We start from the raw sequence: 59,610 nt of genomic DNA, 5'->3' as shown, positions 1-59,610 counted from the left end.
GAATTTCATATTTTTTTAATTTTATAGATTTTTTATTATTTTTTGCTAAAATATAATTGGTTGTTTTTTTGTTAAGTATTATGATGTTTTTTTTTTTTATAATTCATGACATTCACATTAACAAATAGGATCATCAATGGAGAGTTAACAAGTGTGAACCCACTATCAAATCCTAAATATTTTGATCCGGTTCATATATCATCACAATTGAAAAAGTCAGCGAAATACAAATTTGCCACCCCACATGTCCTGTCCAAGGCATGCAGTACATACCCTTATAAAGATAACACAACAACCGAAGGCATTGATGTTTATCAATGGGAAATATTCTGTGAAATCCTTGAAGAAATTACCAGAGAGCAGTCTTGTCGTGCCGAACTGGAGATGCAACGGCACTGATGATTTCTGCAGTAAATTAGGTCCCCTTTTATCTGATAAGGTAATCAAAACAACAAATGGAGGGTTTCAAGATGTTAAATTTATATGCGCTTGTTGAGGGCGTCGCGGAGAGCATGGAAGTCGTTGGCGCTTTCAGCAGTATTGCTGAAAGAGAGAGGTCTGTGTGTGATTGTTGGAGGTGGGTAGGTTAATGTGAGAGAGAATATGAAGGTTTTTATAGGTTTTAATTAGGTTTACTTAATCAATTTTAAATTTTTTAAATTTTGAATTTAAAAATTTTAAAATTAATAATTAATATAAATTAATGTGGTTTTGTTTAGTTTTTGGCTGATAACTTTTGGTTCCATATACTTTTCCTTAAATTAAAGGAATCAACGTAACTCTTATAATAAAAGATCAAAATTTCTCTCCAACATCATATTGACCTGACAAAAAATTAATAATTACAAATATTTTCTACAAGTCATTAAAAATTCAAAACTTTCTAATTTTACCAAAATTATAATTTTAAATTTTAAACTTTTTATTTTAATGATTTGTTGAGCATTTATTAAAATAAAAAATTTAATTTTTTTTAATTACAATCTTAACTTATATTCTTAGATATATGAATTCATAATAACTAAATTTAAAATTAATTAATGTTTTATCAAAATTAAATACTAAATAGAATAAAAATATTTTTATATAAAAACCAATCAATCATCTGCATATTATCGTGGTTAATAAATTCAATAATGCTAGTTGACCAATAAAATATAATGTTTTTAGCAAATATTTTACTAATTTTAAATATTAAAGACTAAATTCTAAATCTTAAAAATTTTTTAGAAAATATTTAATTTTTAATAATTTATAAAAAATAATTATAATTATTATTTTTTATTTATTATTGAATGTACTCTTTATTGAATTCATTATGAATATTATTAGATGTACTCTTACCGACGATGGACCTCAGCTACGGCAGCGTCACTTTCCGGCGACAAAACTCGGCAACCCACCTCCAACAGTGGCGACGGAGCTTGCGACGGTGGCGGCTGGGTTTGACCACAACAGCGACACCATTTGCGACGATGACGGCGATGGGACTCACGGCTCCTCACGGCGGCGACATAGGCAGCTTCATCCTCTTTCATTCGTGACAACCTTGACGGTGGTGGAAGCTGGTGGCGATAGCGACAGATCCGGCGGCGACAAGAGTCACAGTGGCGGCACGAAACGGGCTCTGGACACAACGGTGTGCCTTCCTCCTGTTCGCGAACCTCCATGGACGGCCGGCTCGGTGACGGCGTCTTTTTCCTCAACTCTTTAACGCAGCTCGCTCCCTCTCTCTCCGGCGATTGTGGTGCGACGGCAGCACGCAGCACGTCCCCTCGTCTCTGCCCAATCTCCCGACTCCTCTTTCTTTAATGGGTGAGGGACTTTGAGGGTGAATGGCTGTTAGGATTAAATTAGGGTTAGGGTTTCAATTTAGAGATTTTTGGGTAGTGTAGTAATTTTAATAAAATTAAGGGTAATAAAATAATTGAAAATCTATTTTAATCCAACACTAATATTTATTAAAAAAATACTATTTAATTATCAATTTAAAAATTATTCTTAAATAAATAATTCTAATTCGATAATTATAGATTGTATAATTAATTTTCTTTATTCATAAAATTTAAAGTATTAATTTCTAAAATCATAATTATTTACATCAAATCATGTAAATTCTTATTATTTTACAATTCCTAAACTTTATAATTTAAATATAAAAATTATCCAATAATTATAAAATTAGATAAAATTTTTTATTTAATTATCAAAATTTGATTTAGTTAGTTTTAATAAAATAGCTTTTGAAATTAAAATCTTTAATGAATAAATAAATTGAAATTAACTCATAATAAAATTTTTGGGTGTTACACCAACTTTCCTCCACCGTCTCTCCTTGAACTGTCATCAATCAAGGTGGTACAACTTCTCAATTCATATCCTAAATGACCACAGTATGTGCAGAATATCCTATATGCCCATACTTTAGGTTAATCTCGATAATTCTACTATTTGGCCCTGCAATTTTCATGGTCTTCCTCAGTTTTTGGGTGACATCAAGGTTGATCTGAACTTTCACAATCCTTGATTCCCTCTTTTTCATCGCAAACACCTCGGCATCTAGTACCACTAATTTTCCTTTCTATTTCAGTTGTTTTTGCAGTACTCTGGGAGACCCAAAGTTAAACCCATATCAGGACAAAGGAAAATTCTTCGGTAGCAATGCTCATCTCTTTATTGTATCTTCGTATGTTGACAATATAATTCTTGAGGAGCTATGGAATCTCCTTCTCCACAGAATCAGGTCTTGTTCTCTATCAAAGAAAAAATAAAGTGTTGTCTCCATGATTAGTAACGTGAGAACATAGCAGGTTTAATTGTACTAATAGAGAATGATTTATCCGCCACAATGCGACCCATCAGGCTCTTCCTACATATCTCCAATCTTTCATGAATATCACTATCATAAAAAAAACCACCACTCTATTCTTCTTCCGCTTCTCGCGATCATCCCCTCCTCCACCATTCCCCGATCTCCTTCCTTCCATTACTCACAATCACACCGATCCAAGTGAATAAAACACACGGAGGTGCAAAATTTGGATTTTTCACTCAACCCCTAGAAGCACCAAAACTCTAGCAGAGCAAACATTTTCTTCAAATGTAAGTAAAAAAAATTCTAGTAAGAATGACTCAAAATTAATCTTAAATAGATAATAATGTATCTGATATTATTATTTTATGATTCTACTGTATGTCATTTTACATTTATATTAACTTTATTTGTTTGCATTATAAGTTTTTAGTAATAAATAAATATAAATTTATTCATGGTTACAATTTCTTACATTTTCATCAATAAAGTAAGTTAGAAAACAAAAAGTGTTATCAAAGGTTAACACATCCATGATATTAAAATAAAAAATATTATCTTTATAGAAATCCGTCAATAATATTATTTAATTTGCATATTTATATGGGGACTCCTCAAGAGTTGCTAATATTATTTAATATTATCAATAATCACATGTAACTTCGGCAAAAATTGTTGAATTTTATTAATATGGGATTCACCAGCAGAATTTTATGGTCGTCCTTGATCCTCTTTAAAATTGATTACCAATTGTTGAGCCATAATAATTAATATTCTAACTAGTAGTGAATCTATAAATATGTATTAAACATTGATAAACTTAAGAATACTAAAGAATAAGAATGTTTTCATAGCCTAATTAAAGGTGCTGTAAATTAGAGTTTGGATAAGAGACAACTTAAATCATGCATCTACCACTAATAATTTTATAGTACATTTAAAGAAACTTAAACAATAAGTATCAGAGTTTAATTCATTACAAAGAGCTCATAATTCACACTTTATACATTTATTGTTTCGGAATTAAAAAGCATTAACTTTAGTTAAATTTAGTTATTTCATGAATGTTTGTACATTTCTTATCCACGTCCTAGTGTTCATTCACATTGTCTTGTTCAGAAATGTGCATGCATATCCATTCTTACTTCGCTCTGCTGAAAGATGTCGTAAGAATTCATTAAATTCTTATATTATAAAAATAGAAGACAATATTATTATACATCATAAATTAATGTAATAATATAAATTTATATTATAGTAGATGTTACTATTTTAAAAATTAATTTTTTTTTATTAAAATACACAACTTTCAGTACACCCTAAATATGAGGAAATTCACAAAGATGGTCAAGAGAGTACTTATGAGTACAAAAGTAAAAAAACATAAAAAGTTTAAAACAATGCATAATGCCCATGCACTATATTCTACGGGAATAATAGAACATCAAGTTGAATTAGGTGCATAATGCATCAAATAATGGTATAAATTTGAACAATTAGAGAGAAGCTACACTCTTATAATTTAAATTTAACTTACAATTAAGTTAATATTTAATATATTAAATTGAATTAACAATTTGGTATATCATACACAAGTAATCTAATTCCATACTTTTGAATAAGTTAATTATTGGATTACCTTAATGTATGATACACTAAATTGAACCGGGTGCATCCAAGATGATCAAGAATTTTGTTCTTCCCATGCACCATTATTTTCCATGTTCTTCAAGAATTCGAGCCACGAAATTGACGTGATTAAATCCACAGCGTCATCCCATTCTTTTTGATATTGTTCCCCAATTAGTCTGATCTCTTCCATAGCTTCGTCATCCATAGCTGTATGCAAAGCTCCACCACCAACTTGGGTTTTAGCCGCGACTCCAACACTCGCTGCCATTGAATTAGAAGAAAATCTACTACCAACTTCGAATTTAGTCATGGGTTCAACAACCATTGAATTAGAAAAAACATTGTAATCCTCTCTTACAACTAAAGGAACGTCTTGATCAACCATAGCAGAAAGTGGCATAGAAGATGATGATGATGATGAAGATGAATAATTAAGCAAAGGTGAATTTACTGAAATATTGTTATCAAGAAAAAGGATATCATCCGAATAGTTGAAATCATGAAAATTTTGGTTTAATCCTAAAGTATGATCTGGAATGGCATAACTAAAATTTTCAACCATAGAAGGTAGTGCAGGAGGAGAATGAGAATGATGAAGAGGAGGAGAAATTGGAGAATGAAGAGGAACAGTACAGGAATTTGGAACTAAAGGGAGAAGAGGAGGAGAAGAAGAAATTGATGAATAAAAAGGAAAGGTACATGAATTTGGAACTAAGGGAAGAAGACGAGGAGAAGGAGAACTGGTAGAATGAAAAAAATTAACATGAGATAATAAGGTACTTGAATTTAATATCATCTGCTTAAATTCTTCTTGTTGTTGCTCATAACCTGTTTTATTAAATGATTTTGATTCTGATCTTTGTTGCTGTTGTTGTTGTTGCTGCTTTTGTTGTTTGGAGACTTCTTTAGTAGCAGCTTTATGTAATTTCAAGGCAATAGCAATCTCTTTTCTTGCCTGAGCTAGATTCAGAAACTTTTCTTGATAAGGCTTAGTTGTGGGAAGCCTTCTTCTTCTCCTCCGAAGAGGTTTTATGTAGTGTTGTTGCGCAGCAAGACCTCTATCATGGTTATTATTTCTCATAATATAGCTGCTTGTGAAAACAGTATTCATTTCGTTAAAAACAAAGTTGTTATTATTCATCATGATAATTGTATCGGTTGGTTTTGAGGTGATGGTTAGTTGTCTAGTAAGACTTCTGATGTAATCTTATACTACTTTGGTTCTATCGTTACACAGAGTTATATCGATTTTGGTGTGAAAGGAAATTCAAATAGGTAATGATAATTTGGTACTTGGTACAATCAAAGGTTTTAATGCAGAGTGTATAATGCAGAGGCAGATATATACTGCCAATGAGCGAGCAAAAAATATTTGTTGTTTATAGATACTAACTAATATTATCTAAGAATAAAAATGAAAATATAGCATTAAAAAAAAAATATGACAAAATTTAACATTAATATTGGTAACGAATTAGTGACAAATGTTTTAATTTCTGGTGAGAATATTTTAATAATTATAAAAAAGTGCATCTATATCTACAAAATTTAATTTTTATTTTTTTTAATTTTTTATTGTACACCTACAAATAAAATCACTAGAAACATCCATCTAAAGTCATCAAATTCTAAAAATAGAATGATGTTTTCAACAAAAATATCAAAATAAAAATATATTTATTTTTTATCAAATTAATACTGAAATTTAGAACATACACTCTTTTTTAGATAAATGCGGAGTACTTACTATGAATACCACAATAGCATCTTAAAAAGTTATTACAGTAAAAAGTGTGTCAATTTAACAGAGGAGTCTTGCTAACTATTGTCTTATTTCTATATTTAAATAAAAAATTTATTAAATTTTAATTTCTCCCTAGTAATTAAGAATTATGTATTCTGTATTATTATTTGAATTTGCAGAGTTATTTTGCATCAAAATTAAGGAGTAGCATATTTTACATGATGTATCAATAAATAAAAAAAATATTTGATAACGAAAAATTTTATTATAAAATACAATACTTTCATCAATTATTTAATATTTTTTAATATTCTAATGATAAAAAATATTAAACAATGGATGAAAGTAATTTTATTGTATTATGAATTTTTTTATTGAGATTATATATTTTATTATGAAAATTTTTTATGACTAATATTCTTATATTAAGATTTCAATAATGATAAAATACAACAATTAAGTTTTAAACATATTTAGATATATCTTTTAAGAAAAGCACTTTTAATAAAAAATAAATTATTTACTTTTTTTAAGTTAACAATATCTTACTTTAAAAAAAAAGAAGAAATAAAAGATGTTTTAAATATTTGAAATTTTTTTTAAAAAAATTTATCTAAATATGAAATAGTTTTTGTCCATTAAAATTCTTTTAAAAAAATATATAAATAAATAATTTTTTTTTCAAAAATCAATCCAAACCTATGAAGTACTGACACTTCGCTAAGTTGTCGTGTTTGCTTGTCGGACACATTTCGAACACGACACTCATAAACACTCGTCCGACACATATGTCTACCGTCCAACCATGTCTTAATAAAAATAAGAAATTCTTCGTGGGACACACCTAATTACCATCACGTTTAAGCGTGTTCAACTTTATTCTTAACATGTATATTGTTGAAATAAATTAAGAAATAGTATATAGTATTATTTATTAAAACAAAACAATATTTTAAATACTTTATATAATTAAAATAAAATATTAAAATCATTAAAAATTTAATTTATATTTTAATATTAATAAAATATCAAAATATTATTACTATTTTTTTAAAAATACTTCACATTATATGTATACGTGTCCTTGTGTCCTATAAAAATTTGAAATTCGTGTGTTGACATGTTCCGTATTGTGTCGTGTTCTGTGTCCGTATCAATATCCGTGGATTATAAATCCAAACTGAGCCTTAATCACTAAAAAAAATATAATGATTTTCAAAAATCAATCCAAATTGATTCTTAGTCATTTAAGAAAATACGTTGTGGCACCATAATATTGAGTAAATAATTTAAAAAGAGTGAAAATTTGGATAATAATTTAAAAAAAAATGACATATTAAAGAAAAAAAAAACCAAAACAAGAAATGCAAAATAATTAGCTGCAGAGAAGAAACTGTGTATAACTGATTTGCTTATTTTTTTCAGTAGTAGTACTAGTGAAATGAGATTACAATTTTATTTTTTACTTATTTTGTTAGTGCAACTTGCAAAAATATATATGTTTTTTTCTTTAATTTTGTAATATACTTGCAAAATTAGCTAATAATACAGAAAAACGTAGATCTTCTGGTCTTTACACAAATTAAAAAAGAATTATATTTTATCTAAATTAAAAAGACACTAATGCCAACATTTTTTGGTATCATATTTATAATACATTTATTAAAAATTAAAATTTTTACCAATAATAGTTGCATTTGTTTATAAAAACAGGTATAAGATATGAATATAAAAAGACAAACTTGTATTTAAAAATAAAATATAAATAAAAATATTGTATCTTGTATTTTATATTTTTTCTGTTAAGAAGGACACAAAATTATTAGACGAAGTCACAACTAATTTTTTTATTATTATTATTAAATTTTTATAATAATATTTTTTATCATTTTATTTTTTATTCTAAATTTTATGTAAAAATAAATAGAAGTAAATTAAAATTTTTTATTTTTTATTGTATTTTTTATTTAGTTTATTATTAAATAGAATATAAAAATATTAACTTTTGTGTTAATGTTTTTACTGTCTTATTTTTGAGTAAAAATCAAAGGCCGCCTAAAGAATATCTATCCTAACTCATAGCAAGAGTAGTGAATACTGAGTAGTCAAAATCTAATATAAAGACAAAAATAAATATTACAAGATCCAATTTGGGCACAACATACACAGGGCTTTTAATGATGTTTGGACTTCAGGGCTTTTAATAATGTTGGACTTTTGCTTGTTTTAGTGAATTAATTTGTCTCGATTTTATGACTTCGCTTTAAATGGAGGTGATTCCCCTTCTGTGCAAATTGTGGTCTCTTTTGATTTCAGTTGTCACCTTGCTTCTCACTATGAGAAAGTCAATGCCTCATTATTGGGATAAGATGATATCTTCTACTCAAGAAGAAAATCATTTTCCGCTCATTCATTCCAATAAAACATAAGTGTTTGTTTTTTTTTTTTCACTCATTAATATCTATCACATTAGTTACAATACAGAAAGTTTCTTCAATCACCTATTTGTATGATAGATTGATAGTCAATCAAATTACATTCAGCGTGTTGAATTTACGGTCTAATAATTTATCTCTTTGTATATTTATTTTTTTATTTTTATATTATTTTTTAATTTGATAGATTAAACACTAATTTATAATAAATCAGTGTTTTACTAAGAATTTGTCATATATAAGATAAAATTTAAACTTTTAATACTTATTTAAATGAATAAATAAACTGATTAATTGACAAATTAAGTCACATATTTATTTGTGGAGGATAAACTTTGCTGTTTCTAATTGATAATACCATATATATATATAATTTTTAATATAAAGTATAGTTATATCAAAATTTTATCAAATCATAGTGACGTGATCAATTTTAAAATAACATTACCTTTTTTCTTTAGATTCTAATGTTATTGTGTTTGACTGTCGTTCTTATTTTTACGAAACTATAATGGAATGAATAGTTTACTATGACAATGTGATAATTAAGTAAATTCACACTTGCATAACTACATATATAAGATTAAGAATAAAGTACTACAACAGTTATATACGATAGAGTAAATTATTATTTTTGTTGAAAATTAAAAAGGTTAATACATCTGTTCATAGAAAAAAGAAATTATTTGTATTCATAAAATATGAGTTATATATAATAAAATTATTTAAATATTAAAAAATTATTTAAAAATTTTAAATTACCCATATCTTTATCATTAATACCATCACGGCATCACTCTATTCTCTCTTTGCATTTTCTTTTTTATTTTTTTCATTTTCACCCTTTTCACAATAAATTTTTATCGTCGACCTCCCTTAACACTATCGTAACGGTCAAAAGACCCACAGTCACCACCATTACATCTTTTTTTCCACCTCCAAAATTTTTATGTTGGTAGATTCTCAATCAAATAAAACCCACAAGTATTAAAAAAATAAATAAATAAATAAAGTGGCTAATAACCACGGAAAGCAATAGAGAGAGATGGAGGGTTTCTTTTCAATTTGAAAGAAAACAAGCACGCAGCAACGTCGAAGGAGAAGAGAAAAATTAGGGGAAAAGAGCAAGCCAACTTTGATCAAATTGAATCGGTAAACTTATTTTATTTCTTATAAAATTTTAGTATGTTATTATTGTTGTAGTGTTAAATATTAGGATATAATTTGTTAGTTGTATTATCTTTTTTTTTGGCTGATTTGAGATACCCACTTTTGTAGAGGGTTTATGTTGATTCCATCAGTTTTGATGATGTATTTTGTTGATTGTTGAGATGCCCTAGTGTCACTAGGAATACTGTTTGTGTACCAATTATTCTGATAGGAAAAAATTTTTCTGGAGTAGGACCCATGAATTTTTTGTCCCTCTTTTGGGAGTTTTTCCACGTTAAAATTCTTGTGTCTGATTATTTAATTTCTGTTTGCTGCTTGGAGTATCTTTAGTATTGTAAACCCCGGTTAAATTAGTAGATAATTAGTCAATAAATTAATTTTTAATAAGAAAGATTAGAAATGTGAATATTATATTAAATTAGAATAGAGCTCATCGAAACGAGAATTTTGACACCAATTTCGAAAAAAACGGTCTAAGATTGGACCGAACGGACCGAACCGGTTAAACCGGGCTGTGGGCCCAATTAGTCCAACAATTAAAAAGAGCCACGGGCTCTTATTCTCTTCATTTCCCTCAACGATGCAGCAGCCTCCCAAGGAAGAGAAGAAGAGAAATTCGTTTACGGTGAATTCAATTTCCCGTAACTTCCTCGTTTGAGCTCCGATCGCCGCATCGTTTGTGGCCACGCGTTCACCGCGTTGAGCTCTACGTTTCTACCGGAATAATTTCATAGGTAACTTATTATTTTACATTCAGCCTTCATTTCCCCCAATTTTCAAATTTTAAGTGGGAATGTTGAATTTCTTTGATTTTTGATGTTTTAGGATCCAATTAGCTTGAGGAAAATATTTACTCTTGCTTATGTGAAGCTTGGGTAAGGTGAGGATACGATAATTTTATTTTAATTTCATTGAATTTGAGCTTTGAGTATTAAATTTGATATATATGTGTTATGAATGTGTATTAGGTTGTGAATAAATAATTGGAGCTTGAAATTGTGAATATTGGAACTTGGAGGAAGCTGATTAGTTGAATTTTGAAGGGGCTGCCTTGGTTTTAAATAATTTTCTTTGGTCGTTACGTGGAAATCGGCCAAGGTATGGTTTAGGTTTCTTACATTTAATATATAATGTTCTGTGAAAACTTAGGCTAGATGACTATAGGATAAGTTGGAATGTAGGTGTATGTTTAATGTTTAGTAATTTGTTGATGAATATATTTGGTTGAAGTTTATTGGATAATTAGTTACTAATTTTGGATGGTGAATGTTGTTATGTTAATTTGGAGAGAATTATGGTTGAATGTTATTGTTGATGAACATGGTTGGTTTGGTGCTTGTTGATTAACTAATAATTTGGTGAATTATTGATTTGAGGTATTTTATGTTAGAAGCCTAGGATTAGTGAACTATGATCCTTAGTTGAATTTTGGTTGTTGGATTTGAATATTGTATGAGTATAATTGTTGATCTGAGGTAGATTTATTGTGGTGACTGTTATGATGATGAGGAAAGGTGTGTTGAATTGAAAAGAAAGCAGGTTTGGACCCGAAAAGGGTGGCAAAGTCCGAGTTTTAGAGGAGATGCTGCCGAAATTTTATAAAAAATTAGAGATTTTGTTTATATGACTATTTAAAAAGATTTAGATTCAAAGGTTATATGGTTTGATTTAGAGTTATTAAGAAAATGAGTATGTTTTAAGTTTGATTTATTTAGAAAAGAATGAGTTATGTTTTGAATTGGAACTATTGATGGACGGAATGGGAGGTGTGATAATGAAGGATAAGGATTGAATATGATTGATGTATGATGATGAATGAAATGCGATTGAGAATGATGTTGAAGTTGATGAATTATAATTGAATTATTTATATGGCTTATGAATTTGAATAATCTGAGATACGAGATTCCCTGGATTAAGTGTCGTGGCTTGCCACCACGTGTACCAGGTTGAAAACTCGATACTCTGTTGACCCTACGACATAAGTGTGTGACCGGGCACTATATAAATTCCCGGAAATGTTACCCCCATTGAGTATTATTGATTATTTGAGAAAAACTATGCATAGACTCTTGGGGATGCACGTCGGGGGACAGTCTAAGTACAATTCAGACTTGTCGGGTTGGCTGGATAACCGACAGATGAGCCTCATCAGCCATAGGACAGGCATGCATCATATGCATATTACTTGAATTACTTGCTTGTGTACTAACTGGGTGTGCCTAAATGTACTTGCCATGTTAAATGTATATTTGTTATCTGCAGTACTTGTAACCTTCTTGTGCTTGCCTTTGTTTGTTTACTTGTCTGTGAAAATGCATGATGGAGTTGGAGGTAAGGAGGAATGGCAGAATGGGGTTTAGATTTAAGGTTAAGTTAAGTTAGGTTTAAATATCCTTAGTAAACCACCTTTTATGGCTTCTATTTAATACTTTAAACTCTATAATCTGAGTGTCGGCGTTCTAGGATTGCCTCTGGCATTCCCAGGACCTTATATATTATGTGTGTGGCACCTTTACCATACTGAGAACCTCCGGTTCTCATTCCATACTATGTTGTTGTTTTTCAGATGCAGGTCGAGAGGCATCTCGTTAGGCGTCTGGACCCTTGAAGCGGAGTGGTTACAGGGTTATTTTGTTATGCTATGATGTGTATATATATACTTGGTTTTCTCTCCGCATAACTTGTTCTTTTGATCCTCCTAGAGGTTTATGGAGAGGCAGGATTGTGTATATGTACTTTTGGGTTCTGGATATGTATGTATATATATGTAAATATTCTCCGGCCAGTCTTGACTTCGCAGGCTGAGTTAGGAGCTTGTTATTTTGTATCTTTGGCACTCTATTCCTACTTCTGTTATCATATGTTTAATAGTTATGGTTTCCTTAGCACGCAGGTTAACCCGTTCCTTGAGCGTTGCGCTTTTATTTTGCGATTTTGTTTCCTCTTTTCTTCACGGCTCCTAGCATATTATAATTCTTCTGCTATTATAAATATATATTTTATTTTAGAGGTCGTAATACCACACCACCTCTGTTTTACGGCTTAAGCGTAAAGCTTAGCGTGGTAGGGTGTTACAAGTATTGCCTATTTAATCGCACAGGTTGTGAAAAAAAATTATTTTTGGTGCTTCCCCTGTTAGACAGGTTCTTGTTTTGAACCTTTGTTGAGTTTTTCCAACACTCCAACACCCTCCCACTCTTGGTGTACTTCGCTGAAAAACAAATCCTATCTCTACCTCCAAAAATTTTGAACTTGTTAGACTCCCTAAAGCACTATCACGTGACCTCCATCAGCCACAACGACTTCAATTCACCAACCATTAGCACCGTCGTACAAGTTTCATCAACCACGACGAGCCGACATTGCAGAGCAAGAGGACGCAGTCTCCGATGAGGATTAGACCCCGTGGCTTTGCAAGAAGATTGGAAGAGAATTTCATCTACTGGTAGTTGTTGTCGCTGGAAAACCAGAAGGTGGGGAGTTTGCTGAGGATCATCGCCGATGACTTCGATGCCTAATTTCGCTATAGTACTCGTCAAACTCTTCATCTCTTCTCTCATTTTCTATTACCTCTTCATCATTGTTGCTAGTGCTGTTGTTGTTGGAGAATGTAGAAAGGAGCAGAGAAGAAATGGTGGACTTTCACCTTGCGGATTGAATTTGTTGCGTTGGATCTATTTCTTTTGCAATGATGTGGTTGTGTTGGCTCAGTTGGTTTCTAGTTCTTTTTTATTGGATGTGTTCTGTTATGGTTGTTGGTGTCTCTATTGTAACAACATGTTTCAGAGAGAGAGAATAATGTGATGATGATATAGATTATGATAAGGGTAATTTAGAATTTTTAGGTAATTTTTTAGTGTTTGGATAATTTTTGTTGTGCAAAATTCATGTTTTATGAGTACAAATAATAATTTCCTTCTTCTATAGGTAGATGTATCAACGTTTTCAACTCTCGTGGATAAAAATAATAGTTTACTTTGTACGATAACTTAAAGAACTCCGCTAGAGAGACAACGAAGAATCTTTACAATGTGTATAATGGGTGGCAGTTTTAGACCAATACATATAAAAAATAAAAAACACTCCACAAATTACCTAAATAAAAAATTCCACTTAATTATTCCAAAAAAAATAACCATCCCAAATCTTAATTTACCAAAATCTTTCACTCCAATATGAGCCAACCAATTGCCACCCCACCTTCATCAATAATCATCCCACTTCACCGTTGCTGTTTGGCTTGCCACACGTCACCACTGGCGTCGTTCACCCCTAGTGAAAATAACCATCCACTTGAGGATAAAAATAATCATCCGCATACCTAATGAATTGAACATCTAACATATTTTAATTATATATAACTAAATCCAATTCAATCAAAATAATCATTCACATAAGAATTAAAATAACCATCCGCATACCCATCCTCGACCCCCCAAAATTTTAAGAAACTATATTTATATGATATATGTGTTTAAAAAATAAAAAATATTATGTAATTTATTAATTTTATATGTATTATTTTTCATTATATAATAGATTTATATCTCAATTATTTTACTTATTAATATTTTTTATTTAACCAATTTAATATCATACTCTCAAGTCTTTATACTTTTTAAATTAGTTTTTATATAATCATCTTTATATCTATTTTAAAAAAAAAATTATTTATTTTTTAATATCAACATATTTTAACATTTATATTATTATATAAAGTATTAATAATGACTTACGTAGTTATATTTTAGTAATCACACGGTATACTTTAGATGTTTTTTTTATAAAAATACTTATACTTTTTTAAAATTTACATTATTAAAAAAATTTATAAAGATATTCTATAAGAATATTATCAAATTATAATTTTTTTAACTAAACATATTATAAATTATTAATATTTTATAATTTTATAATTAATATTGTTATATTTCTTTTTACAACTCTTATACTAAAAATAAACTTGTAAAAAAAATTTATAATTTTTTAATATATATATTGATAAACCTTTTGAAAAATCAACTCAATATTATGTGTTATGTTTAAATTGTTTTGATGAAATAAAAAAATATAAAAAAATTAAAAAATTTATCTAAAATTCGATTTTTCTATATTAAAATTTCTGGATCCATTCCTGCGTATACCTACTAAAATGATCATCTTAAACTGGTCATTAAAATAGCTTCACTGAAAGGTCGTGTTAAAAACGACGCAACGACTAACTCTGCTGCTCTTCCTTCAATGGTTCGACAGCTAATTGGATATGGGCAAAAAATCAATGTTTTGTCGTCCAGTGTCTTAGCCATGGGGAAATTTACCTTTGTTATGGAGGGATATAGTGGTGTCAGATGAGATTTCAATGGTGTCGGCAGGAGGTTGTGACGATATCGGTACGACCAACAGGGGTGCAATAGCGCGAGATGACGACCAGAAAATGATGACAACACATTTTAGATGTGTATTAAAAGTTATTGTGAGATTAATAATAAACTAATAATCATATATAGTATGAATGCATTTAAATGTTAATCTTAATTTTTTTAATTTTAAAATTTAAAAATAAATTATTAATTAATAAACTATTTTTTTTAATTTTAATTTTATCTTTTTTTAATTCATTATGCATATTATATACTATAATTATTGACTCTCCATACTTTCTCTAACCTAAAACACTTACAGGCACGAGGGATATATAATAGGCTTTCGCCACGCATATCTCATCTTATGTAATTTGACCCAAAAAAAATTTGTGGTAGTGTGATAATTGCTTTTGTGTCTAACATCTCAATTTAGTGTTAGTTTTTATTTGTTGCACATCAAAAAAGATAGACACGATTTAATCAATATCATTTAATCGTTTTTTGTGGTACTGGTTTGTAAATAATTAATATACCGATAATTTAACCTTTAAAAGGTCAATAATTCAATAAGCTGGTCGCTACAAAATTATCATGCTAAGAAATTAGTCTCTAACATATCGTTATTAATACTAAGTAAATGATTTGATATAACAATTAATATATAACAGAAGCCATCATTAAGATGCATTATAGTTAACTAATAAAATATATGTGAGATATGTCAATGAATTATAACTCAAATAGTATAGTCTCTTTATACTCATCTAAAAAATTACGAATTCAAATTTTTCTGTCTTTTATAAAATAATAAATAAATATGTGAGATATATTTGCTAGCATTTTAGGGGAATTATTGATTTGACAATTTTTATTTTCACTAAAAACAGAAAATAAACTTGAAAATATGTTTGGTGGTATATTAATGAAAATATTTTTACAAAATAAACACACACATGTAATTACGTTTTGAGAATTTTCATAAAAATAATGCAGCATAATATATATAAACTCTTTCGGTTTTCTCTTACGCTATCAAAATATTCATTGTCAATTATTATTCATAATTTTAACCTATATTATTGCTATTATTAATTTTTTTAATCTTTTTTATCCAAATTTTAATTAATTTATCTAAATAGAAATATCATTGTATATAAATATCAAAGTTTATCGAGCAACAAAATTTGTCTTTCTAAAAATTTAATGGAATTTCTTTGTATAAATTGTATTCTTGCAATCTTAGCCTTGTGCATATTATAGTGTGACAAATGGGTAACATTTTTATATGCCCTCAAGACAGCAACCTTTTCCCTGCAGCTACGTACTTTACATGGATCCTGTTTACAAATTCTATTCTTCTAATAAAACTATAAATTGTAGTAAGAGAGTTTCTCATTCAACAATCTGCCCAACTGCAACCGGGAGTTTTTTGAACATGCATCTCTCTCATCAATTCTCTTACTTGTGCTGATCCTTCCCAGTCCTCAGAAGTTGCAAGTATGTTGGATAATTGTATGTAAGCACTTGAATTCTCAGGATCAAGCTGAATAATTCGCTCTGCGGCCTTCTTGCCAAGATTCTTGTTTCCATGGGATATGCAACCTCTAAGCACTGACAACCACATGTTTGCATCAGCCTGGAAAGGGATTTCTTCAATTATATCCATTGCTTCTGCGAAACAACCGGCACGAGCGAAAAGGTCTACCATGCAAGAGTAATGTTCAATTCCTGGACTTATGTTATAGTTATGCTTCATAGCATGGAACAGATTCCTTCCTTCTTCAACCAAACCAGAGTGATCACAGGCTGAAAGAACCCCAGTAAAAGTAATGGCAGAAGGCCTCACACTGGCATACCCCATTTCGGTAAAGAGGGTCAGTGCCTCAGTTCCATATCCATTTGTGGCATATCCTATCAACATTGTGTTCCATGAAACTTCATCAGTTTTGATCATGCCATCAAAAACTTTACGTCCTAACTCAACAAATCCACACTTACAATAAAAGTCAACAAGGGAGGTTGAAATGATCTGGTTGGATTCAAGCCCAATGGTGATGACTTTAGCAAATACCTGCTCCCCAAGTTCAAGTGATGATTTACTGGCACAGGCACTGAGAACACTGGAAAAGCTAAACTCGTCCATTTTTAAGTCAAGCTTGTTCATCTGACAAAAAATATCCAATGCTTCGCCTGGACATGCATTCTGAGTGAGTCCAACTAAGATTGAATTCCAAGAAACCAATGTCTTACTAGGCATATTGTTAAAAATACTTTTAGCATCTTCAATTCTTCCACAGTTTGAATATAAAGTGATCATAGTATTAAGCAAGATTGTATCATAAGCTTTTAGCTCACTAAACAATTTGCAAGCATCATAAGGGCTTTGACACTTGGAATATGCATCAAGCAAAGCACTAGCCACTACAATATCATCAATCACCCCAAATTTACAACCGTGAGCATGCATTTGCTTAACAAGCTCAATCATAAGTAAGGTGCTGGTAGCACTCAAAATGTTTGCAAGTGTGGAGATGTCGGCCCTGACTCCATTCCTGCGCATTTTATTGAAGAGAGCCAGTGCTTCCAATTCCTCACTGTTGGATACATAACCTGAAATAACCGAATTCCACAGAACACTACATGGTCCAACAACCCCATCAAAAACCCTCCTTGCCTCTCTCATTCTGCCAGCATTTGCATAACCAGATACCAAAGCACACACTGAGAACTCATCCACATCCTTAACAATACCCACAATTCGAGAAGCACTATCCAAATCACCACACTTCCCATAAAAATTAACCAGTGAGCTGCACATCACCTTGTCAAGCTCCACACCATCAACCAAAACTCGAGCATGCACCTGCTTCCCACAATTCAGCGCCACCAACTCGGCACACGCACCAAGGACAGTTGCCAACACAAAAGAATCCCTGTGCACAACCTCCAAAGGATCCAAATTCATATCCCTGAATAACAACAATGCCTTCCCCGGATAACCATTTCGAGAATAACCATGAATCATGGAATTCCACACGAGCTCACTCCTCTGGGGCATGGCAGTGAACAAGGAGTGAGCCACATCAAGGTTCCCGGCTTTTGCAAACGTGGAAACTAGCATGGTCCAGGAATAATGATTCTTGTGAGGCATGGTACAGAACAAGTTCAAGGACGTGTCCCTTTGGCCAGAGTTGATGTAAGCCTGCAGGAGTGTACTCCATGAGAAGGCATTTGTTTGAGGCATTTCGTCGAACAAGCGGCGTGCCTCATTGATGGAGCCCAATCTGGAATACAGTTGGAGGAGGCGATTGGCGACAGTTATGGAGGAGCTGAGGATGCCAGCTTTGAGGAATACGAGGTGGAGTTGTCTACCTTGGTGGATGTTGATGTGGATGTTGCCGGAGTGAAGCGTCCGGACCAAGGCATGCAAATCCATACCCATAATACTTTGTACTGCACCTTTAAAGTGAATTCATAGTGTCCTCAACATTTGCTTTATATCAAACTAATGCATTAATCCACTTTTTTGTAAAGTAAATATAAATAATAAATTTGAGATTAGTCAAGATAGTAAGTATATTACATTAAAAGTAAAAGCTCATAGAAATTAATGGATTTGTTTGAGATTTGGTTGAAAAGAGGCTTATGCTGTTAAAAAATTGACAGGTACTATTTATACTATTGCTACATTATGTTAATGGCAAAATTAACAATTTCTTATTCACCCGTCTTTATTCCATATTGTTACACCAATAAGGGTTATAGAAGACACATAATAATAGAGTTTAGTAATTAAATATCATATTTAAAATAAACATTGACTCTCATATTATAACTAATTTATTTAAAAAATAAAAAAGTAATAACACTTAAATTTAATTAAAAAGATTGTTGCTATAATTGATGATTATACGATGCTTACACTTTAGGGTCTGAGTCCTGTAATTGCATACAAACTTGGATGAAAAAGGATGCAAAAGTAATTAAAGAAAGGCACGCCTTAAACCTTTTCCTTAATTCTAAATCGTGGATTCCAGTCTTATTTCTAATTTAACTATTTTATATAAATAAATATTTGTTTTTTTGTATAATTTGTTTGAATAGTTAAATTTTTGACACTTGATAGTGAATATAAAAATTTCGCTTTAGATGCGTATTAATGATTAATTCTAAAATATGAATTTAATTAGTATAACATTTTAAAAGTTGGTTGCGACAAGAAAACACATTTATTCATTGGTATTTTTTCTGTTAAAATTAGTTTTGATTTTGCTTGTGAAAATAATATCAATCGAAAGAACATTTTTTACTACAAATATAATAAAAAGTCAACTTCATAATCAGATGGAAGATGAGTGGGTAAATGGTTCTTTTTGCCTCCATAACAAATTTTCTTGGTCCGTGGATGCTATTCAAACAAGATTATTTCTCATAAAAAAATTATCTGGTTATGGACCGTTCCCAATCATGCTCATAAGAAGTTAAGACTTATTCCAAATCCTTAGAATGCATTGAGCAAGATCATGCATAACTTTGATAGAAAATCACCAACTTGAAAATGTGCATCAATTCTAATAAATGACAAACTACTAGAGAGTGTAGAGGTTTCAGCAATAATCATCTTTAAACATAAAGACCAATTATTAATTAATTATATGTAATTATGCATCCAATTAATGCAAGTCTCCCCTTTTGCACTTCAATTCTCAAATCTTCTGAACCAGCTGCTAATGGTTCTTGCAAGGGTTCTAGTATCTTTCAAAGTCAGTGATATAAACATTTGTCCAACAGCATCTGCTGGAGTATACAGTTCACCAACTTCCCATCTCGGTTCCTGATCGACGAGACCGGCCGGCAATGGAAAAAAACAAAGCAAGTAAATACATTAAGTCAACTAAAAATGAAAAAGCAAGGTGATATTCACCTTCTACATTCCAGAAAGTTATAAATCTTCATGCTTCAATATCTTATTTTTAGTACATGTGCCATAAGAAAAACTAAAATGTTCTTTCTTGATAGAAAAGAATCTTGAAATTTTCTTGGAAAGTTATTCGGATAAAAATAGGGTGGAGATTTTTACCCAAACTAAACATACCCTTAGAAGTGTTAACCACACAATCTGCTAGTTGTGCAAGAATGATAACTACAAATATAAAATCTAACAACTTGAAGAGTAAATATCAATTTGTATGAGAATGAAGTCAACCACCATGATAACTCAGTTGCAAATCCTGCCGAAGAGTATGGCGACGAAGAAGGATGCCAAAGAGTTTTACCTGAATGCATGGTGTGACGTGGTTACCATTCAATTGTACTTTCTCTAGTGTTCCACCGAAAGAATCGACGCGAGGCTTTAACGTTTCTTCAAGAATATCTGTCTCATCAATTGTGTCAAGATTGAACTTAACCTACAGAATCATATAAACACACATCAGAGATACCATCCAACATTTCAACACAAGTTCTAAGAAAAAAAAAGAGAGCATCATACAAACCAGCAATGTGTGCTCAACATTATAGGAACTTTTAAAGCAATCACGGTTTTCAGATGGTGTCGGTTTGAACTCCGATACTCCTTCGGTAACCTGACAAAAATACATGCACACATAAACACATTGGCATACGCAAACATCTGATGCTTCAGCATACTATCAACATTTCAGCTATTCTATCATAGTACCACATCAGCTTTTTTCTTTCGGTCTCTTTTTAACTCAAACTTATTGAAATTTCTATTCTTATATGTATAAATTAAACATCCATGACCTTGAATATAGCTTGCACCTTTTTAACCTTTAATCACTTACATTAAATTTATAAAGTGAATGTATTCCTTTTGCCAACTTTATTTCTCAACACAACTACTCTTTTACTCGCTTATACATTTATAGCACAAGATTTTATGACTTGAGTTGCATCATATACTCATCATCAATAGATAATATGATTCATTATGACAGAATGACAGGAGCCTTTATTCATTGGGTTATAGTCTTTGCTATTTTTCTCGTGCATTGCGCAGGTCTAAACCTAGTTAAGGTGTAAAATGACGAAATGAAGAAGTTTTAAGCATCAGTCGCATTCGACTTGCAAGACAAAAGGATTCACCCATGTTCAAGTTTACTTCTAAATTGCAGTTAATCATTATAGACCAATCAACAAAGATTCTCCCGAAAACTAAAGGAATCATAGGCATTTACTAGAAGCAAATGTAACTAGACAAGAAATGATTCACGCAAATGGTAGGTACATAAACCACAAATGTACAAACGAAATCAACAATTAAGCTCAATCTCTGAAGCTTTACCTTCTTGTATTGAAATAAATTATAAAAAAAAAAAAAAGAAGCTAAAAGCGCACAGCATAAACAAAAAAAATCAAAACATAAAACATACCTCATTCATTACTGATGGCAATTGATCAATAAATTTAGCTAAGGAATTAAGAACATCCTGCTCACTTTCCGGTAAAAATGATCGGACAGCATCCAAAATGACCTTCCATGCATCTCCTACAAATGGGTTCCAGTTGAGAAACATAATCATCATATTTACATAAATTCTTATTTCTCACAGTTAATCTAAAAAAATGAAATTGCAGCCATTGATTTCAAGAGCAGAAGTAGACCATTAGTGAACCAGTGACGATCGAGGGTTTTGGTGCAGGATTTATATGTAGAACAAAGTCACTATGTCATATTTAAACATAATTTGTGATGTATTTTGCTTGATCTTAGATCTGTGATGAGTAAGATATAGTAGTCTTAGTCTGCACCGAAACTACACAAAATTCAAAGAAAAAATCAGCAAAAGTAAGGTAAGTAGATACCTGATGCATTTCTAGCAATTGAATAACCTGGAGTTGCTTCCACAACTGGCATCATCTGGCTGACTGCAGGTCCCAACTGCAGAACACCAAAATATTTTAGAGCACAAACAAGATCAACCCAAAACCTTGATTAGTTTGTGTAAATCATCCAGCTAAAATTCAAAATATAAAGAAATTATGTCCAAAGTCCAAACAGTGAATGTTGCTTAAGAAAGCATAGTCATCTGTAAAATGAGCAGTTTTTAAGCGCTGTTTTAAATCTGCATTTTTATACTAAAAGTTCTATTTTGGCTAAGAAATCGATCATCCTATTGAAGTAGATTATGAAGATAAATAGTATCATTAGAAGAATAGGATTCAACAAGTATTATTAGTGTTCATACCTGCTCAAAGTAAGGAACTGCCACTGTTGCTGGCTTGTTGTTGTATGAGATTATGACATTAGCCTTCCAAAAGAGTATATACCTTTTCGTCACACTCCTTGAGTTACAAATTTTTATTGAGGTAAATAAAACCTCATAATCTGCATTATGCTTGCACAAACTAGCATATACTTATGAAGATGGAATTAACATCTACTTTTTGGTTAAAACTTTAAATTTCAAAATCAGTTTCTGCATAAATAAACACAAACTTATTCTGCCAGTGAAATGAAAGATATGCCAGACCTTTGGTATTTTCTCGGAAAAATAGCTTCCTGTAAGAAGTTGAAGAAGCGCACCATTGCTACAAATTCAAGAAACAATAGACACATTACTCCAATGCCATACTCTAGTAAGGCTAAAGCCTTGTTTGGTAACTATCTAAAGACAGAAATATAAAGACATTGGGATTTGGGAGATACAAACGTGTTTAGGAAAGGAGACAAGAAGCAGAAACAGACAAAACATTTCTATTCTAAGACAAAAATTCCATACTTTTTGTCTCGAGGCAGTTATCAAACACAAGCCAATGGATGTATTCAACAATCCACTTACCTATGGCCAACGGAGAAAAGTGGAAGGTCTTGAACCTGAGCAGGCGACAAATTCGCTTGAGATAAACCAGATGATAGGAGTGTATCCAAACAAGTGTTGAACCTCTCATACACTAGTTTGGCAGCTTGAGAATGGTCAAATGTCACATAGTAAGGCACCACCACCACAAGAAAACCTTCTCTTGCCAAAAACTCTATTAGGTACCTGCAATTTCCGAACAGAAAAGAACTAAATTCATGACAATGCCCTCGACATCGCTACCATGAAAATAGCAGCTACTGATGATAAAGAATCAAACTTTCAACTGAAAAACCAAAAGGGTATAACAAGAAGTGATCATATGAAACTTCAGAAGAAAATCCATCACAACCTGAATATCACCTACATGAAAATACCTATGCATGATGAAGAATAAAAATTCAACGAAAACCATCAAGCCTTTATACCTCTTAACATGGTAATTAGCAACTATTACTGAAAAAGAATGAAAATTTGCAATTTTGCATTGAAAAACCAAAAGAATATAACATGAAATACTCATATGTAACTTCAGCAGAAAATTCAACACACCCTAAATACCATTAACATGAAAATTAGTATCTATAAATGAAAAATAGTCAAAATTTGCACTGAGAAACAGAGTAAAACATGATATATGCATAATCACATATGTAGCGTCGGAAGAAAAATCCATCACAACCTCAATAACGCAAAATCAGAATTGACTGAAAAACTAACAGGGCATAACATGAAATAATCGTATGTAACTTTCAGCAGAAAATTCATCACATCCTGAACACCGCTAGCAATGGAACTTAGCAGCTATTGGTGAAAAAATAAATAAAAATCTGCACATAATTCATCACACTCAACCACTACCACCTAAATTAGCAGCTATCAAATGATAAAAAACCAAACTTTGCACTGAACAACCAAAAGGGAATAACATGAAATTATCCATATGTAAATTTCCCAGGAAAAATTCAGCACAACCTCAATATAACCAACACGAGAATATCAGCTATAATTCTATCTATCAATGATAAAGAAACAAAATTTGCAAGAAAAATCAAAAGGGTATAACGCAATCTTACCCATATGTAACTTCAGGAATAGCACCAATGAAAGCACCCCCCAAAAACTTGATTATAGCTCTAGGCTTGGAACGATATGGGGTAGGTGCTACCACTAGACATGAATCTAGCTTAGTGAAATTCTTGCTATTGAATCCGATACTTGTGGTGGTGGTGGTGGTGCTTCCAACATAAGCATCAGAAACCATCCTTGTAGGACCAACCACCATTTTAGAACTTCTCTGTGTTGGAAAGTGTAAGCATTTTTGGAATGAACCATGTGTGTGTTTGAATCCACGAAAATCAGAGAGGGTCTTAGTATTCTTCAAAGAAGAAGAAGAATAGTACATGCATTTGAAACCTGAGCCTAAGATGGAGGAGCATGAGTTTGCCATTTCCATTGCCATTGCCGGGAACAGAAAATACCAGAGTATGCAGATTGCAGAGTGTGGTTTCTTTTCTTTTAAATATTAAATATTTAAATCAACTTAATATATATAGCCCATTTGTTCATATATATAGCCCAGGGATAATAAGCTAATAATAGTTTATTAGAGATGACTAATTTGTAGATTAAAGCAGTTAGATATTCTTAAAACTGTTAGAGATAGCTAATAAAGTGTAGATATTTTTGACCACTTAACAAGTTTGTTAGAAATTAATTAATTTTCTCGGCTATATATATTAGTTTGGTAACCACATTTTTTTAGGTTATAGCGAAATTTTCGTGAAATTAGTTTCTCAATATAATCTGTAACAAAGTGTAGCGAAATACGTGTATTTAGAATTTGCGTTTCTCAATGTTATACTTACGTAAAAAAATTAATTTATTTTATTTATGTGAATTGTTCAATTTTTTATTATATAATATCTTCTTTTATAGAACTTTCTTTTTAATTCCAAGACTTTCTGAAATCATATTCATATACCCAACCAGCAACCACCATTGCAATACTGTGGGAAAGTGTATGCATTTTTTGAATAAATAATAAACCATTTGTAATAAATAATAATACGAAAATAACAAAACTTTCATCAAACGCTCTTAAGTCTATTTTAAAAAAGAAAAAATTAATAAATTATGAAGGTAAATCTGTGCTAACATATATTAATAAGAGTTTAATTTTAATATATTGACTATTATACAATTATATTTGTTTTTTTAATAATTATTCATATTGTCAATATAAAAAATAATTATTTTTACTAATATGATACTATATAATTAAATATATATATATATTAAATTAATATTTACATTATATCAAAATTAAATTCATATTAATAATTATAATAAACTTTTTTCCCTTAAAAAACTGATTCAATTAATTTTGCATATATAAAATGACTTTGTATTTTTAATATGAGGATAGAAGGTGGTGTTTTTAAATAAGGTGAAAATTTTGTGTATTTTTTATTTATATAAATACCACAAATTTAAATATTTTTTTTTGTTGATAATCACAAATTTAAAAGTCAAATTTGTGATTTTAAATTTTTTTTTAAAATATAAATCTAAGGGTCAGATTTGAGTTTTTTTATTTTAAATTTTTTTAATATATAAATCTGACCCTCAGATTTATAAATCCTATAAAATCTAATCTTTAAATTTCTCTATTTTTTTAAATCTGAAGATCTGATTTATTACTTAAAATTTAAAAAAATAAATTAATTCATATTTAAAAAAAACACACCAATAATTTATGATAATAAATTACACATAATTTTTTTCATATAAAAAAAAATTAGCCTATAAAATGAATGCGGGTAATAATTGGCACATATATATGTTGAAGATTTTGCCACGATTTGGAGGTCTCACCCTGTTATTGGGTGGAACTTGCTGGGCCCAATTTCTAACCACATTGACTTGACTGATTCATGACCAATTCATTTTAGGGTTAGTGACTAAGGCCAGCTAAACTTCTTAAATAAGTTCTTTCAAAAAAGTTTAAAATATAAAATTTTTTATTAATAATAATTTTAAATAAGTTATTTTGTGTTTAAAAATTTATTATAAAAATTTTTTGTATTAAAGTGGTGCATTAAATAGAAATAATAAAATAATTTTTAAAAATAAAAAAGGTTATATTTTTTAATTTTTTCAAAAATTTTTAAATAATTTTTTAAAAAATTAAAAATTTATCTAAAAAATTGTACTAAACACTATTAATATAATTTTTTATAAACTAAAAATTAAAAAAAATAACTTTTTGATATTTTCAAATGAATCCTAAGACAAAAATAAAAAATTAAAAATAAAAAATTAGCTAAAATAAGAATATATCTTAATAATATTATTGGTAAAAATTTTATTTTTTTTATTTTAATAAATGTATAATGAATATATTAAAAATTTAAATTTTAAATTACTTTTATTAATAATTTTAATATATATTCTAAAAATACATATCGGCTAAATCTAAAAATAAAAAGCAAACAAATGAAAATTGAACACATGCCCCAACCACACACCAAACAAATGTGTCTTCTCATAAAAGTATGTGTATTATATTACCACGTTGTTATAAAATTATTTAATTCGGTCACTTATATTATATTAAAATACTTATAAACTTAAGTAGCTAATCAAATGACTGTTAAAATTATTATGTTGTATATTTTTATATGATGACTTGTTAAAGACTATAATTTTAAAATTTGTTCAAGGCTTTTAGATTAAAGTGATACTACAATTTATACTCTGGATACATATTATATTTTAGAGTGTGGTTATATATACGAGTATTTTTATTATTAAGTTTAATTAAATTAGTATAAAATTTTAAAAAATAATATGTATATATGTTGTTTTTTTTATATATTTTTTACCGTATATAAAATTTTGTTAGAGAACACAAAATTTTTTATTATCTAAATTAAAAACAATTTTATTGAATAAAATTGGTAATCTAAAAATAGACAGCACAACAAAAATAAAAGTGAAATAATCCAAATTAAGTCATAACTCATAATACCATAATTCAATAAAAAGAAAAGAGAATGAAAAGGTAAAATAATTAGAAGGTGAAGGAGATCTCGAAGAAAAGAGTGTCCAATGAGGATGTCGATTTTTTTTTATGGTGTAGCGAGCAGCATTAATGATTTGAAGAGGATGACGTCTTTGGTTTTTGAATAGAGTCTTATTTCGGACTTTTCAAATCTGTCATACTACGTTTGTTGCAAGTTCCTTCTTCTTTGTCGGGTTGTTGCCAAACTTCTTATTTTTGTCAAGTTCATTCCACTAAATCTATGATTAAAGCTGGAGAGTACAAAACCTTATTAATACAACACACAAATTTTTAAAACATAGCACAAAAAACTTTGTATATAATACAAATTTATTGATATGACACACAAATTTTTACACATAACACGTAAATTTTTGCTGCAAATATATTTTGTTAATTAGATGAGTTAATATTTTTGGTATACATCAAAATTTCTATATTATGCACCAAATTTTTTGTATTGTACACCAAAATTTAAATGATATGTGTATTTCATTAGTATAGTATGCAAATTTTTATATATAGCACACAAATTTTTATTACGAATGTATTTTATTAATTGAGTAAGTCAATATTTTAGGTATGTAATTTTTCAAAAATTTATGTGCTGCACATCAAAATTTATATGTTATGCACTAAAATTTTGTATTGCACACCAAAATTTATGTGTTATGCGTATTTCATTGGTACAATATACAAATTTTTGTATATAACACACAAATTTTTATGCATACATACGAATTTTTTACTGCGAATATATTTTATTATTTAGGTGCTATGCGATTTCACTGGTTAGAAGAAAAAAAAGAAGATAGTGGTGGCAGCAACAACGATAATAACGTTAATAACAGAAGAATAGTCTACATTTTTTTTAGCAATTTAGTCTACATTTTTTTCAGATATTTAATCTCTTATTTCTAATAACGACGACGATAACGATAATAATAACGATAACGATAAAATAGTTTGCCTATTTATATCTGAAAGAAAAAAGTGCGTGAGATTTTAGTTGAAATTTTAATTCAAAATATATTTAAATGCCTAATATTTTATTTTATTTTATTCGATGGTGATAATTATTTGAACTGGTACAAAGCATATCAGAGATTTAGCTATGTGTATATAAGTTAATAAAAGAAAATCTTTTACGAGTTTAAAGACGAAGTAGGTATTTTGTGAAGACAAATTGAGATATCCTTAGGTACAATATTACGCGGCTAATTTTTCTAGTAACCCATGTTACGATGCATTTGTTTTGAATATGGATGTGTATTGTTAAATTAAATGAATATAGTTATTAAAACAAATTATGACGACTGATTTAATTTTTAAAAGAATTCAAAAAAAATAATCCTATCCATTAATTTCAAATCTCTTTCTCGACTAAATTTTTATAGTGGTCTTCCAGATTTAACTCGTATACCGATTTAGTCTCTGAAATTTTAATTGTATTATTTATGTCTTCTAGATTACGATCCGGACACCATAAAAGTCTTTCGGTGAAATTCCGACATGACTCAGCGACGACGCTGCTTATATGGCACAATCACTGTCACATTGGACAATTGAAACGACATCGATTCATGGGACAAACGTTTGAAAGGCCAAATATTACCGTTTTGATCAAAGTGAGTGTAATAATTACTTGGAAAAATGGTTTGGCATTCGTTACGTCTTCTCCATATTTTCCCACCTTTCTCAACGCTTGATCTCCTCCTCCATAATCTAAACAGTGGCGACAGGTAAGGGCATCGCTGCCTGCTCTATGATTTCTTAACATTGCTGCACTAAATTTGGAGGAAGGTTCGTGAGAAGCCATTGAAGCAACGGGAGAGGAACCGTGTAATCTAGCTTCAAGGTACAAATTTTATTTTATTTTTTAAAAATTTTTGGATCATTTTTGAATCCTAATATGGCCGACTGTTAAGGTTACTTGAACATGATGCATCTAGTCTGTGTTGGAGTCCATATGTTGTTAGGGTTTTAGTCTTTTCTTTCTTCGAACCAGTAATGGATGCTCTGTTTCTTTTCAATAGAACAGGGGATAATCTCTGATGGTGTATAATGTGGGTGTTATTTTTTGTTTTTATGTTGCATGCGTGTTAAAGTTATTCTTTCCTTTGTTATGTTGCAGATGGACGCCGAAGTGTTAGACATAATATTTTATTATGGGAGAAATTTTGAGAGGAATAAAGATGGGAGATGGACATACACACCTGACAATAAGCACTGCTTGGGTGATCTAGATGTAGACAGGTTGGATGTGTTATACCTGAGAAATTACTTCAAATAGTTAGGCTATGAGACCATGAAGGAGGTTTGTTGGCAGGTCCCAGGGATGAGCCTGGAAGTAGGTTTGAGGCGTTTAGACTCTGATAACGAGTTGAGAGAGATGTGTTGTCATGGTGAAAAGAACAATGGGTAGTGGATGTCTACATTGAACATGGTATTTCAAAACCTGAAATAGTACAAGGAGAGGATGTTGTTGTGCATGTTGATGACCGGATGAAGGATCTTGGAGAGCAAGCTAAGTTGAATTCCAGGATGGTGAAAGACCCTCCTGTCAAGCCTACCACCGAGAAGGACCAAGCATGGTAACATATAAACCCCAAGCTAAAGAGGCATTACCAAAGAAGACCAATGTGAATCCAAAATGGAGTCCCAACCTAAGCCTAAGTCAAACACTAAGCTTAAGACAGTTTCTAAATCCAAACCCATGCCCACACAGAACAATGTTACCAGGTCTAGGAGATACTGTCTGAGGTCTTTAGGAAAAATTTTTGAAAAACAAAGAGAAATGGAGGTGGCCATGTTGTTTTATCCTCTGACTCAGACTCTCATGATAGCTACGAGAGTGCTGAGGACGAGGCGTATAAGCCACAAAAACCGGATGATAGCTCGAATGTCATATTACTTACTCAATTACTTTTGGTTGTAATGTGTTACAACTATGAATAGTTTGCTATATTTTAGTATAGATCAATTAATACTATCCATGGTTTGAATCAACCTTTCTATTACTTATTTACATGTACTAATAATTTATCTAACAGGATATTATATTATAGTAAACTAAGATTACAGAAACCTTGTGATGTTACCCATAACACTCTCATTCATTACTTTGGGAACTACATTACATTGACATGTTCTCAACCCTTTAATAGTACAATTCCTACAAAAACAACAACTACTAAGAACCTAAACCCAAGAACATGAGTAATGAATTTTAGATTCCTAATGTCTGTCTCCATCTTTTCCATCCGCCATGCAAAGTTCATCTTCCTGTCACCATTATCATCTCTTGAAATAGTTCTTTTAGGCAGCTCCTATTGCACACAATCTGCCCAGACAAATAACCCACACCATGTTTTTTCATTTGTCTGCAAACAACCAAAAAATTCAACAAAAAAAATCAACTACAAATTAGTTACCTTTGCTCACATTATAGTTGGGGCAACCAAAGAAGGGCTTGTTAGGATGCCTCTCCGTTCCTGACCACCTTAACACCGGGCGACAACTACAACCGCACCAATCCGAAACCCGCCCCTGCCTGCTTCGCGTTATGCTTCTTCTCCAGTTCTCCGTCGACGATGACCGATTGAAGCTTCCTGCAACATGGCTCCCACTTCCTCTCATGGGGGACAGCTATTGTTGTACACAACAGATGCAGAAGGAGACGTTGATGGAGAGAACCAGATTGAGGTGAGGCCAACGAAGTTTTAAAATTTAAAAATGAAGATAAGAACTACATTGAGAAATTTTATAATACAATCTACGTCATCTGTACACTCTGATATCCAACGTGACAGTGGTTGTGCCACATAAACAAGATTGTCATCGAGTCACGTCGAGATTTTATCGAAGGACCTTTATGATGTCCGGATCGCAATCTAAAGAACATAAATAATACAATTAAAATCTCAAGAGCTAAATCAATACACAGAAAACTATTATAAAAATTTAGTCCCTCCTTCTTAATTTAGTCAAAACAAAAATCTCCTCCTCAACCTAGCTGTTATTACTTATTAGTAATAATAACTAATCATGATTTACGATTTTTCTTTAACCAATTTACTAGGCCTATACGTGTGTAGTACACCACTCTAATTAAATATTTTGGTATAACACTAAGTTTACACTATACACTCATATTAAAATTAATTCAGTATCTCGCTGGAGTATGTTAGGGTACAAAATTAATTAACAGTATCCCTGCTAAATAGTAATAGAAAGTACACCACACATTTGGGATGATACTTTCATAAATGTACAAGAATTGAATTCTAATATGGATTTCCCATTTCTCTTCTTTTTTCAAACTGAAATACTATATTTTGATAATTATCTTCTTCTTGAATTTATTTATAGTTCATCGTATTGTGTGCACCAATATTAGGTTGGTCAAGCAAACTTATTTCTTTTACGATGATAATAAATTTGAGTTAAATGGTTAATTGTTGTTTTATTTTGTTTTTGTAGGCAATATCATATAGATATTGATGTCGATGAAAATTATTTTTAATATGAAAATAAAAATAATATTTTAGTTGAATATTAATATTTAAAGTGTATTATAATATTATAAAAATTACTTAATATATTTTTTATGTGTTAATTTTTAATTAAAAAATTTATTCACTGTAATTATATTAAATAATTTTATTTTTAATAAAAATATTAAAAATATTTTTTTTATATAAAAAAATCAGCCGGATGTCAATTGGTCTTGACGAAAAAAATCGAATCTGTTAAAATAATATAACTTAATTTCCAATAATAATATTATAATAATAATTTAAACTTGATAGATATTATTCAAGTTTTAAATTTAATCCAATTCCAAATTAATGTAAAAGATATAAATAAATATACATAGAATAAATATAAAAGATATATAAAAAAAATCACTATCTGAATTTTCGGTAAGCAATAAGAGTTAACTATCAAAAGATAATATAATAAAAAAATTATTTTTTAATATATATTTAATTATTCTTATCATATCTTTTAAATTCTTAGAAAAATATTATTTTTCAAATAATTGATATCGAATCATTATTCTAAATAATTAGATTAGATATGATTTTATTTAATTTTGAAGCTCATCTTACCTCTTAACTTGACATACAAGTAGTCACCAAAAACTTGAAATACAAGTAAATATTTATTTATATATATTTGATTCTGTGTATATAAATAAACAGCAAACTCAAAAGGAAAATTATAAACGCAGCAAAAAGGGGCATAGCATCTTTTCAGTTCTGCTCTGAACTCTTCTTCTTCTTCTTCTTCTTCTTCTTCTCTCTTTTTCTTCTCTCGCTTCTGGTTCTACCATCCGAGTCGACTCACTGAGTCTTCGCCATGGACGAACAACAACAACGGCAACGACCTCATCAATCTCACGCATCCAAAGACCCTTTCCTTCTCAATTACCAACCTTCGGAGCTTCGAATTGCTTCTGAGTTCTTCACGAATTGGCTCCCTTTCCTCTCCAAAGATCTCTGCAACCACTGCACCCAATCGCTCTCCGATCGAATCCGCTCCATCGACCCAGGTCAGTTCCGTCCCCAAAACCATCGAATCCCGTCCAAGTTTCTCTTTTTTCAACTGGTTTTTGCTTCATTTTCGATTTTCCGCAGTGAATTTTGATGTTTCTTTCTAATTTTACCTTGTTTTCATTGATTTCTTGACCCAGTGCGTACGAACATTCCAATAAGTTTTATGTATTCTAAACCCTTAAATATTTTAGACAAAGTTTAATTTTTTACTTTTGAATTGTTATAATAATTAATTTATGAGAATAATTTAAGTGAACTAATACAGTGTCATCTAATATATGTATATGAAACTGGAATGTTATCTAAAGTTTATGTAACTGCCGACTATGATATATGTTTAATTTATACTGAATTACTATGTAAAGTAATTATAAATGCATGGAAGTTTTGCTTGTAATTGAACAAGAATATGATTCCAGCACAATGTCAGTGCAACAATTCTTTAACATAAAGATGTGAAATTCTCACCCATAATAGAATGAGTTTAATTTTGATACTGACTGGGTAAATATCTTGCCATTGGGTAGTAAAATAAATTATTTTTGTATATATAATGATTTAGGGTTACTTAAATCTTGAATATGTGTTCCTATTGTTTCGTGCTTCATTGGTTCTTTTTTATGTGCAGAACTCTCCCATTGTGGTGGTCAAAAGGAAGTTTCCAATGGTTCAGAGGTTTGCAATGGCCAATCCAATGAGAACAGCGACAATCATGATGATAATTGTGACACTCACTCAATTGGGAGTTGGAAAGATGGTGCTGAGGCTAATTCACCAATTGAGACACCGAGTCCGCGCATGTCATGGGCTGATATGGCTCAAGAAGATGAGTTTGGTGAAGAAGAGCATGAAACCATCAATGGCAGTACAGCCGTGCCAGCTTCTAATTCAAACCTTGAAGAAGTGGCTAAAGCTACCCCGGAGAAGCCTACTTTGCCTAGGGAGCAAAGAGAATACATTAGGTTCATGAATGTGAGGCGTAAGAAGGATTTCATGTGCTTTGAGAGAGTTAATGGAAAGCTTGTTAACATCCTTGAAGGGATCGAACTCCACACGGGTATTTTTAGTGCTGCTGAACAGAAAAGGATAGTCAATTATGTTGCTTCCCTGCAGGAGATGGGAAGGAAAGGAGAACTGAAAGGTTTGTGTTCTAACCCTAATTCTATATCTATCTTTTCTATGTTATGATGAGTGTTTAAATTTGTTCCATTGTTAAGGTGTGTATGGTATTACTGTTTTGTAATAATCTGATAATACTAGAATTGAGAGATCCTTCCCTAGTTTACATGTTTGACAGAGAAGTACCGAAACCTAATAAAATTAACTCAATTCCAAAATTGTGATCACATTGCATGCCTGCTTAGGACACAGTTAAAGTTTGTCTAAACTAACTAGAGAACTAAATGCTTTGGATAACATAGAAAAGTGGCTGATATCTAGAACAGTAATACCATGAATTTGATTATCTATAATTTCACCTCAAAGTTTAGATTTATGCCTCTGATGATTACAAATTATTAATATCACTTTCACTTTGTTGTCGCTTTATTCTATTAAGATGTTTTTCCAGCAATTGCTAATTAGTCCAATATCCATCTTTCTTCTTTATTGTATTGCTGATTTTATTTTTCATAATTCTATATTTCCTTGTTCTTCAAAGAATGTCTAGTTAATTCAATTTGAGATGGAAATTCAGACTTCAGAGTATTAAAATGTGTGCTGAAAGTAAAAAAGGGGTGAGATGGGCGTGAACATATATTTTATATGCTATAGAATATAGAATATATATTATTTATTATCATATAACCATGGACGAAGTAGTCAAATGACAAGATTTATGTTGCTAGACATTGAGGAAAGCATGCCTAATATAAGAAAGGAGTGGAAGAGGAACTTTATATAATGTTCATTCTTAAGTTCTGTTGAAAATTTGTGTTGATAACTATTATTTCTTGGGAACATATGATGCTTATTCTTAAACTTTTTCAGATCGGACATTTTCGGCTCCTCAAAAGTGGATGAGGGGGAAGGGACGTCAAACTATCCAATTTGGATGCTGTTACAACTATGCAGTGGTTAGTATTTCTCTCATGCTGAATTTTGATTTCTCATTAAATAAGCTTTAAAGCAATACTAATGCATAATGGTGCAGTAGTATTTCTGCTGATTTTGATAAAATGATGTAATGTATATTAATTTATGCTTACAGGATAGAGATGGTAACCCACCTGGTATTCTTCAAAGTGAAATGGTAGATCCTATACCTGATCTTTTTAAGGTCATCATTCGAAGGCTGATCAAGTGGCATGTACTCCCTCCGACTTGCGTGCCAGACAGCTGCATCGTAAATATCTATGAAGAAGGGGATTGTATACCTCCGCACATAGATAATCATGATTTTGTTCGGCCATTCTGCACGGTTTCTTTTCTCAGTGAGTGCAACATACTCTTTGGATCAAACCTGAAGGTTATAGGCCCTGGTGAATTTGATGGCTCACTTGCTATTCCCCTGCCCGTTGGGTACGTATTAATGCAAATTCATCTACTGCACATGTATTAGTTTCTGATCAATTGATACATGCTTTTAGGTATAGTTATTTTGAATTCTTTATCAGTTTGCTATTATTATGGAGGAATCAGAATCTTATAGTAGGTCTTTGTCCTTCAGGTCTGTACTTGTCCTAAATGGAAATGGAGCTGATGTAGCTAAGCACTGTGTTCCTGCAGTTCCTACTAAAAGGTATATATACTATATAGTATGTAATGATATAATATTTTCTCTGTTCCTTTTTACACTAATGGCTAATTAATTGATTTCTGGTCTTTTTCTCAAAATTTCTACTAGGATTTCAATCACATTTAGAAGAATGGATCCTGCGAAGCGGCCTATGGGGTATGTTCCAGAACCTGATCTTCAGGGTATCCAGCCATTGGCCTATGATAATGACAAGGAAAGGAAATCAACCGGATTGAGATCCAATCGTAATCCTAGAAGAAATAGAGACAGGAGAGGTGGCAGAAATGAAGGAATGGGATCTGCGACTAGAGGCGATAGATATTCAGATCCTCGCGAGTCGAATCATAGTTCACAAAGATCATATTCAGAGCCCCGCGATTCAAATCATAGTTCACAAAGATCTTCAAATCGGTGGAGTAGGGGAAGGCCTAGTAGTTGAAAGACACCGGTATCATCATGATCCAAGGTTCATGTATCCAAGAAACCTTCACACATCTGCAATTTTTCAATTTTATTCGGGTTCCAGCTTATTATCGAGTGACTTTGAAATCAAGAAGGATTGCAATTTAGTGAAAGTAGTGGTTTGAGTCCTTTAGCATGATGCATTATACGGTACTGATTGTTTATAGGTAAACATTTAGTTAATAATGGGATTTGGTGAGTTGAGATTTTAAAGTTGGATCCGTTTAAAAGATGAGTTGAGTAATGTTTTCAAGTTCATCAATTGATTGTATTTTTTTTCTTTATCCCTTTGATGTCAGAGGTTCCACATCATTTGTAATTTTACTTGAAGAAACTTGGGTGAATGTTCACCTCACTGATTATTTTAGTATGGTATTGGTGTAGTCTATATCGATTTTTTATTCTTGGTTTTTTTTTTCGAGTTTGACATAATACCTGAAAATCTTGAGACCATCTCTAAAGTTTAAAGTGAGTTCTGCTAGGGTTCAAGCGAACTTAAGATTTTAGCCAACTTTTTTTGTCAATATTTTTAAGTTTTTATGTATTCTTTTAATTTTTATCATCGATACTTTTATAATTGATGATTGATTGTCGATTTAAAAAATTATTTTCATAACAAAAATTATATTTCTAAACGGAAAATGAATGTCAAAAATAAAAAATTTAACAAATACATGTCAATTCGAAGAGTCTGTATTTAATATTAAATAAAATAAAAAACTTAATAAATATGTATTTTAATTCTAATTAGAGCTCTACTTTTTCTTTAATTACTTTGTCTATATACTCAAAGATTAAAAAATCAAACCTGAAATAAAAAATCGAAAGAGTCAAATGAAATAAAAAAATAAAAAAAAAACTTTATCTTTTTAAGAGATGTATATATAAATTAGAGGTAAATAATAAATATTCTAACAACGAAAAATGAATCATAGTTCAAATAATAGCATCTCTCCATTGTTACCTAAAAATCTCAGGTTCGAATTTCTTATTTTTATTTTCTTATTTTTATTTTCATCGAAAATAGAAATAAAAATGCTTATCAACCCCTAAATTTTATAAGCTACCTACTTAACTAAGTATCCCACTAAGTATATTTGTAAATCGGTTTTCTATGTTGTCTTTCAATTTAATATGCTAAAATCTGAATTCTATATAAGAATTTGTAGCTAGTAATGAGTTGCTGATTATGTTAACTCGAGCGGGTATATTAACCTTCCCTCATTATGTTAAATTGTTATACTCTCTTTTACTTTTCTTCTTCCCAAATTTCAACCTTATCTCTTACGCATCCCTTTTCTCTCTCTCTATCTAATATAAAATTTAAAAGTTAAATCAATTTGATAAATTACATTTTAAATATGGATATAGTTACGAATTAGTTAAGAAAGTAAAAATTAACATGTATTTTGTAATTTCTATAAAAGCTTTTTTTGTAGTATTTTTAATTAACCTCTTTAGAACGTTTGCTAACTTTTAAATATTATTGAATAAAATAAAAAAGCGGCCGATAACGAAATTTAGTACAACAATCTTTGCTCAATAACAATGCAAACTTGAGATATGAACAGCACTTCAAGGGACAACCATGATAAGAGAACCTCCAAAAAGCTTAAGGCTTTAGCAGGAAACATAAATCTATTGCTTGATATGACAAAGAATACACCTGATATTATACTTTTCACCAATTGAAACCTTATAAATTATAACAGTTTTGCACCACCATGTTATTATGTATATTAACCCTACACTGAATAGCCATCTAGACATACATATATTCACCACCTCTAACGGCATTTTCAGCACCTTTCCTCTCCTCCTCAGCTTCCTTTTCCCGTTCCTTCCAGCTCTCATAGGCATGATCATCAGTTTGCAGCTCATACCGGCATATCGGACAAGAATTGTGTTCATCCTACCACATCAATGATCAAATTGATCATACCATATATCTAATCGTCTCATTCAATTATAGAATGCCACATTATCAGAAACATAACTTTGCTTCAAGAATAAAAGAGTAAACCCTAATCTTGTTCCCAAAAAGAAACACAGATGACAAAAGGGTGACAAAATTGTCATTCCATAAAAATCCATATATGATGATTTAAGTATCTTCTCAGCGAGGAACAAATTTGTTACTCTGAAATTTTGAGTTGCAACTTTGTCCCTTGTGTTTTTGGTCAGGGAAAAGATTGATGGTTTATTAAAAAAATCAAATAAATAATCAAATCATAGAACACGAATGAATCTGGGATGTTACGAATAATACCAGCCATGGTTTTAGACACGGTGGATGGAAAGTGTGCCTGCAAGGTAACTCTTGCATTTTGTCATCTACAGCCAGGTTCTCCCTGCAAATTGCACACTCTGCATCTTTCCCCAGCTTAGCCAGTATTTCCTCTGTGAGAGTAATGACAGGAAGTCTCGCCACGACTTCTTTACTGGCAGGAGGGGCCCTTGGAGCCATAGGACCATCTTCAATCATCTAACCATAATAAATTACAGCAAATTGTCGTTAATAAAGCAATGCAAAGTGTAGCAATGGCACTTTTGATCATACCAGAAAACATGCACACAATAAAAAAAGCATGCAAGAAAATAAAATAAAATAATAATCCAACCAAGCACTAAACAATATGAGTTCAATTGAATGGTAGGTTATTTATATCTAGTTACTGTCTTATTGATGTACCAATATTGATGACAGATCCACCAAAGCAGAAAGTGAAAAAGAACATCATTTATAGAGAGGTAAAATGAGCCTTGCTTATATTTATGAAGTCTCTTTTGGTTCCTTATCTTATGTGTGACATGAATAAGTACTCAAATATAACTTAAAGGAATGCTTGCTCAAATTTAACTAGGTGCACTCAAGTTAGGCCTAAATAATTTGTTAACAAACCCCAAATATCTAGGCTTACTTATGTTTCCAAGTACAACTAAACCACATTGTAATTCTGTCTTTAAACTTACCTAAATGGGAAGTATTATAATCTAAATAACGAGAGTTTAGAAGAAACATATAAAAGGATTTTCAATGAATACCAGGGGCATGACTTCTTCCAATCTATCTATAAGCTCTTGAAGCACATTAGCTGCATTCTCTGGTGTGGTATCAGTTGCTGCCGAACCTTGAGACGATTCAGCAGCAAACAAAGTAGCAGCAGTTGACAAGAGGTTTGACTGCACCAACCATTGAGGCTGAGGAGGTTCAGGATCTACAGTAAGATGCCCCTCGAAAAGATATCCTGAAACAACACAGTACGCGATAAATGAACACATACAAAAATAAATAGCACCTCAAGAAAATAGAGAAAAAAAAACATATATTTGTTTAAAGAAAATCACCTCCATTCGTATTATTCTGCGCTGCAGGCTGCGAGGTTTGTGATGGGTTATCTTCTAAATGCAAGTGTTCCCTGGCCTGAGCAATGCAAGTCTTCAAGTGCTCCTTCTCAGAAGGCTCAGTAACAAGTAATTGAGCCTGCTCAAACAGGCCTAGGCCAGCATTCCAGAAACCCGGTGCCGTATATCTAGTCTTCAACACAGTAGCAACTCGGCATATAACCGAATAAAACTGCCACCAACAGTCCAACATCACCACAGTCAAAACTGGTTTTTAATTCTTCACCAAAGACTAGCAACATTTCTTTTGTATATCAAATTTCAAGGATAAGGGAAGTTACACATCATAAGCCAAATCAATGTTTATAGTAAGTCATAGTCACTTTGTTACATATAATCTAACAACAAATCATTATTAGCAAAAATTAAAAATTAAAAGAAAACATCAATCAGAAAAATCAGTAATCAGAACCAATTCATGAACATTTTATATATTTTGTATATTTATTATTATATTCAACCATCCATACTTATCAACCCTAGCACATTAAAAAAAATCTGCTCTTTCCAAGAATAAAGAATAACAACCAACTCATAACACTTCTAACTAGTCGGAAAAACAGAATTGGGAAATTGAATATGAATTAACAAAAAAATTAAAATAAATAAATAAAAAGAGAAGAAGAAAAGAAGCATACAGATTTACGAAGAGATGGAGAAGCTGATAGATATTTGCTCTGAAGCATGGATTTGAGAGAGGAAACAGCGCTCTCGAATCTTTGCTTCTTCCCCAATTGCTTCTGCAATTCTTCCAATTCTAGTCTCACCGAATCCTCCGATTCCATTTTATATATGAAATTGAAATGATTTCTTTTTCCTATTAGATTCAGATCGAATTATCAAAATTCAGAAACCCTTGTTCTTCTTCTTCTTTTCTGTTCGGCTGTTCCTTCTGAAATAGCTTTGTTTCTTCCGGAGGGGGAAACCAGCGGAACGATCCTCTACAAGCGCGTCTACTGATGTCTCAGAAACTCAGCCAATAGTTCTATGCCACGTGTAACTAAAGTCTAATGCTCAAAAGGAGAGGAAAACCAAAAGAGAGAAATTGACCGGTTGGCTGTTGCCAAGCAACGGCGTAGGCAGAATTTGTTTGGAAGGCTAGAAATTAGGAATTTGGATCTATAAATTTTAGATTTTTATTTTAGAAGATAAATTAAAATTTTTTTATTATTAAATATATTTTTTATAGTTTTTTTGTTTTAAATATAAAATAAATGATGATTGATTATATTTTATTTTTTAAAGTAAAATTTAAAATTTAAAATACTCAAATTTAAGAATTAAAAATTATTCAAGAATTGAATTTTTTTGTTTTAAAATAATTAAAAATAAATTATTTAAATTTTTTATAATTTTAATTTTAATTTTTTTATTTATAAATCAGGCCAAAAAGAATTTGATTTTTAAATCTATTCACAAACTCTTTAAATTTGAATTCTTTTCTATTAATATATTAGTTATTCTAAATAAAAAAATTAAGTTTCAAATAAAAATATTTTTAAAATAAATAGAATTCTTTTTTTTATATTAAATAGTTTTTAAATAAATATTTAGATTTTCTTTTTTTTAACAAAAATATTTTTTATAAAGATTCAATTTGAATGTAACGTTAAACTTTTTTATATAAACAGTAAATAATGAATCAATTATATGAGCATATACGGAATTGGAAGAATTATATTCCAATATTAGATCAGTGGTACTGTGTTAGAGAGTCTAAAATTTTACAATTTTTTATTTTAAAGTGATTTTTTTTAATATTTAATTTATTATATACATATTTATCAATTTATGAAACAATTATCATTGTCATAACTGTATTCAACAATATCTTATTTAATGACATTCTATTGAACCAACTTAAGTTGATCAAGTAGTAAACTCATTCGTCCATCTAACTAAATATTAGAGATTCGAATCTGTCCATTTAAATGAAACTCAGATTCACAAGGGATTAATCCTTCTTTAAATCTAAAGACATGTCTTGAACTTGGTAGAATAATCCATGTTGAACTCACTTGAATTTAATACCTATTATATATAAATAAACGTATAAACCTGCTTCACAATCAATGCAAACTTTAATACCATAATAACATATGCATCAGATCTATTTTTCCATCTCAACATCCTCAATTACTTATGATGGCTTGGAGTTAAGTTTAGCTCTGAAAATAATTAGTTGTTAACCAGCTCAAAAAGGTTACTATGATTGATTGAATTGTCACATTAATCTTCATATCATTTACTTCCAAAACTAATTTAACTGCCAAAATGAACACATAAAACATTCTCAAAAGGTATATTAAGCAAGTTTGCTTCACAATTGATCAAAACTCTTAAAACATTCATGTGAACATTGGCAGCATAACTACACATTATTAAAAGAATCATCAACAAGGACATTAATTGATAATACTAGTCACTGGATACAAATGTAAAAAATGAATAAAAAAATGTGCTAACAGAACACAAGAAAGTAGTATGATAATCAAATTCATACAGAAGCCTCTATCCTAGGCTCAAATGAAAATGCAGACATGAATTCCATGACTTCACCATTAATGCAACATTTTGGCAATTCAACCCAAGTGTTGGTCACCAAATCACACACTATATAAGTGCAAATCTCAGGAGAGTTCAAGCATATAAATATCCGATCGCCTGCTCCGACGCAGTTAATATCCACCTTCCTTCCATACCACTCATGAGACATAGCTGCTGGCATCACTACAATCTGTTGCCAGCGCCGGTTAGCCTCATCGTATTTCCACACCCTAAGACTAGCACTCTCCAAGAATTCTGATAGCAGAACAACTACCAGTTCACCATTACACACTGCAATATCGATAGAATACTCGCTGAAAACAGGCAACAACCTGGGATACTCAAAGAAGGACTTGTCTGCCAAATTACAAGCTACTACTGTCCCGGATGAGCTAAGGAAGTAGACTGTCTCCCGGCCGTCTTTGTAAGTAATAACTGATGAATATTGCTTTGATGGGCTTCTCTGCATGTTACTAGCAACCACAGTTCCTGTTGTGCTAAGGAAGTAAACAACATTGGCATCGGTCGAATCACAATCCATTGAACTATCATCAACATTCTTCTTCAGTGCAGACTCATCTTCCCAACAACCAGAGCTTGAATTGTAGAATTTAAGGAAAAGATTTGGAATTTCACCAAGAACCAACACAATCTTGTAGGATTGTTGGCCATTTGAAGTTGTACTACTCATCACAACTGCATTGAGAGATTGATGATTTTCTGAGGCAAAATGCAATGGTGGGAGTTTGCTACAAGACCCTGTCACTGGATTGCACACGATGAAATTTCCGGACGATTTCCGGTAGCAAACTAGGCCACCAGAGGCTGCAACTGGCATGCAACCTTGGTCGGAATCTTCGCGAAGATGGCACGGATAATTGAGCCTTTTCCAACTGTTTTCAGCAGAGTTAAACACAACAGATTGCTTGAGGTTTGGAGCAACCATCAAGAACCAAGGATCCCGGGAAGGAATTCGCGAGCAGGCGAGCTTGAAACTCGCAGAATTAGCAGCAGATTTCCATCTTTTGCTGACAGAATTGAGGCGAAAGAATGCTGAAGTTGGGAGCCATGAAAGTATCCTTTCCAAGAGATCTTCATTGAGTTCATCCATAGAAAAGTCATTTTGTGGTAACTTTCTCTTCAAACCAAGTTCCATTAACCCGAAATCTCGAAAACAAACTGCAACCAACAACAAATTGTCCAAAATGTCATCAAGAAATCAACATTTCCAAGAAAAAATGAATAAAAACTTGCAAAAAATGAACCAGAAATATATCACTAACAATCTAGAAGATAATTAACAAACATGCAAAAGATCAAAACTTTTCTCCTAGGATTTGCAATAGTTGTTGAACTCTGATAACCAATCTACACACTTCAAAAAAAAACTCACAAAAGACTCCAAAAATAGAGAAAAAGGAAAAATGAACACTTAGCTTAACAACATATGCTATAGATTTTAGAAGCAAAACATGAAAAGAACTGAAACTATAGGAAAAGAACCCAAAAATTTCAAATAATGGAGCCTCATTTTCTTTTGGAAGAGAAAATGCCATCCAAAACACTCTCATTAGAAGGGGTTTCCAGTCCAATAACAAATGAGAAATGAGTGAAAACTAAAAAAAAAAGAAGGGAAGAAATGAATGTACCTGATGATAGAAGTGAAACTGTTGAGTGAGAAGCAGCAGCAAGAACAATAAGCAGAGAAGGTGGTGAATAGAACAGAACACAAGTGAAGTGAAGTGATAGATTGTGTTCTTAAAAAGAGTGTGTTTGTGTTTGGTGAATAGCAAGAAAATCCGAGAAAAAGTGGAAAAGAGAAAAAGGGTAACTCAACTCAGTGATGTAGGAAGCTTCCTGTGTTGCTGTGTAATGTAATGTACTCTTTTCTTAAATAAATCAAAAATAAAATAGTTTTTTATTTTTTATTTTTTGGATGGTTGACAATTGAGACACAACACACGAGTGGGTGGATTTTAATGTCAAATAATGTCGGGTGCAAAATCATATGATATTGAAGTGCTATTATATATAAGAGAACTTGGCTATGCATTTTTCCTTTGTAAACTTTGGATACTTATTACTTTTGGTAAAGTAGTGTCTCTTACATGTTACATCTCTTTGTCTATACTAAGTTCCTAACCACAATTTAGGTTTACAAAACATGAAGATTACGTTTTAAGTTGTTGGCATACAACATAAGTTGTTGTTATTATTTTTATTATATGCAATGTTGTAAGTCTAGGTTATATTGCTAACTACCTATAATTCAAATGACATAATTTTTTCATTTTCATATAAAGGTCTCGAATTCGAGTCTCATTCCTAATTTTAGAAGAAAAAAAAAATCTAGGTTATATTGCCTACAATTAGTTAAGTATTAGTTTTTCTTTTTTTTTTTCACTTCTTTGATTTTAGGTTTTGAAGATTTTTAATTTTTTATATGTGCACAAAAGATGTTTTGTTTTTAAAATAAATGATTAGTTTCTAGAATTCAGCTTCCTTTTTTTAAGCTCTTAATAAGAGAATCAAAGCTTCAACTATAAGACTTTATGATCATAAAATATGTTATAAAGACCAAAGCTAAAATTTTATTATTATTATTATTATTATTATTATTATTATTATTATTATTATTATTATTATATCTTTTTGCTTTATTAAAATTCATGTAATTCAATGGAAAGTATTTTATTCAAATTAACTGGTAAGAGCTAAAGAAAATGATGAGTTGGTGTTAGTATAAATATTTTACAACATTGATGAGGTATAACATAATATAAATCGTTGACTCTACTTATAATCCTTAGTACACTTTGCTTTGGATTCGAGTTGAAAAATGAGAAAAGCAAATACACTACACACGAACAAGAAAACACTTCATACTTCATAGCAACACTTCTTTATTTATATAATCACTTTAATAATCTCTAACCCTACCAACTTTGCATATTATAAAAGAGAATAAAGACAATTAGGTTTCAAAGTGGATCATTGGCTATGTCAATTGTCAAAGAAGAAATTGGATGTGATGACTTTTTTTTTTTTTCAGCTGACCATAACCAAAGTAAAACTAAAAGGAAGAAAAACACTCATTTTTGTTCCTTTTTTTTTTCTCCTCGTTAAGGCATCTAATGTTTTTGTTTTTTCTTTTTCTCTTTTTTATATACTATATACATAAGTCAATGCTGAAAGCCCCATCCACAAGAAAAGCATTTTATTTTTCTTTTTAAATTCCTAAAACAGATAACTAGATTAGGTTAAGATTAGTGGGAAGGGTTATAGATAAAGTAAAAGCTGTTAAATGATATTGGTTTCTTTTTTTTTTTTTTCTGCTTCTCCTCGTGTGCTTTCACCTTAAGCAGATTCTCACACGCCCTAAAGCTACAAAGGTTCCTATACCCAATGAAAAAAAGAAACATAGGAAGGCTCTAATAAACTTCTTATGAAGAATCTATTTATATTAAAGTTAATGAAATTAAATGGCTCCTTCTGTACATTCTGAGTATTATATACATAGAATTTATCAAAGTAGGGTAACTTACTAAGTTACACAAACACTATCACTCTCAAAAATTAGATCATATAAGCAATACCTTTTAATTTGTTCTATTGACACTACTCTCTCTTCTAATTAGTGTTATATTTATAATTCTAGTACTATATATAATGAAAATATGAAAAAAGGTTGTGTCTAATTTTTTTCCTAAAATACTCTTTATTATATATAATTCATAAAAAAAATATTTTGTTATTTTCATAACTAGAACTTAAGAGTTGTTCGCTGATTTATAAACAAGTTATCATTTCAACTATTTCTATTTTTATTATTTTAACACATCTATAATATATAAAAAGTGGATCAATTGATACACTAGTTAATAAATAAAGAATTTGTATCGCAATAAATTGAATTATCAATTTTCAGTCATATGACAAAAGTAAACATTAAAAATATTCCGAAACAGATTTAGCCCGTCTAATTCTGATTTTGTAAAATTTGAATATTTAAAGAATGAGTCAATTTTTCAAATTTTGATACGAATTTAAGAGTTAATCTAAATTTATATTGAGAGAATAACTGTTTATGATATTTTGAGATAACGATTCAATTTAAGAATATTAATCAAAGTTCAGAGATAAAATAAATAGAATCTTATAAAATTCAATTGATGATCATGAAAGATCTTCTTTAAGGCATAAATGATAATTGTGACTATCAACAATATATTACACTTTGCATTGATTTTTTATATTGTCTTCTAATTTCTCAAGTTGTTATTGAACAACATTAGACTCATCACACAATCTACTCACACAAGCATCTATTTGTTTAGATTTCACAATCAATCTCTCTATCTCCATGCTTAATTTCTCTATCTTTTTTGTTTGTGCATCTAATTTCCTTATTTCAGCTTCCAACTTACCATAATTTTGTGTTCCTACAGGCTACAACTCCAACCGCAGCAGATACTTTTTTTCTTGTTGCATCACTTTCATCAACCCATTTAAAAAATTTGCATCTTCTACTAGAGCAAGAAATAAATCTTCTATTTAGATTTCTTTTTGTTCCAGAAATTCGAAGCATTTGTCACCACACAAAAATAGTGAACCCTCCCATCCTATTTTTTTTGCCACCCCTTTTTCAAACCATCATCATCATCATTAATCCACTCAAAAAAATTGTATTTTGGCATCCTCCCACAAGCATCATACCTCTTACCATAATTAGACACAACTAATAAAGAGAGAAAGTAGAAGAAAAAAATAAAATAGGAAGAAATTTCATCTCATATGAACCTATTATACGTAAAAGATACAAGTAGATAAATAAATTCACGATTCACTAGCATTTTTTAGACATTTAATATTAATAAAGACTAAATTACAAAAAATATGATATAAGAATTCAATTAAAAAGAAAAAAAATATAAGGACTTAATTGAAAATTTAATGAACCTATAGAGACCTACAAAATAATTAAACTTTAAATAAATAAAAAAGCCACCATAAGCATGACACGTGCACTCAAATTATTATCTTGATGAAGCAAGAAGAAAATTTTCTTATTTATGAAATTAGATTAGGTAGTACCATCCTCAGCAATAAGCAGAAATCTAGAATTATTTTGCTCCTCTTATTTAAAAGGTGTAAAAGGATTAGTGAAACAAGGGGCTGTAAAATTTTATTCTATCAATATTAATAAATTAGAGTATCCATATAACACAGTTACAATAAGATATAAAGTTCCTGCAAATAATGTTAACCTGAGACAAAAATTTCCCAACTCACCACCTCTTTTAGGTGATGGGATAATCAAATAATATTAAGAGAAAAAAAAGAAGCCCAGAAAAATAAAGAAGCACCTACATTATTAACTTGTCCCCTTTTATTCCTACTTTGTTAGCTTCATTTCCTTGGTCAGTTTCAGCATCCTCAACTGCAGTAATGGATTTGTTAGCACTGGCATAGCCGTTGCCATTGCCATTGGCACAGTATGCATTATCTTTTGTTGTTGACAACTTGCATTTAACCACTTCTGTATTATGTTCCAAGTTCTCTCCCATGTTTTGACGACCCATTGAAACAGCAAAATTGGTTGGCGAAACTGCAGAGGGGCCAGACCTAACTGTATGAGTGTCGTCTTTCTTTTCTGTGCAGCTAGATGTCTTCGCTTGGGATTGGTCCATGTCTGCGTTCCGCGAATCTTTGTCGGCTGGAGAAATGGGTATGTCGGATGATTCAACTTTACTACTGGAAATATTTGTAACATCGGTTGGCTCAGCATCACTAATATCGACATCCTCAGAATGCTCTCCTTTGGCATCAGCGTTCATTCCAGACAGAGGCTCATATTTGTTGCCAGAGACCTTCGGTTCTGGACTACTATAAGATGGAGAAACCTCGCGAGCTCCATTGCAAGTCGCAGCCTGAGCATTCATATTTGAGAGGCATTCAACTAGTTCATTTGGACCTTGCTCTCGTTCCACCTTAACCGTTTGCGCCGGTGCTGGTTCTGATGATTCCGTTGCTTGAATTTGAAGGCTGGATGGTTGAGCACTAGACCTGTTCAGGATCAAATCAAGCAATACTAGCCACCTCAATCATAAAGTAATAGTAGGAAAAAGTTAATGAAAGCTGCATGCATTGGCTCCGAATTTGATTATTGGAACTAGTTGTTAGCACAAACCTATTTAAGCAAAATAACTAAAATAAGCTTTTAAAGATGAAAAACTCATTTCATATCCGTATAAGAAAAATGGAATTATCCAACAAAAATTCAAGGTTCAACATTAATTGAGGCTGAAGAGATATTATACTACATACGAACATTCAAATCACATTTCAATCAAACACAAGTAACATTGGCACGGAGCAGTGAGAAAGAAGAAATAAGACAGAGATAGTATGTCAGAGTCTCAGAGAGCAAAAGATGGAGATCATTAGCCTCTCTAAAACAGTCACAACAATTACCTGTTATACAATAGCATGTATGCACCTTGAGAAAGTACCTCCTCCATGTCCACCTTCGTGACCTAATAAATGTAACACAACCCATACGAGGATACTTAGGGCTCAAGCACCGTATATGCAAAAATTGATGACCATAAAGAAAAAATTCATAATTCAATGGGATGAAAAAAGTTTACCTTCCAATCATCAATCCTATACCAGTTTCCATTGAAATCCTTGATGTAGCAGATATAGTGGCCGAAGAATGAAGCATTTAGCATATCAATATGGACTACAACAGCATATAGCTTGTAAATGTCAGATCCATCTCCAGCTTCACTCATATAGGGGCTAAGATTTAAAGTCTCAGGGAATGATATTCTCTTGTTAAGTTTTCCAAACCTGCCACTCTGCAAGTATAATACCCCAAAAAGAACATGAGAAAATCTGACAAGGAAGTCCAAAACACAACACTTTACAGAAATATGCCCCAAGTATGGTGTACAATTATGGTAAATTAATAAACATACACATACAAATTACAACAATTAACATCTATTTTCATGCATTTGTTGTCCGTGAATGTACTACACAGACCTGAAATCTTTTTAAGGCAATTGTAAGAATATTCGGGGCACGATTCACAGTGAGACGCTTCCACGCCTTAACATAGTCTTTGCACCTGCCAAACAGCAGCAAAACATATGTTTAAAACAGGGTTTGCACATGGCAAAAGTGGATAGCTTGGCAAAAGAGGGAGGGATGGTTAGCTCTCAGGACAAAAATGATTCTTAGCAAATAGTCGCATAATCTTCATATAAAATGGCATGAAATTTTCGAAGCCATAATATTTTCCTCATTAAAATTGAAGCCTGTGAAAACTTCCCTTGAAAGTTGAAACAATCCTCATGTCCTTTACATTCAATAAATCAAACATTCCAAGTTCAAAAGAAGTTATTGTTAACTACATAGAATTCTTAAAGGATGCTCATATCAATGACATGGGGTTGGGGATAAAGACAAAAAATTGATAATAAAATTATTGCTAGTATTTTTTGATATACAGGGTATCCTTACCCATCACATTTATACATATTTTCTCCATGGAGCCACTCCTTGGCTGTAAACTGGTCTAGACATTCTTCTAAGGAGGCAGCATCTCCATGAATTTCAACAGTCAAGTCCATCATATTTTCATACTGTTTTGAAATATTTTCACATTTTGTGCAAAACACCTATATTTCACAAGAAAAAAATTAACAGAATGAAACAGCCATATCCATTTAGAATCAATATAACACAAAAGACAAAAACTGATATTTGGCCACAAAACCTATTAAGATTTAATCTCTTATAAGGAAAAGACTACTCCACGAAGAAACTATAACCAAAAAAGCTATACATGACACGCAGCTTTGAATCTTATCCGTATAACAACAAAGCCAAAAGGGAGAATATAATTCGCTTTCAAATACAGAGTGTTGCAGGTTCCAAGTCATCATTATGAGCTAAATTATAGATCAGTGAAAACTGTTTTCTAACACAGAAATTGAACAGGATATCATGCTATTTTCCAAAGTCCAATCTCAAATGGAGTGTCTACCATGTAGCCTAAACTCTTGAGGCTAGACTAACTTCTTCAGTTCAAACTTTAAAAAGAAAAAGAAGCCATAGCAAGAAGCATATAATCATAGCATATAAATTTCCGTCTTATTTGATGTCTAACCTCGGATTGAAGCCGGCCACCAAAAATGTGTTGAATAAGAGTTGTTTCCTGAAGCTTAGGAGGGACGGCCTTCTCTCCACCAAATTCATCAAGGCAAACAGATTGCATAGCATCAATGCATAATCTAAAAAAATAAGTTCGAGAAAAAATATATTAAAGAAAGACCTTCATATATTGCCAAACAATACATAAGATATACACCCTTTCAAAGCAGTCCAATGTACATGAAAAGTGAAATAACAATGTGAGAATAAAATACAAACCTCATGAACTCATGAGCATCTTCTTGACTTCCACAACCCAAAGTACCACTAATATTAGACAAACGGGAAAGAATACTGGTCGGAGAAAATGCCTGAGAACTTGACCTTGTTCTTTCAACATGAGCTTCAAATTCACAAAGAAAGCACCAATCACTATTGCAACTGCCTGAAAAACCACACTAACAAAATAAGGCATCATGGATAGTTGAGATCCAGCAAGAATCAAAAGGTCTGAGTTATGACATTACATTCTCTGTGGTGGCCCTTTTCCAGCAAGTATGCAACAAGTGGCCTTGTGAACGAGAGACACTGAAGAACCACATTTCCAAAGCAACTGCAAAGACTCATAATGAATGTTAATTTCACTCTGATCCTCTAATGCAATTTATTGATGATAGCATAATGATTTGTGTTATTTGTACATATGGGGTGCGTAACAGCATGTCAATCACACCGATCCACTACTGAATTTGATGTGGACCTGTTTAAGTGGAATCCACACCCAATCCACATATGTACAAATAACATTTTTCCAGCATTATTAAGCAAAATCTTGTGAGCGACAAGGACATGCCTGTTTCCACAATTCAGGAGTCCACAAGGAGGAAATCCTGGCTTTTCCGAGTTAAAGAATTTAATGAATTCATCGTAAGGAAAAAGAACCTGAAAAAAATGAGACAAGTATGGGTTAGGAGTGCAAGAGAGAAAATACATAAGATTTAACTACAGAATAAGACAGTATATCAAAGGTTCCAACACCAATTTCCAAAAGGGTCAGCATCTTTTGCTGGTTGAGGCAATGCCCTAGTCACTGAGGGTGTGCCTTTGCTTCCCAGGGATGGTATAAGGTTTTAGTGACAAATTGACGACATTATGGAAAATCTGTGAAATACCAACCATCTAACTTGCTAATTCTGATGCTACACAGGGTAAATGGTGAGACTGTTAAAAAGAAAATCAAGTGGTTGGTGCTTAGCTACAAGTAGCTCAAGAGTTTTGTAAATTGCAAAGAAAAATGTTCGTTGATGTTTGTTGTACTCATTTTACATAGGACATTGTTGACTCATCCATCATCTACCATTAGATGATGGCTAAGTTAGCTTGGTGTTCCATATTAAAAGAATTACACTTAACATAACCAAACTGAAAGGTCATAATATTAATCTTATCGCATCTCTGGCCTCAAGGCATTAGTCTTCTATCATCTCAGAGTGGCAGTATGCCTTAGGCAAACTAGGTCCTATGGTAAGCAAAGCAAAGAAAAAAGTAAATTTGTCAATAAAGATTATGATAGAAAATTACATCTTTAGGCTTCTTGATAGGCCTCGAAGTTTTGGAACTTGGTATCAGTGCAATTGAAGATGAACTTTTCTCCCCAGCTGCCGAAGGCTTTGACACACAATTAGTAGTCCCATTTTGTTTCGAATTTACTGTACACTTCGCCTTATGTCCGGACTTCCAATGTGACTGTTGGCATTCTTGCGAGCTGAAAATTTGATTGACACACGTAAAAACAAAAACCCAAATTTTCAGCTTTTGCCCCTATTTATCTAGTACTTACAGTTAATTATATTATATCAGAAAAAACCATGCAGATTTTCATTGATGTCAAGCTAAATTAAACAAAATGTAAATAAATAAAAACACAACCATTGCTACTAGAAAATAAAAGATGAAATTGAAAAATGTCAATCTAAATTGTCAGCTTCATATGTAACCGGGAAATAATTATGTTATATCAATTTGAAGCATAAAAGTTAAGCGAACTCTAAAAACTCAAAAGTAAAGCAATTGCAAATGCCATATGGTTTTACCAAATACAACCCCACAAATTATAATAACCAATAGTGGTAATTTAACAAAAGTAAATACTGATACTCAAATTAGTCCTCCAAAGATACATACATGTCAAGTTTATTCATGTATTGATTAAAAAGTTTTAAACCTCAATTTGATCCTTCTATATTGAAAATAGACATCAATATATTCCTTAAATTGATTATTACTTTATGGATTTAATTTCAGTACTCATAGAAATTTAAAAAAAAAAAAGTACCAGACTATGCTAAAAAACAACCAAATAACTAAAACTGCTTACCCCGTACATTGAAAATTATTTTCTTGTTTTGTACTAGGATTTGATTTATATGCATGGTCAATGATCATTGGTCGATACACAAACATATACTCATTCTTAAAACATCATCAAAAGCATGTGAATTTGATTCAACTATATCGTTAGGGCATCAAAATTAAACTCCACAAGATGGCAATAACCAATCTGAATATTTATTCTAATTCTAATCGTAATAATAATAAATAATTAACAATAAATAATGAAAAGGAAAAGAGAAAATTAACCAGTATCGAACAGCTTTGCATCGCGAGCACTTCTTGGTGGCGCGTGCTCCACACGCGGCGCAGGAAGGGTCGTCGAGAACGCCAGGCATTGGTTGTTGGAGGTGGTTATCGAAACGGTTATTGCTGTTACGTTGAAAGTACTTAGAGGCTGTGTCCTTAACGAAAGTGTGCAAGGCAAGGGCGATAACAAGTGCGGAGAGCCACTGAAGGAACCACTTCAGATCCCACTCTGTTCCTTCCGCCACCAGCATCTACCACTCCTCCTCCTCCTCCTCCTCCTCCTCCTCCTTCTTCTTCTTCGTTCTTCCTTATCTTAGGGTTTTTCTTCATCGATTCCAAGGTCCTTCATCTTCGGATTCTATTTTTCTATCTCAATTAAATATTTATATTATTATTAATTATTACTGTAATTCGTTACTACACCCTCCTCAACCCAAACCCACAACCTCGATCTCCCTTTCGAGCTTCTGGTTTCTACTCTCTTCTCAAGGATTCCTAACCTTTCGGGATCACTGGTAATTGTTTCTTGAGAAAGAATTAATGTTTTTTAATATAAACTAAAAATATAATGGTTATTAATTGAATTTTTTTATACAAATATAAAATTAAAGCTTTAAATATATTTATTATGTGTTTATTAAAATAAAAACTATAAATTTAATTTTGATGCAGTATAAAATATTTTATAATTACACAATTACATTCAATTTCTTAGATGATTGTTTGTGTAATTAATGTAAAAAGTAGGATTTTTTTAATTTAATTTTGATACACTTGTAAGCATCTGTCTTTTTAAATGATTATTAAAAGATAATTATTATTAAAAGATAATTACGCGTCCTATTTCATTCTCTGTATTTTTCTATCATTTTCTAATATTGAGTCATCACTCTTTACAAAAAATTTGATATTCCAACAACATTCTTATTATTAAACAGTCATAATAATAAAATATATTTTTTAATTTTTTTAATAATTACTAAAAATATTTATTTAATTTTATTTATAAATTAATCCTTTACCTGATATTTAATTTTAAAATTTATTTTTTACTTTATAAATTATTATTTTATTATTCATTAATCTTATTTTTAAAATTTTATCTTTAATTTTTTTAATTTTATTTTAATTTAGATATCCTAATCTTATCTTTTTTAATACTAAGATTAATAATTAGTGTATAATGTATCGTCAATTTGTTTTTCAATTATCCAATTAATTATTTATCAATTTCCTTAGTTATCTTGTTCATTGTTATGCAAACTATCTGTAGAAATTTAATAGATTTTTTTATTGTAGTAATCGATTGGTTCGTGAAAGCATTTTTTTTTATTTTAAATCGTTCAAAAAACAATCGATTGTTTTGATCCGAATTCGATTGGCTAGTAAATAGAATCTTTTATTTTGCAATTTCTCATAATAAGACGATCTTTTTGTTATTCATAAAATCGATTAAATAGTGAAAAAATATGTTTTTTTTAACCAATATATTGATCAGTAAAAAAATATATTTTGTCTTTAAAAAAATCTATTGTTTAAGGATTAAAAAAAAGTAAGTTTTGTACCTGTCAATCTATTTTATTACCTATTCAATTGAATAAAGAAAACAATTGATTTGTTCAGTTATCCAATTGATTGGTTGAGAAAAATAATTGATTGATTAAATTATCTAATTGATTGGTTGAAGAAAATAATTATATATACTCATAAATTTTTTATTATACAAACAACAATCAATTATTTAAAAAGATTTATCTAAACTCTAAAACTTCATTTATTGTATGAGCTTTATTTTTTTTAGTGTTATATGACCTAGTTTACTGAATAATTTTTTTTATTGGACAGTTTTAACATGTCAAATATATTTAAGAAATACAGAGATAGATGAGCGGTATCAGGAGAATAATGACATTAACCAACAAGATAAACTAGTAATAATATATGATCAAGACATGATGGATGAACAACATAAATTTAAACAAAATTTGGGAAATGAATTTACCAAAAGAGAATATTTTTCTAAAATTGATTCGTTAAAAAATACTCTTAAAGCTGCATATACGGATAACTTGGTGCAAGACATTACAATTATATTTTATTTTTTAGTTTTTTATGCAACTTATAATAATTAACCATTATTGCACGTTAATATTTTATCTATGATGTACGGCACGGGCATAAACACAATACGATACGGGATATGTGAAAATATGAATTTTAAAATCTTATAAGACATGAAAATACGACATATATAGGATATAAAGTATTTTTTAGATAAATTATAATGAATTTTTGATATTTTATTATTATTAAAATATAAAATATTTTTTAATTATTTTTAATGTCTTTTTTTAATTATATAAGAGTATCTAAAATATTATTTGTTTTAATAAATAATAATATATATTATTTCTAAACTCATTTCAACAATACATGTTAAGAATAAGGCTGGACACGCTGATACGTGATGATATTTAGGTATGTCCAAATATGTCCGAAATTTTTTTTTACTTTTTATTAAGACACATTAAATACGACAAATACGTGTCGAACGAGTGTCAATAAATGTTAGTATCCGTGCTTCATAGTATTTTACTATCATTTTCATTTAACTACTAATCTATTTTATATATTTCTTATGATTGAAAAAGGATAGTTAACACAATATATATAATTATCGGATGTAAATCAAACTTATATTTTATACAATAATATATATTAAAAACACATACACAATAATTTTACTCCTTAAAATTTTTTATGTCAGAAAATCTAATTTTAGAGACATTTCAATAGTGACTAAAAAAATTACAGTAGACACTCTTTTACTGAATAGCATGCATTATGCATTTTCACTCCTTGTTTTTTTCTATTTACTAAAAGTAGTGTATAATTAATATATAGTTCTAGTATCTTTGTTTCTGAAATACAATATTTGTGCATAATTTACTAATAAGATTAGAAGGAAAAATTAATAAATGCAAAACACATTTATTGCATGTATTAAAGAAATTAAAGATATATATACTTTGCCCTATCATACAATTTGCATTAGATTTATATTCCCAGAAAACATATGGTATGAAATAAAAAAATTCTACCTAAAGTATTAATAAATATCAATTTATATGGCAAATATCTAAAGAAAAATAATATTAATGTATGCAAATATATAAATACAATGCAAACAAATAAAAATATAAATTTTTTAAATAAATTATTTATTTTAAATAAAATATAATTGATAAAACATAATTTTTGTATAATATAGTTGTTGATATAATAAATAAAAATGATATTACTTCATAATAAAAATATGAATTTTTTAAAACCAACATATTTATATAGTGCATAAAACTAGAAAAAAATTATAGAGTTAAAAACAGAAAACATATATTTAAAAAGTCATCGAAAAATAGCTGAAGAAGTACACATATATTTTTGTGCAAAATTTAATACGATCGATTAAATACGAAAAAAATTCATATTCTAGAGCGTAATTCAATTGATTGAATAAGAAAAAATTCATATTATTAGTGAAAAATTCAATCAATTATGTTGTACTTTCAATCTATTGAATAGGAAAAAATTTATATTCAAGTGTGCAATTCAATCGATTGATATATTTCAATCAATTTTTTGACGTTACCGAGTTTTTACCAATCAATTAGTGTCAAATAAATCAATTGAATTAACAACAAATATAATTTTTCTAACTATTAATGAAAGATCTATTTTGTAGTTAATTTTTATAAGAGTGCTAAATTACAAGTCATAGAAAGCTGCTAAAACTACTCACGCTGGTGTGCTGAGTTCCGTGAATCACAAGTCAGTTTGAAGGAGGTTAATTTGCTGAGCTATTAATATGCTTAGCTGTACACTTTCTGTTTTGGGTAAGTTTATTAGAGTTCAGTTACAATCAAGCTTCTAAAATCAATTTAGTGTTCAGTTAAATGCTTCTAGAGTTATGTTGCACTTGTACTTATAAAAACACACTCACCCTGAAAACTCAATTCTGATGCAACAAATACAGAATGCACATTTACAAAATTCAATTCTCTCTATTTCTTCTTCTTCAATCTCTGACTCTTATTTCTCTCTTTTTTTAAATAGTTATTTGAGTTTCTAAAATCTTTCAATTTTTAATTATTAATGAATATAAATAATAAATTAAAATTAAAAAAACATATTTTGTTACCACCACTCTTATTCATTAAGGAACCCAAGAAGGCGCTCCAGTAGGTGGTTGCGGTGCCGCTCTAGAAGCATGGAGTGCTACAAGTGTTTTTAGTGTTCCAATGCCGTTTTTACGAAGAGAGAAATGTAAAAATATTCTGGTAAATAGACTGATATTATATTATAAAATTATTCATTCTAAGATATGATGTTTATCTAACGATTAAATGTATAAAGATATAACACTAATCTAATTATTAAGTGTGTGTTTGGATTATAGTTTACAAACAAGAGTTTGTATAAAATTAATTTTACAAATTTAATTTTGATTAAAAATAAGTTTGTATTAAAATGATTTATGTTTGATAATTTTTGTATCAAAATAGATTATGATAAAATAAATGTTGTTTGGTTTATACTATTCAAAATCATTTTTAGATAAAAAATTACTAAAATAGACATCAATTTAAAATTTTTTTATATTATCCTATTATTTTAATTTAGATATTTAAATATATCTTATTAGTTAATTTTATAATAAAATTAATATTTACTTATTAAAATAAAAATAATATATAAAAATAGATAAAATATATTTTTAAATAAAAATAAAAAATATTATATATATATATAAAAGAATATTTAATCAAATATGTTACCTTTTTTAAGTATTAAATGTTACTTTAGTATTTTTTACATCGTACTCTTATTCTAGTACTCTCAATAATCTTATTCTTAATATTAATTTGGAATCCAACGTGATTAATTTTTTATTTAATTTATCTTTTTTAATGGAATCATAATTTATATTATAAAAAATTACAATAAAACATAGTATACGAGAATTACAATTATAAAAGAGAATACCGAAAATAATAAAAAAATTAAATATTTATTTTATAGTGATTGAAACAAATCTAAAAGTTCTTGGTAATCTTTTTATATAATATATTTTTAGTATTTTTGGTACTCGTTTTTTAGTATGTTATAATTTTTTACTATTATTATTATTTACAGTTAATTTTTTATTTAATTTACTTTACCTAATAGAATTAATGAATTATATTATAAAAAGATAATAAAAAATATAATACACAAAATCACAATTATAAAAGTGTACAATGTCAAATAAATAGTTGAAAAAAATAATAAATAATAGAAAATAAAACTCACATAAATAGAAATAACAAGAATTTCATAAATAATATAATAACATATATAAAGAATAAAGTTGGTAAAAAGTAAATAAATTATTAGTATTTATGGCTAAAAGTCAGTTAAGAAAACGCAGAAGTTACAAATAGTTGCTTCTTGTAAACGTGGTTTTGGCAGCAAAATCACTTCTACGTTAATGAGAAAAAAATTTGCCAAATCAAAAATTGAAGCTTTCAAAAAATTTAAATGTGCTTCTTCCTTTTTAACGAATTTTCTAAACACACTCTAATTTTTTTTTAAAATGAGTGACATTATTAAAATGTGCCGTTATTCTAATGTAAATTCAAACAAAATATGATGCAAAAAAAATCATAGTAATTTAAAGGGTAAAATACTATAATAAGCCAAGGAGAATGAAATTTTACACAAATAAGCCAAATGAAAAATTGGTTCATGAATCCACCAACGCACATTATTATATAGTTCGAATCAAGTTCATTCGAATTCTATTCGCACATAATTCGAATCATGTTGATTCGAATTATACACAAACGCGCACACACTAATTCGAATCATATTGATTCGAATTACATTCACACACGCTGCACATAGTAATTCGAATTGAACAGATTCGAATTACTCATGATTCGAATTAGTGTATGTGCGTTTGTGTATAATTCGAATTATGTGTGAATAGAGTTCGAATGAATATAGTAATATGCGTTGGTGGATTCATGAACCAATTTTCCATTTGGCTTATTTGTGTAAAATTTCATTCTCCTTAGCTTATTATAGTGTTTTACCCTTTAATTAAACTATTTGCTCAAACTAAACCTAAATTACAAATCTCTTTTGAAGTCTATTCCATATCTACACATAACTAAAGCTTGAATGACCTCTGTGTTGTCTCCTTCGGCCCAAAATTAGATAAAAGACCATGTTGGGCTGGTATAAAATGTTCAAAGATGATCTAGAGATCTAAAAGTGATCAAAAGATTCTTATACAATAGTAAAAGGTCCTACTTATAAGAAACTAGTAGCCTCGGGTGTACAGAAATGAGTAAATGACATAAAAATCCTCTTCCGGGCCCACTTGGTGTGTGCTTGGGCTGAGCAATGAAGCAATTTCGTGTAGAGACTCTTCTTGGAGTTAAACGCCAGCTTTGGTGCCAGTTTGGGCGTTTAACTCCCATTTGGGTGCCAGTTCCAGCGTTTAACGCTGGGATTCCTTGAGGTAACTTTGAACGCCGGTTTGGGCCATCAAATCTTGGGCAAAGTATGGACTATTATATATTGCTGGAAAGCCCAGGATGTCTACTTTCCAACGCCGTTGAGAGCGCGCCAATTGGGCTTCTGTAGCTCCAGAAAATCCGCTTCGAATGCAGGGAGGTCAGAATCCAACAGCATCTGCAGTCCTTTTGAGTCTCTGGATCAGATTTTTGCTCAGGTCCCTCAATTTCAGCCAGAAAATACCTGAAATCACAGAAAAACACACAAACTCATAGTAAAGTCCAGAAAAGTGAATTTTAATTAAAAACTAATAAAAATATACTAAAAACTAACTATATCATATCAAAAACATACTAAAAACAATGCCAAAAAGTATACAAATTATCCGCTCATCACAAACCCTAGCCTCCACCAATCTTATCGCCGTCTGTCGGAGTGAAAGACTGCTGCTGCCGCCTTCGTCGCACTCAAGAGCTTCGGTCTTCG

General features: G+C 30.5%; 6 protein-coding genes and 1 long non-coding RNA gene across 7 annotated transcripts; 2 read left to right on the top strand and 5 right to left on the bottom strand.

Annotated features, from left to right (window-relative positions):
- Positions 1-10,373: 10,373 nt before the first annotated feature.
- On the top strand, positions 10,374-12,635 carry LOC130936586 (uncharacterized). Its single transcript, XR_009068133.1, has 4 exons — positions 10,374-10,527; positions 10,619-10,673; positions 10,762-10,891; positions 12,363-12,635. It is a non-coding gene; the product is annotated as an uncharacterized LOC130936586 (long non-coding RNA).
- Positions 12,636-16,412: 3,777 nt separating this feature from the next.
- Positions 16,413-18,748, bottom strand: LOC130936395 (putative pentatricopeptide repeat-containing protein At1g77010, mitochondrial). Its single transcript, XM_057866459.1, has one exon. It carries the CDS (start codon positions 18,599-18,601, stop codon positions 16,556-16,558), a length of 2,046 nt encoding a protein of 681 aa, XP_057722442.1. The 5' UTR covers positions 18,602-18,748; the 3' UTR covers positions 16,413-16,555.
- An 868-nt stretch (positions 18,749-19,616) lies between these two features.
- Positions 19,617-24,511, bottom strand: LOC130935784 (uncharacterized). Its single transcript, XM_057865674.1, has 9 exons — positions 24,059-24,511; positions 22,965-23,168; positions 22,656-22,713; positions 22,371-22,433; positions 21,988-22,063; positions 21,555-21,670; positions 20,655-20,744; positions 20,436-20,567; positions 19,617-19,993 (listed from the first exon to the last, which is right to left on the bottom strand). The coding sequence occupies exons 1-9, from the start codon at positions 24,442-24,444 to the stop codon at positions 19,859-19,861; spliced, it is 1,260 nt and encodes a 419-aa protein (XP_057721657.1). The 5' UTR covers positions 24,445-24,511; the 3' UTR covers positions 19,617-19,858.
- A 7,756-nt stretch (positions 24,512-32,267) lies between these two features.
- LOC130935977 (RNA demethylase ALKBH9B-like) lies at positions 32,268-36,226 on the top strand. Its single transcript, XM_057865926.1, has 6 exons — positions 32,268-32,605; positions 33,238-33,750; positions 34,599-34,684; positions 34,819-35,129; positions 35,278-35,349; positions 35,455-36,226. The coding sequence occupies exons 1-6, from the start codon at positions 32,413-32,415 to the stop codon at positions 35,783-35,785; spliced, it is 1,506 nt and encodes a 501-aa protein (XP_057721909.1). The 5' UTR covers positions 32,268-32,412; the 3' UTR covers positions 35,786-36,226.
- A 1,093-nt stretch (positions 36,227-37,319) lies between these two features.
- On the bottom strand, positions 37,320-40,186 carry LOC130932772 (E3 ubiquitin-protein ligase AIP2). Its single transcript, XM_057862187.1, has 5 exons — positions 39,852-40,186; positions 39,157-39,385; positions 38,854-39,056; positions 38,078-38,293; positions 37,320-37,720 (listed from the first exon to the last, which is right to left on the bottom strand). Exons 1-5 carry the CDS (start codon positions 39,996-39,998, stop codon positions 37,571-37,573), a joined length of 945 nt encoding a protein of 314 aa, XP_057718170.1. The 5' UTR covers positions 39,999-40,186; the 3' UTR covers positions 37,320-37,570.
- A 1,385-nt stretch (positions 40,187-41,571) lies between these two features.
- On the bottom strand, positions 41,572-43,507 carry LOC130936530 (F-box only protein 13-like). The gene is made up of 2 exons (XM_057866615.1): positions 43,410-43,507; positions 41,572-42,939 (listed from the first exon to the last, which is right to left on the bottom strand). Exon 2 carries the CDS (start codon positions 42,914-42,916, stop codon positions 41,711-41,713), a length of 1,206 nt encoding a protein of 401 aa, XP_057722598.1. The 5' UTR covers positions 42,917-42,939; positions 43,410-43,507; the 3' UTR covers positions 41,572-41,710.
- Positions 43,508-46,937: 3,430 nt separating this feature from the next.
- Positions 46,938-53,082, bottom strand: LOC130932670 (ubiquitin carboxyl-terminal hydrolase 18-like). Its single transcript, XM_057862059.1, has 11 exons — positions 52,564-53,082; positions 51,505-51,688; positions 50,777-50,865; positions 50,451-50,536; positions 50,203-50,368; positions 49,940-50,063; positions 49,291-49,448; positions 48,811-48,895; positions 48,411-48,623; positions 48,235-48,296; positions 46,938-47,826 (listed from the first exon to the last, which is right to left on the bottom strand). Exons 1-11 carry the CDS (start codon positions 52,812-52,814, stop codon positions 47,127-47,129), a joined length of 2,118 nt encoding a protein of 705 aa, XP_057718042.1. The 5' UTR covers positions 52,815-53,082; the 3' UTR covers positions 46,938-47,126.
- Positions 53,083-59,610: the final 6,528 nt, after the last annotated feature.

The sequence above is a fragment of the Arachis stenosperma genome, chromosome 6 (genome assembly GCF_014773155.1).
Source record: "Arachis stenosperma cultivar V10309 chromosome 6, arast.V10309.gnm1.PFL2, whole genome shotgun sequence".
In the NCBI taxonomy this organism is placed as follows: Eukaryota; Viridiplantae; Streptophyta; class Magnoliopsida; order Fabales; family Fabaceae; genus Arachis; species Arachis stenosperma.
This window is presented reverse-complemented; position numbering and strand designations above follow the sequence as displayed.

What these genes read in the sequence shown, in the direction of transcription:
- LOC130936395 (XM_057866459.1), bottom strand. Translation starts at nt 18,601, where the DNA reads ATGGGTATGGATTTGCATGCCTTGGTCCGGACGCTTCACTCCGGCAAC.
- LOC130935784 (XM_057865674.1), bottom strand. Translation starts at nt 24,444, where the DNA reads ATGGCAATGGAAATGGCAAACTCATGCTCCTCCATCTTAGGCTCAGGT. An exon ending in TGCCATCAGTAATGAATGAG is followed by an intron (nt 20,745 to 21,554) that starts GTATGTTTTATG and finishes TATTTTTGTCAG; the next exon opens with GTTACCGAAGGAGTATCGGA. An exon ending in ACGTCACACCATGCATTCAG is followed by an intron (nt 19,994 to 20,435) that starts GTAAAACTCTTT and finishes CTCGTCGATCAG; the next exon opens with GAACCGAGATGGGAAGTTGG.
- LOC130935977 (XM_057865926.1), top strand. Translation starts at nt 32,413, where the DNA reads ATGGACGAACAACAACAACGGCAACGACCTCATCAATCTCACGCATCC. An exon ending in AATCCGCTCCATCGACCCAG is followed by an intron (nt 32,606 to 33,237) that starts GTCAGTTCCGTC and finishes TTTTATGTGCAG; the next exon opens with AACTCTCCCATTGTGGTGGT. An exon ending in CCTGCAGTTCCTACTAAAAG is followed by an intron (nt 35,350 to 35,454) that starts GTATATATACTA and finishes AATTTCTACTAG; the next exon opens with GATTTCAATCACATTTAGAA.
- LOC130932772 (XM_057862187.1), bottom strand. Translation starts at nt 39,998, where the DNA reads ATGGAATCGGAGGATTCGGTGAGACTAGAATTGGAAGAATTGCAGAAG. An exon ending in GCAGAATAATACGAATGGAG is followed by an intron (nt 39,057 to 39,156) that starts GTGATTTTCTTT and finishes GTGTTGTTTCAG; the next exon opens with GATATCTTTTCGAGGGGCAT. An exon ending in CGTGTCTAAAACCATGGCTG is followed by an intron (nt 37,721 to 38,077) that starts GTATTATTCGTA and finishes TTGATGTGGTAG; the next exon opens with GATGAACACAATTCTTGTCC.
- LOC130936530 (XM_057866615.1), bottom strand. Translation starts at nt 42,916, where the DNA reads ATGGAACTTGGTTTGAAGAGAAAGTTACCACAAAATGACTTTTCTATG.
- LOC130932670 (XM_057862059.1), bottom strand. Translation starts at nt 52,814, where the DNA reads ATGCTGGTGGCGGAAGGAACAGAGTGGGATCTGAAGTGGTTCCTTCAG. An exon ending in AAAGGGCCACCACAGAGAAT is followed by an intron (nt 50,369 to 50,450) that starts GTAATGTCATAA and finishes GTGGTTTTTCAG; the next exon opens with GCAGTTGCAATAGTGATTGG. An exon ending in GTGGCCGGCTTCAATCCGAG is followed by an intron (nt 49,449 to 49,939) that starts GTTAGACATCAA and finishes TGTGAAATATAG; the next exon opens with GTGTTTTGCACAAAATGTGA.